General features: G+C 37.3%; 1 protein-coding gene across 2 annotated transcripts; it reads right to left on the bottom strand.

The window, feature by feature from the left end:
• Nucleotides 1-20,923: 20,923 nt before the first annotated feature.
• On the bottom strand, nt 20,924-59,487 carry RNF145 (ring finger protein 145). Of its 2 annotated transcripts, XM_081291743.1 has the most exons (12): nt 59,277-59,337; nt 57,940-57,992; nt 52,776-52,993; nt 48,460-48,568; nt 40,989-41,080; nt 35,912-36,147; nt 33,300-33,475; nt 29,917-30,057; nt 27,562-27,744; nt 25,801-25,948; nt 24,521-24,877; nt 20,924-22,338 (listed from the first exon to the last, which is right to left on the bottom strand). In XM_081291743.1, the coding sequence occupies exons 3-12, from the start codon at nt 52,957-52,959 to the stop codon at nt 21,973-21,975; spliced, it is 1,992 nt and encodes a 663-aa protein (XP_081147869.1). In that variant the 5' UTR covers nt 52,960-52,993; nt 57,940-57,992; nt 59,277-59,337; the 3' UTR covers nt 20,924-21,972. The 2 variants fall into 2 exon arrangements, with proteins under 2 accessions (XP_081147869.1, XP_081147870.1); XM_081291744.1 differs by lacking the exon at nt 57,940-57,992 and having other exon boundaries at nt 59,277-59,487.
• Between the last annotated feature and the right edge of the window lie 12,602 nt (nt 59,488-72,089).

Raw genomic sequence — 72,089 nt, 5'->3', positions numbered from 1 at the left:
TCCTCGGTTTGGGTTTGACTACTTCCTGGTGATTAGATATAGTTTTTTTTAAATTTCTTAATATTTATTATTTTTTAGTCCTCGGCGGACACAACATCTTTGTTGGTATGTGGTGCTGAGGATCGAACCCGGGCCGCACGCATGCCAGGCGAGCGCGCTACCACTTGAGCCACATCCCCAGCCCTAGATATAGTTTTAATAGGAATAGCATGTAAGTGAAGTGGTTCCTATCAAGAGGAACATGATGGTTTGTCAAGTCTTTAGCGATGTTAACTTCCATTACTTGTTTACCGGGGTATCCACTGGGTTTATTCCTTGTTACTATTGTTCCCCTCCTTTTTTTGGTGGGGGTTAGGGGTACCAAGGATTGAATCCAGGGATGTTTAACCACTGAGCCACGTCCTCAGCCCTTTTTTATGTTTTGTTTAGAGATAGGATCTTGCTAAGTTGCTGAAGCTGGTTTTGAACTCAAGATCCTCCTGCCTCAGCTTCCCAAGCGGCTGGGATTACAGCCATGCATCACCTACCAGAACTGTTGTTCTCTTTCTAAGTGATACAGGATTTGTAGGGCAATATTTTGAGATTATATGATTTTTTCCTTTTCAAGCTTTCATCTACTAGTTTCAATCTCCATTGATAATTCTAGCCTGAGTCAATTATTATTATAATAGCTGCAAAAGAGTAATTTTCTAATTCTGTATTCTTTTCTACATTTTTATTAATTAGCATTTTAATGAAAGAGAAGGGCTCCCTAGTGTTTATTTGTAATTACAATCTCATGGATTCTTACATAATCTATGAATCCAATATTCACACATCTACTCAGGTATGGATCTTATCATAGATAGCCATGCATTAGATACAGATTACATATTCATGTACATACTAAAGATTGTATATAAATCTTTGCATAATCTATAATCTATTGCTATTGTATTTTTTGACCTTCAAAAATATGTCATGAAAGTCAAAAAAGCTTGAGGAATTGTTCAAGATTAAGGAGATCAAAGAAATAGGACAGCTCTCTATAATACATAATTCTGAATTCGAGTCTGTACTTAAGTGAGGCCCCCACCTCCTACAGCTACAGAAGTATCTTTATGTTGGGCGTGGTGGCACTTGCCTGTAATCCCAGTGACTCAGGAAGGTTAAGCAGGAGGATTATAAATTAGAGGCCAGCCTAGGCAACTTAGGCCCTGTCTCAAAATAAAAAATAAAAAGAGCTGGAGATGTTGCTAGGTGGTAAATTGGCCTTGGGTTCAATCCCAGAACTGCAAAAGAAAAAAAGAGAAAGAAAGAGGTGGGGGAAAGAAAGTATCTTTAAATTAGGAAACACTGAACCAGTTCAGGGTAAAGGGACATTATGTCTGCCGCTTATTTCTAAGTGGTTCAAAACTCTGTGTGTGTGTGTGTGTGTGTGTGTGTGTGTGTGTGTGTGTCTGAAGAGAAGGTACACATGGCATACCATTAACAATGGCTGGATATGTCGAAGAGCGCATACAGGTTTAGCAGCTTTTCTGTAAGTTTGAAATTACATAAATTACATAAAAAGAAAAATTAGAAAATAAGATTTTCAGGAATTTTAAACTGCCTTTTTGCTAGAAACAAACAAAAGCAAAATACACTTGTACCTAGAGACTTAAGAATTTCCATAAAAAAAAAAAAAAGAATTTCAGCAACTTGATTTCTTTACATTGCTGCATTAAGTCTGAGATAAAGTGCTGCTCTTTCCATTAGGGAATTATCTTGCTAGTCAAAGGAATCTATTATAAATTATTAGTTTAAATTCCCCAGATGTCTGTAGAATTCCTCAAAGGCACACACATTTGTATAAAAGCTCACACAGTTAATGTTCTCAGGTATGGAAGACTCCACATACTCGGTCCTATCCTTGAACCCAAGCAACCAACCAACCAGCTGCCATCACCCTAAATCCATCTTTCCTATTGTCCCAGATGTAAAACATTTGTAAAAATGTAAATATATAATATAATGATATTAATTGATATAATATATATATAATCTCTAGACTATTGTTTCCAGCCTATTTTTAATGCACCTGCATCAATTCATTGAAATATTTGCAGAATTGACAACTGGGGACTTGATGGGTTCAGCTGGACAAGGGAAGCTGGCTATGGATCCCTCCCCCCAGTTGCTCTAAAATATATCCCCCCCATCTTAAAAGGAAAAGCAAATACAGTATTGGTGAGGATACAGTTGGGAGAGTGATTTATTGGATATGGGGTAGGGGAAGCTGATGCAAAAGGAATGAATTGTCACCAGCAAAAAGCTAATTGACAGGTGATTTATGTGGCATCCCTGAAGTTGCTCTCCCTTGCAGTGAGTCCAGTGTATCAATAGGCACATTGCTGCCTGTGCCTTTAAAAATAAAAGAAACTGCCCAGAGCCCAGGAACAGGTGTGGGGCGACTAGCATGCCACCATCCCAGACATGACATTAGTGCTGCTCAGACCACAGGACTGTGACTCCAAGTCTCTTCCCTGTCCTCCAGGAGGCTGCCCTGCCTAATACCACCCCACTTCATGAGATCAAGAGCTCTCTATCCTCTATTTTCCATGTTCCTTGCTTTCTATTCCAGGGGGCAAGGCCTTATATAAGGGAAAAATAAAAATTAAAAACTATCTCAGGCTTTGGAATTAAATAGTCATGGCTAAGAACTGGAACTGGAGCTTCCTGGCTGTGTGGTCTTTGGTTCCCTTGTGAAATTTGGTTCCCTTGCCTGCAGACTTGGACCTATTTTGAGTGACTGTTCTCTACCTGGTACAGTAAGAGAGATGGCACTGTAGGCTGTGGAGCAAGCACTGTGGGTCATGCATAAACTCTGATCCTTGGAGCATCCTCATCTCAGCCTCTTGAGTGGTCTCTATCTTCCACTCTTTTACTCCTTCCAATGCATTTTCCACTCAACCACAGCATGAGCTTCTTAAGAGAAAAATCTTCAACCCAAAGACCAAACTTTCTAACATGGTACCCCAGCCACTTCATGACCTCATGGCTAGTTCCTGAGTAATCCCCTGTCTCCTGTCTCATGATGCTCTCTCCTTCCTGCTTTCCTCACCGGCTATACCCTCAAAGTCTTGTCTTGCAGACTTTTCTGCAACCATGGAATGTTCTGTCTGGAAATTCCAATATGGTCATTATTAACCACATGTGGCTATCAAGTGCCTGAAATGTAACTTATGTGATCAAGGAACTGCATTTTTAAATTGTGAAATTTTATTTAAACTAAAATTTGGATAGCCATATGGCTAGTGGCTACCATATTGGATGACCAGACACACAAAACTTTTTTAGGTTCCAGTCATTTGTGTTCTTCCTTTTCTCTTTGGTCTTTCCCTTTGCTGTTCCTATTCATGCAGATACCTTTTCTTCATCCTTTATATCTTAGCCTACATGTTTTCATATATGCTATATGTTTTCATAAGTAGGATAGACTATAATAGAGTAGAATAAGATAGGATGCATATAAGTTCCACCATGACAAACTTTCAAGTAAGGTTTAAGTAAGGCCATATTTCAGGACAATAACACATTAACTGTACCCTTTGCATTCTGCCAACAGATTGCAGAGTACTTTTCTTTTTCAACTGTTCATTACTCCTTGGTGGAGAGCATCAGTGGATGGTTGCATGTTATAATGCTTCCCATCAATGTATTTTGTTTGGTTTTTACAGCACTTTTTAAAATGGAGTCAACATTTTAAATGAAGAAAACGCATTTTCCTAAATATATGGAGTCCTGAAAACTCTGGGGAAAAATCAGAACATCTGCCATATTGAACAGGGCTGCTATGGAACACTCCATCACCACAGAGGGTTCTTCTGAGCAGTACTGCCTGCAGGTCTCTCCAATCTCCAGTTAGCCTGCCCTCTTCACCCCTTTACATCATTTAACTGATCCCTGTGGGAAGAATTTGAGAACTTGGTCTACTCCCATGCTTTTGACTGCTTAGTTTTGAAAAATCCGCTAAATCTAATCCATCAGAAAGATACAAAAAGAGAAAGAGCTGGAAATGATCTGAAAAAGAAAATAACAAAAGCAGAGATAATAAACCTGGAACGTGATGTGCAAGAGAAAGAACTGGCAGGGCAGCAATATTGGCCAATATCTATTGTGAATATCCAGCAATAGATAAGCAAAAGCAACTGGAAAAATGGAATAATTCCTCAGTATGTGACCTGCTGCGGATCTCAGGCAATGTAAATAATTAGGTATCCAGATCTGATGCACCTGATGAGCTGAGAGGTCAGACAGAAGTACATGCTCATTTAAGGGGCAGAGTCCCTGAGCTCCTGTTGAATATTTATTACAAAAAGGCCAAAACCTTCTAATTTTCCCAAAGGAGCCAGGAATCCAGATTTATTATTTTTTTAGGTGAAATTTCCCAATTTTTAAAAGTTAGCTCAATTATTTAAGAAATACTGTCTAAGCAAAACAAGTTAGCTAGTCAGATTACGATCACAGGTGCCAGTTGGCCATTCTGAGCCTGAAGATTGGGCAGTGCCATGATGGTCAATTGACTTGCCTGATGCTGAATTGGATCAGGTGTGGAGAATGGAAAGGTCCACTGTAGGGGGAAGTGGTGCTACAACCAGGGACACTGATCATAAGAGGACCTATCTGCAGGGTACCATTGTGAGCAGAACAGCAGAGAGTGCTGATTTCTTGGACATGCTGGTTCCCAGAATTTGGGGCACACAGGAAACATTTAAGGAACTTTTCAAAATCTCCATGCCCAGGTTTCACTCCAGCCCGATGAAATCATAATGCCTGAAGGTGGGACCCCAGAGGGTTCCAGTGTGCATGGAAATGTAGAACTTATTGTGCTAAGGGCCTCTCTCTGAGTCTGCGAGGCTGCCTTCACAGTGTTGATAAAGCTGTCTTTGGGGGCAAGACCACATCCCGTGTGGGCAAGGGAGTGAGTAACTGTAGGAGGGATGGGCTGACTGCTAAATAAAAGCTATGAAAATAGTATATTAAGAAATGAAGACAGAAAGGCAAGAATGATATATTTTCAAAGCAGGGACGTGACGGATTGATCGGACAAATTGGGTCTGACACTAACAAAGAAAAAGCCCCGAGCTTGCTTTATTTAGAGCGGTACAGACCAAAGGGGATCAATAGGGATCTCCTTCAGGGGAACAGGATGAGCGTGGAGATCAGCAGGTTGTTTGTGCTTGGCAGGTTACACCCATCTCTGGCAGCTGTGTTTGAACTTGAAGCTGTGAGCTAGGTCAGGGTGCCAGCAGGATCTGGGGAATTTCACCCAGGAGTTCCCAGAAGAGGGGTTTCCCTGCCTTAAAGGCTCAAATATTGCCCATCGTTCACAATACGGTTTCCAACAGTCAATTTTAAAGATTTGAAGATTTTCCCCTCTTTTGGTGAAAACGATTCTGAGTGACAATCTCTCCTTAGTCATCCCTCCTTAGTCACTTAGGACTTAATGAATGAATAGCGGAGTGTGCACACAGTCACAGGGAAGCAGAGGTATTGGTGCCCATTTAGGAATCCACGACCCTTTCTTGTTCTCATTTAACTGAGAGTCTCCTGAATGGACTATGAGAGCCCTATAAGGCAGGGATGACTGACAGCCTACATCTGGTGCTAGGAGTTACCTACAAATTCATGTGGATTAGATGCCATGGAGATAGGACGGCAAGCTTGTTGTGGGGAGGAGGATGTGGGGTGAGATACTATTTGAACCAAAGCAGGTGTCCACAGCAAAGAACAGGGTGGGGTTTGATAGAGGTCATCCTGTGGCGGTCAGTGAATAAATGAAACGCACACTGTACCCAGCACAGAGATAATTCCTACTGTGCCTTCTCTACCACCTCCAGCTTTAAGTATAAAAATAAAAAATTTGAAAAACTCATGTCCAGGAGACAAGGCACCATAACATAAATGATTAAGTAGTCTCTGAAGCTCAACTGCCTAGGCTTAAATAACAAGCCTCTGTACTGCTCTGTGCCTCAGTTTCCTCATCTGGATAATGGAGATAGCAATGTCCACCTAAACAGCTGTTTACCAGGAGTTTATGAATTATTATGCATAAAGGGATTAAAGAAGTGCCAGCTATTGTGTTCACGGAGGATTTCAGAAAAAAGGGGTATAGTGATTCTTCTGGAATGTTCATGTAAGATGTTTGGAAAACATAGATTAGCTCAGGGATCAAAGCCTAAGGGGGTGGAGGGAGAAAGAGACTCTACTTTGCTCTCTTTAAATACTAAAAGAATCAGATGACTTGGTGAGAACAACTAGGCACACAATGACCCCTCAGCCCAAGCTGCAGGGCACTTGGTGGGTACCCATGAAGCCCATCATCCTACAATGATGTGTTTCTCATTGCTCTCTCATACTGGGTGCTGAATGCAGCACACTGCACTTGGGCTTATTGAATCCCATCCACCTGAACCTTCAAAGCAGATAGAATCTATATATGCACATACCTGTGACAAAGCAAATTGTTCATTTTATTTGCACTGGTGATTTAGGAAATATTTGCCCCATATTACATTAAAAATTCTAGTTCTTATTTCTAAGTAGTTGAAACTGTTTTCCATCCTTTTTTAAAATAGAAAATTATAAAAACAGTTTATTCTTTCCACCAAGTATGCTTTGGTGGCAGATGTATTTCTTAGGTATTATTGATTGATTGATACTGGGGAATGAAACTGGGAGAACTTAACCACTGAGCCACATCCCTGAATTTTTTATGTTTTATTTTGAGACTACTTCTTGCTAAGTTGCTGAGGTTGGCTTTGAACTTGCAATCCTCATGCCCCAGCCTCCTAAGTCACTGGGATTACAGGCGTGTGCTACCACACCTGGCTCTTAGGTATCATTTCTTCCAGCTATCATTTACTTTTTTTACTGAAATGTGGAAGAAACAATAAAAACCTAAACTCAAAGCAAATGGTAAATAGAAATACCACAGGGGCAGGCTGAAAACTCAAAATGTGCATTGAAAGTTTTAATTGTTAAGGTACAAATTAGCTCTGCCAATCAGCCTCCTTCCCTTGTCTGAGTACTTTCTAGCCTTTCAGATATCCCCTGCAGCACCAGCACCAAGATGGAGACCCCCGTCTTGCAAGTTCAATTCCGTTTGTGCTGCACAGTATAGTTAATAATAACAAAAGTATATGTAAGTACCCCCTTAGAATATCCACCCAGCTTCATTTCCTTTTTTGAGGGAGGGGAGGAATTTCAGGGCAATTTAGGGAACACCAGCAGCTTTGGAAAAGATCAAGCTATTTGAGAAAAAAAATGGAAATTTATGTTTATATTTACCCCACACATGTGCTTTCTAGACTGACTTAATACTTACTTTGAGAAGGAAGCAGTTTTATTTTATCTATTTTGTAATTCTCTAAACCAAGACTGACCTCCTCAGTCTCAGAAGCTTCCCATTCTGTCCCTGAAAACAGTCTGATTTCATGGTCTGCACAGGTCTGTGCCTCCGCTAATATGCAGAAAGCATCTTCATAGCAAATGGGGCAAGAAATTTTTTAGCCAACAGCTTCCAACTTCCAACCTTGATAGGTTGTGTCTTGCCTGGCTGTACATTGATTTATTCTGCATTTTTATTTATTTCCTGCTCTTTTTTTCCTTTTTTATATGATTCACCAAAAGTTTGACCTCAAATTGATCACTTTGATTATTATTGGAACTCAGAAACTCTAGCTGTTCCATCTTCTCACCAGAGTTCACATAACACACACACACACACACACACACACACACACACACACACACACATACATATATCTCAACATAATACATATGGAGGCTTGGGCCTTTCCTGAGGGGACTTGTGATAACAGAAAGAGACCTGAGTTAGAATTCAGGAGGTTTGAGCACTATTTGGCTTTTAATTGTGTGTCCTTGGACAAGTTGATAATGTGGCTCTCTTGTCAGATAAGACCACTGATCTGGATCTCTGAAGGCTGGCCTATTTCCAAAATTGTATTGCTCTTTTTTTTTCCTATATGCTTAGGGGGATGGGAGGACTGACAACTGTTTAACTTTCAATATAAATAGCTTTAGGCCATTTTGGGTGATCAATTAAGCAAATGATTTGTAGACTGAGCCAAACCTGCACTGCATGCTGGCCAGACTGCTGCTTCATCGCAGAGACAGTGCGTGTTATAACATTTGCTGAAATCCTTAACCACAAATGTTCCTCAGAGGCATACATACCTGTGTATAGGGATAGATGGTCAGTTTCTCATTGGGGCGGGGGGGGGTGTTCTTCTTCCTGCCGAGGAATGTGTAAGCCACCTGAGAACTTAAGTCTAAAATAATTAATGAAGAACAAAAGACAAAAGTTGAGCCCCTGATAGATCCAGTCCACACAAGAGCTAGAACTAGACAAAGGAAAAATGGCTCCAGTGGTTTAAGGGGGTACATCAAAGGCAGGGATAACATTTCCAGGGTAGATTCTTGCTTTTTGATTATCTTACAGTCAGCAGGTTGATTAGCATCTTGGCAGGTTACACCCATTTCAGGTGCTGTGTGGGACATGGCAGAGCAGAATAGAGGTTCACAATGTGTCAGGGGAATCTTACACAGAGGAAATGTCCACAGGAAGTTCCCAGACACCAGATGTTCCTATCCACTAGGCTCATGCCCTGTGGCCCACATGCAGCCTGTAAATGGCTCCTGACACCTGTGTGCATTTCTTCTCGAAGCAGTAGTTCCAACACTGGTCATTTACAGAGCTCCTGCCCTGTGCTGGGCAGTGAGAATACAGTGGGGAATCAAACCTTAGCTAAATTTAATATTTGGTAGCACATAAAAAATTGTTTGAAGCTCACTAAAACGACAGGAATATTTGCTGTAGATCAAAGGCTCTCAGATCTCCACAGGATCAGAATCACCTGAAAATGTTGTAGAAAGATAACAGAGGCTCAGGCTCCAACCCTAGAGAGTCAGAATTATGGGGTTGAGCCCAAGCATCCATCTCAACATGCTTCCAACACCCAAGAAAGACTGAGAAACTCTGGTCTAGGGCCATGGAACAACTTGGTGATATGGTAACCTGCAAAGTTAAAGCATAGACCCAAATTGAAAATACAGAGAGACCTCCATGTTTGTTGGCTCCACATCTGTGGATTCAACCAACTAATTGAAAGTATTCAAAAAGAAAAATGGTATCTATATTGAGCCTGGACTTTTTTCTTCTCATTATTTCCTAAACAATACAGTATGTTATTTATATTTTATTAAGTAGCATAAGTAATCTAGAGATGATAATTGGAGGTTGTGCATGGGTTATATACCATGAGCTTCTGAAGATCTGGGGATCTGCGGAGTGTCCTGAAACCAGTCCCCTCACAGGTATAGAGTAATGACTGGCTGTTAAAATGAAAGGCTTGGTTACTGTTTTTCTTTTTTTTTTTTAACTGAATTACTGTAATAAAGAAAAATGAAAATATACAGATTCTGAACTTTCATACATGAACATCAAATTTTTCCATATTACTTCTGGTTTTTAAATCCTACATTTTTCACTTTGATCATTATGAAACATTTGTACTATATACCTCCTCCTAAGGGATTTGAATGTGATTAAAGGAGATGCAAAACTGCCCTGTGCTCATTCATAGCATCTTCTGTGCAATCAGAAGAGCTTGATGATAACTATCAAGCTTTCTATTGCAGTAGCAGTGGGGAGGGGAGGTGGGTGAATCAGAATCCCAGCCCACCTCAGCCTCTACCAGCTGTGGCTGGCAGGAATGAGTAACCTGTGCAGCTAACCCTTACTTCTTTCACAGTAAGATAGAAATTGAGTTTGCACAATACATGATCTTGCAATTTCCTGATGATGGACAACTAATTCAAATATTTTTTAAAACATCATGTGAAAATGCATCACAGAGCAGGCCAAACAACAAAGCACAGCAAAATTCATCAGATTTCACTTGAAGGTCCTGTTATGGGTTAGAGCTGAAATGTTCCCCAAAGGTTCATGTGTTGAAGGCTTAGTCCACAAAGCAGCAGAATTCAGAGGTCAGGCCTCTGGAAGATGACTGAATCATGAGTGCTCTGACCTCATCAGTGGATTAATCCACTGATGGATTCAAAATGGGATATTGAGACACAATAGAAACTTCGGAAGGTGGGGCCTCATAGGAGGAAGTAGGTCACTGGGGTTGTGATTTTGAAGGCAATTTCTTGTCCCTGACCCCGTCTCTTCACCCCCTCTCTGCTTCCTGAAAATGAAGGGACTGATAAGGAATAATCAAAGGAAGTTTGCAGGCTCCATGCCAGAGAGGTCTTCAGGCCGGCAAGTTCTCATTTGGAAAGTAATCGAATATTTCGTCTAGAACTGGCTTGGAATTTCTTCTGCATTCCCAAGAAAATATTTCCAGCTAGTCAGAGCCATCTTTTCTTACCTCCAAACATATAAGACAATAGAAAAGAAGGGAGTTGCTTTTATCTACTGATAATTGAAAGAAAAAGGGCCCAACAGCCAAGATTGACACAAAATAGATTAGGGGGAAAAAAAAAAGAATCACCAACATCGGTGTTAGTAAGGGCAAGGAAAGAGTCTAGGTGGGTTGTGCTGAGCAGGATTTGCTGTCTTCCCTGGCAAAAGCCTGTCTTTACTCTGAAACTTGTCCACATAGTGCAACCAAATGCAAAATCCACTGCAGGAAAGAAAAAAAGGCATTTTATTGAATACTCTTGAGTATTTACGAATTTTTTTATTTGAAGGTTCAAGTATTTATGATTACTTTCTTTTTTTTTGAAGGTTTTTAGGTTTTTATTTGCAGTTTTTTTTAATCTTTTTATTGGTTGTTCACAACATTACAAAGCTCTTGACATATCATATTTCATACATTAGATTGAAGTGGATTATGAACCCCCAATTTTACCCCAAATGCAGATTGCAGAATCACGTCGGTTACACATCCACAATTTTACATAATGCCCTATTAGTAATTGTTGTATTCTGCTACCTTTCCTATCCCCTACTATCCCCCCTCCCCTCCCCTCCCATCTTCTCTCTCTACCCCATCTACTGTAATTCATTTCTCCCCTTGTTTATTTCCCCATTCCCCTCACAACCTCTTATATGTAATTTTGTATAGCAATGAGGGTCTCCCTTCATTTCCATGCAATTTCCCTTTTCTCTCCCTTTCCCTTCCATCTCATGTCTCTGTTTGATGTTAATCTTTTCTTCCTGCTCTTCCTCCCTGCTATGTTCATAGTTGCTCTCATTATATCAAAGAAGACATTTGGTATTTGTTTTTTAGGGATTGGCTAGCTTCACTAAGCATAATCTGCTCTAGTGCCATCCATTTCCCTGCAAATTCTATGATTTTGTCATTTTTATTGCTGCATAGTACTCCATTGTGTATAGATGCCACATTTTTTTTATCCATTCATCTATTGAAGGGCATCTGGGTTGGTTCCACAGTCTAGCTATTGTGAATTGTGCTGCTATGAACATCGATGTGGCAGTATCCCTGTAGCATGCTCTTTTAAGGTCTTCAGGGAATAGTCCGAGAAGGGCAATACCAGGGTCAAATGGTGGTTCCATTGCCAGCTTTCCCAGGAATCTCCAAACTGCTTTCCAAATTGGCCGCACCAATTTGCAGTCCCACCAGCAATGTACAAGTGTACCCTTTTCTCCACATCCTCGCCAGCACTTGTTGTTGTTTGACTTCATCATGGCTGCCAATCTTACTGGAGTGAGATAGTATCTTAGGGTGGTTTTGATTTGCATTTCTCCGACTGCTAGAGATGGTGAGCATTTTTTCATGTACTTGTTGATTGATGGTATATCCTCCTCTGAGAAGTGTCTGTTCAGGTCCTTGGCCCATTTGTTGATTGGGTTATTTGTTATCTTATTGTCTAATTTTTTGAGTTCTTTGTATACTCTGGATATTAGGGCTCTATCTGAAGTGTGAGGAGTAAAAATTTGTTCCCAGGATGTAGGCTCCCTATTTACCTCTCTTATTGTTTCTCTTGCTGAGAAAAAACTTTTCAGTTTAAGGAAGTCCCATTTGTTGATTCTTGTTATTAACTCTTGTGCTATGGGTGTCCTATTAAGGAATTTGGAGCCCGACCCCACAATATGTAGATCAGAGCCAACTTTTTCTTCTATCAGACGCAGAGTCTCTGATTTGATATCAAGCTCCTTGATCCATTTTGAGTTAACTTTTGTGCATGGCGAGAGAAAGGGATTCAGTTTCATTTTGTTGCATATGGATTTCCAGTTTTCCCAACACCATTTGTTGAAGATGCTATCCTTCCTCCATTGCATGCTTTTAGCCCCTTTATCAAATATAAGATAGTTGTAGCTTTGTGGATTAGTCTCTGTGTCCTCTATTCTATACCATTGGTCTACCCGCCTGTTTTGGTACCAGTACCATGCTGTTTTTGTCACTATTGCTCTGTAATATAGTTTGAAATCTGGTATCGCTATACCGCCTGATTCACACTTCCTGCTTAGAATTCCTTTTGCTATTTTGGGTCTTTTATTTTTCCATATGAATTTCATGATTGCTTTGTCAATTTCTACAAGAAATGCCGTTGGGATTTTGATTGGCATTGCATTAAACCTATAGAGAACTTTTGGTAATATCGCCATTTTGATAATGTTAGTTCTGCCTATCCATGAACAGGGTATATTTTTCCATCTTCTAAGATCTTCTTCTACTTCTCTCTTTAGGGTTCTGTAGTTTTCATTGTATAAGTCTTTCACCTCTTTTGTTAGGTTGATTCCCAAGTATTTTATTTTTTTTTTTGAGGATATTGTGAATGGAGTGTTTTTCCTCATTTCCATTTCAGAAGTTTTGTCGCTGATATACAGAAATGCCTTTGATTTATGCGTGTTGATTTTATATCCTGCCACTTTGCTGAATTCATTTATTAGTTCTAGTAGTTTCTTTGTAGACCCTTTTGGGTCTTCTAGGTATAGAATCATGTCATCTGCAAATAGTGATACTTTAAGTTCTTCTTTTCCTATTTTTATGCCTTTAATTTCTTTCATCTGTCTAATTGCTCTGGCCAGTGTTTCAAGAACTATATTGAGGGCTGGGGATGTGGCTCAAGCGGTAGCGCCCTCGCCTGGCATGCGTACAGCCCACGTTCGATCCTCAGCACCACATACAAACAAAGATGTTACGTCTGCCGAAAACTAAAAAATAAATAAATAAATATTAAAAAAAAAAGAACTATATTGAATAGAAGTGGTGATAGAGGGCATCCCTGTCTTGTTCCAGATTTTAGAGGGAATGCCTTTAACTTTTGTCCATTCAGAATGATGCTAGCCTGAGGCTTAGCATAGATAGCTTTTACAATGTCAAGGTAAGTTCCTGTTATCCCTAGTTTTTCTAATGCTTTGAACATAAAGGGATGCTGTACTTTGTCGAATGCTTTCTCTGCATCTATCGAGATGATCATATGGTTCTTATCTTTAAGTCTATTGATGTGGTGAATAACATTTATTGATTTCCGTATATTGAACCATCCTTGCATCCCAGGGATGAATCCTACTTGATCATGGTGCACAATTTTTTTGATGTGTTTTTGTATTTGATTCGCCAGAATTTTATTGAGGATTTTTGCATCTAGGTTCATTAGAGATATTGGTCTGTAGTTTTCTTTCTTTGAGGTATCTTTGTCTGGTTTCGGAATCAGGGTGATGTTGGCCTCATAGAATGCATTTGGAAGAGCTCCCTCTTTTTCTATTTCCTGAAATAACTTGAAAAGTATTGGTACTAATTCTTCTTTAAAGGTTTTGTAAAACTCCGCTGTATACCCATCTGGTCCTGGGCTTTTCTTGGTTGGTAGTCTTTTGATGGCTTCTTCAATTTCATCCATTGATATTGGTCTGTTCAAATTGTGTGTATCCTCCTGACTCAGTCGGGGCAAATCATATGACTTAAGAAATTTATCGATGTCTTCACTATCTTCTATTTTATTGGAATATAGGTTTTCAAAATAATTTCTAATTGTCTTCTGTATTTCTGTAGCATCTGTTGTGATATTGCCTTTTTCATCCCGTATGTTAGTAATTTGAGTTCTCTCTCTTCTTCTCTTCGTTAGCATGGCTAAAGGTCTGTTGATCTTGTTTATTTTTTCGAAGAACCAACTTTTAGTTTTGTCAATTTTTTCAATAGTTTCTTTTGTTTCAATTTCATTGATTTCCGCTCTGATTTTAATTATTTCTTGCCTTCTGCTACATTTGCTGTTGTTTTGCTCTTCCTTTTCTAGGGCTTTGAGATGAAGTGTGAGCTCATTTATTTGTTGGTTTTTTCTTTTTTGGAGGAATGACCCCCAGGTGATGAATTTTCCTCTTAAAACTGCTTTCATTGTGTCCCATAGATTCCGATATGTTGTGTCTGTATTTTCATTTATCTCTAAGAATTTTTTGATTTCCTCCTTTATGTCTTCTGTAACCCATTGATCATTCAGTAACATATTGTTCATTTTCCATGTGATGTAGGATTTTTCCTTCCTTCTTTTATCATTGATTTCCAGTTTCATTCCATTATGATCAGATAAAATGCATGGTATTATCTCCACCCCTTTATATTTACTGAGGGTTGCCCTATGACATAATATATGGTCTATTTTTGAGAAGGATCCATGTGCTGCTGAGAAAAAAGTATATCCATTTGATGATGGTTGATATATTCTATATATGTCAGTTAAGTCTAGGTTATTGATTGTGGTATTGAGTTCTATAGTTTCTTTATTCAACTTTTGTTTGGAGGATCTGTCCAATGGTGATAGAGGTGTGTTGAAGTCACCCATAATTATTGTGTTGTGGTCTATTTGATTCTTGAACTTGAGGAGAATTTGTTTTATGAATGTCACAGCACCATTATTTGGTGCATAAATATTGATAATTGTTATGTCTTGTTGGTGAATGGTTCCTTTTAACAGTATATAATGTCCTTCTTTATCCCTTTTGATTAACTTAGTCTTGAAGTCGATTTTATTCAATATGAGGATGGCCACCCCTGCTTGCTTACGAGGACCGTGTGCGTGGTATATTTTTTCCCTATCCTTTCACCTTCAGCCTGTGTATGTCTTTTCCAATCAGATGTGTCTCCTGGAGGCAGCATATTGTTGGATTTGTTTTTTTAATCCAAGATACCAGCCTATGTCGCTTTATTGGAGAGTTTAAGCCAATAACATTCAGAGTTACTATTGATATATGGTTTGTACTTCCAGCCATGTTTGATTATTTATCCTTTTAATAAAAAATTTAGTTTGTTTCTCCATGATTATCTTTCCCCTCGTCCTCTGTCTTTACCGAGGCACTTCCCACTGATGGTTTTGGTTATTGTTTTTCATTTCTTCCTCGTGTAGTGTTTTGCTCAAAATGCTTTGCAATGCTGGTTTTCTGGCTGCAAATTCTTTTAACTTTTGTTTATCATGAAAGATCTTTATTTCGTTGTCATACCTGAAGCTTAATTTTGCTGGATACAGAATTCTTGGTTGGCATCCATTGTCTTTCAGTGTTTGAAATACATTGTTCCATGACCTTCTTGCTTTCAGTGTCTGTTATGAAAAATCCGTTGTTAACCTTATTGGTTTACTCCTGAATGTAATCTGCCTCCTTTCTCTTGTAGCTTTTAATATTTTCTCTTTGTTCTGTATATTGGATATCTTCATAACAATGTGTCTTGGCGTTGGTCTACTGTGATTTTGTGTGCTCGGTGTCCTGTATGCATCTTCAATTTGTATATCTGTTTCCTTTTTTATTTCTGGAAAGTTTTCTGTAATTATTTCATTCAGCAGGTTACTCATTCCCTTGGTTTGAATCTCTGTACCTTCTTCTATCCCAATGACTCATAAGTTTGGTTTCTTCATGTTATCCCATAACTCTTGGATGTTTTTCTCATGATTTTTTACCAGCCTTTCTGAGTTGGCTAGACTCTTTTCAAGATGATATATTTTGTCTTCATTATCTGACGTTCTGGCTTCTACTTGCTCCACTCTGTTAGTGATACTCTCAATTGAGTTTTTAATTTGGTTTATCGTTTCCTTCATTTCTAGAATTATTGTTTGATTACTTTTTATAATCTCTATCTCCTGATAAAGATGCTTAACTTCTTCTTTTATCTGTTTATGTAATTCATTCTCAATGTGTTCTTTCGCTGCTTGAATTTGCTGTCTTGTATCTTCTTTAAGGTTCCATTCCATCTGTCTAAGGTGTTCCTTGAGTTCTTTATATGACCATTTTTCTGATGACTCTAGGTCCTCCTGAATATTTATTTGCATTGTTTGTACTCCTTTTCTTCCTTGCTTTTTGAAGCTGCTCCTGTTGCTTCTTGTTCTGTTTGACTGCTGAGTTACTGTTTACTCCTATAAATTTATTTGATGCTTGGGAGGAAAGGTATTAGAAGGGAAGGGAAGAAGTCACTAAAGAGAATGAGAGTAAGCAGGTAGAATTCAAGGAAGGGGGGATAAGATAATTGAAAAGAAATGAAAAGACAAAAGAAGAAAAAAAATAGGAAATAAAAAAGAAAAAAAATTTTAAAAAAATAATAAAAAAAATTAAAATTAAAATTAGAAGAAAAGAAATTTTAAAAATTTGTAAAAAAAATTAAAAAAACAAGAAAGAAAAATGAAAGAAAAACCCAAATCAAAAAAAAAGAGAGAAAAGAAAAAAGAAAAAAAAAGAGAAAAAAACCCCCCCAAACTAAAATGCAGTCTTAGAGTTTGATTAACTTCTCTTCCAGTAGGTGGTGCTGTGCCCACCAGGCCAAGTTTCTCCTGTCAATACGCGGGAACCAATCACTGTGCAGCAGCTCCTCCCAGACTGGGCAAGTCTCCAATCCTGAGTGCCTAGGGCCTCCTCTTGTGTCTAGTCACTTCCCACTTTTCCTCTAGCCAGACCCCTCTCACGGGTGCCGCTCACCACAATACTGGCTACACGCCAGGTCTGCTGCTCCCGGGAGCCCTGTTTTCATGGACGACTGGGCACACTCTCCCAGTTTGCCATTCCCTCAGACCCTAAGTTTGTAGAGCTTGGGGCTGAGAATCCTCAGTGAATTTTACTTGCCTTCTGGTAGCCACGCCCCAGGTAGCTGGTGCAAGAGACCTCAGCTGTCAGCACTGGTGGGAGTGGTAGTTCTGCGCCGCGGGTCCCGCGCCATCTCTGATTCCCTCGGTCTGGCTATCGCACTCACAGGAGAGCTGGGAGGGGCCCTTAAGGTGTGGAGAGGGAAGGCTAGGGAATTACACACCTGTTGCCGCAGGTTTCAATGAAGTTATCTCCTCAGCCGCAGTCTGATGACGTCAGTTCTCTGCCATGGTGGTATCTCTTGCAAATGGCGACAGTTGGTTTCCCTTTGCTGGGTGACCAATGCAATGGGTGGGTCCTTACTGTCTCTCCCAAGCCCCGTTTCAAACCTGTGGCCACTACTTATGAAGGCTCGGTAGGCATTTACCTCCGTAGGAACAGAAGGGCCGACCAGTTGTTTCAGCCGGATGGATTAGTGCTGAGTCACAGCTGTTTGTCTGCGGGAAGCAGGCGAACTGGAGCTTGAATTCGGCCAATCCGGGCTCAGTGTGTGTTCTGAGAGGCCCAGACTGTTCGCCCCAGATCCACGTCAGCTCAGCATTGCCTAGTGATCCTGAGCAAACAGATTTAGGTTGTTTACGACTCCCTATGCCTGCACAGCTGAAGAGGTCAGAGACTTGATCTCTCCGCGCTGCCGCCATGTTGGAATCTCCTCTTTATTTGCAGTATTAACGATTGAACCCAGGGTCTTGCGCTTCAGACATTGGAAGTACAAGTCTGAGATTCCAGGGAGTAGTCTGATCAATGCTTTCTCCCTCCACTCCTCCAGTGCCAGCGCATGGAAGCCCAGAGATCAGAGCCTCCCCTCCCACCAGGGGGGCAAGAGCTCCTGGAGTTCTTATGATTACTTTCTAACCAAGTACCTTACAAAATGTAACTCTCTGTTTTAAAGCTGTACCATCTTTATCTCCAAAGGTGACAGAAACAGGTGTGCTGTAATGATGAATTACCAAATTGTTTGGATGTATTTGAATTTAGGCAGGAGAGTTTCAAAGAAACATGGAAGTGTGGCTGGTGGGGAGGTGCACTTGTAACGGGGGGCAGGGGCATCTGCTAGCATCAAATATAAACACAAACTTGGACAAATTCCAAAATGAGATTGGAGTGATTTATATTCTTCACTAATACTTTATTTTCTAAATAATAAGCAGTGTTTTAAAATTTAAAAAAATTAAGTATAGGTATCAGTTTTCCATTGCTGTGACCAAAATGCCTGAAGACAATAATTTAGAGGAAATAGTTTATTTTGGCTCCCAGCTTCAGAGGTTCAGTCCGTGGTCAGTCAACTTCATTGCTCTGGCCTAAAATGAGGCAGAACATGGCTCCATACAGAACCTACATATATTTTTTAAATAATCAAAATCTTATTATAATCACTACTTTACCTTGCCAGAGTTCCAAAATTGGAAAAACAAATGCAGCATGGAAGTGTAAAATGTATTTAAAAGCCCCCCAACTTGACACATAACTTATTAATATTTAAATTTCTTTGAAGGTGCTTGTTTCATTATCATAGCCATAGACAAAACCCTTCCTTTTAAACTTGGAAATGACAAGATTTTCTCCTTCTTAATTAACCAATTAAATCCACAACTTGATATACTTCAAGACATTAAAAGCAGAGTACTTCTGATGGGAAGTGCTCATAAGACATTTAAGAAGAAACAGCCAAAACCTACTGAAGGGCTTCAGGGAGGATTTTCAATGTAGGTTTGAAAATCAGACGTCTGGAGACATATTTTGCAGATGGCATGATTGGGATTATTAGAACAATTGTCGTTGCTATTGTTTGCTGTACTAGGATTGAATCTAGGCCTTGTGCATGCAAAGTGAGCACTCTCTCTACCGACCTACATCTCCAGTCCTTTTTACTTTGATAGGGGCTCATTAAGTTGCCCAGGCTGGCCTCAAATTTGTGATCCTCCCACCTCTGCCTCCTGAGTAGCTGGGAATATAGGTATGTGCCATTGCACCTGGCTAGAACGTTTTATAAACTGAAAGCCAACACAAAGAGGCACTATATTAACTACTGTGAGGGTTTAGATTGCTCAGTACTGAGATAAAAGTTCATTAACGTGATAAACCTTTTATTAAAGTCTGAGGAAAATACTGAGCACAAGTGAAAGGTGTGCATCATCTAAAAAACAGTAAAAAAACATTACATGGTCTGCAAAGGAGGAATTTGATCGTTTTCTCAATTTGATCAAGCATAATTAAAGGGAAATTTTCTTTCTCTTGTGTTCTTTTTCTTTCATGCCTTCTTCCTAACTAAAAATATATGCCATGAGTTGGAAACTATTAAAATATGACTAGAAGAGAATGTGAAATAAGGATGGCATCATACAACTCTATCATGCCAGTGTACCAGAACAAGGAACAAGTCAAGTCAGAAGTTGCCACCTGGTATAGGCAGAACCATCCACAGCTGTATCCCCAAATTTTGAGTAATGTGTAAAATTAAATGTTGCTCCACTGTTCTCTTTTCAGGCATGGAAGACAAACTCTGTACCCTGTTGTGGCCAGCAGCAGTTCCAGGCAAGGGATGGTAAGTAGAAGGGACAGTGTCCATGCCTAGGAGACTGTCTTTATACAGCTTTTGGGTTCTCTCCTATTGATATACCATCAGGAAGGTTCAAGAGTGGCCAGGCCACCAGCCTACATCCCTGAACATCTGCACCAGAGTATCCTTGCAACTGGACACAAGTAGTGTACATATCCAAGACAAACCTTTGTTGTTTTAAAGCTAGTGTAATTTTCAAGGCTTATTTGTTGATTTTGTTTTTAACTCTAACACCATATAAGTCTCCTGACTGAAGCAAAAGGATGCACAGTTATAAATACATATCCAACAGGTTGCTGAGAGGCTAATCTGACCTGGTATACACAGCAGAGGTCTACTAGTTATGAGGAGGAAAAACTGTTACAATGCAAAACTGATCCCAAGCCAGTCTCTTCTTGTATTAAAATATTTGAGTACTTTTCCTTATGACTAAATGAGACCCCTTTGATCACAAAGACTTAAAACAAAATCTCACACAGGTGTTCATGCTAAATGGCAACCCAATTCAGTATGTCATAAATGACCTCAACTTTATCTGTCATTTTATTCCATCAAACAGGGCACCAAAATTTCTAATATTTGAACATGCATCTTTCACACAAAAATTGAAAATTGGTTTTCAAATCAGTGCTAGGTGTTCGGTTAGCTTCATTACCACTAGAGGGAGCCATCTGCTTTATTTTCTGCCTAAAGTCGTTCTCCAAAAGGATGGAAAAACTGCCAGCTATACCTGAAGAGAAATTCATTCCAGTCTAGACACTGCTTTTCTAAATGTAATATCGTGCTGGTGCTAGGCTGGCCAGACAGAAGCACCTGCAAAGAACTCCAGGCACCTCAAATGACTGATTCAGGAGGTTTGAAGCAGGGATCAGAAATATATAATTTTTAAAAATCTTCCCCAGATGTTTCTGATGCAGAGCTGTTTGCTGCCATTACTATACAAGATATCAATGAACTTGTCCTTCTCCCCCCCCCTCACACACACACACACACACACACACACACACACACACACAACACAGTCCAGCTAGATAAAATCAGAACCTCCTGGGAACAGAATTTCAATAAAACACTTTACAGCAATAATAAATCCCCAGGACAAAACATGGTTATCTTCAAATTTAAATTTATTAAGACATTCAGCTATGTCTGTCAGTCTACTTCCAAATTTGCTACTAAAAATAAAATAAAGTCACATCCCACATTAGGAATACCGAGTCTGAAAAACACTTTTTGAGCCAAGCCTATTGTATAAATAAATGACTAGTTTCTTTTCATATCAAAATTCCCATAAAAAATTACATTCCCCCCTCCCCAGTTCTACCTGTAGCCATGATGAATGTAAAAATTTAAATATGACACATCCTTGTCAAAGAAAAGGTGCAAAATCTATTAACAGCTTTAAAAGTGGCATTTGCAGAGTGTGATCATACAGTTAAGTACTCATTCCCAAAGTGCAAATATTGCCATAATTTTAACACTGCTTTAATTCAATTGCAAGAATTAAACATTACACAGGATTGAGAAGTACACTCGGGGCCTTTATCAGTGCCCTAAAGCCCCTCCCACTTTGGCTTCCTTCACTAAAGCGGACTCCAAAGTGTTCATTAGAGTTTCAGTTTACTTCACACAGCCAACAAAGTATACAATATATTAACAAAAGTTCCATATACATCAAAATAATGAAGACTCCATCATGAAGTTCAAGAGTCTCAGGTTACGTAATGCACCCGCAAGGCCCAACACCCACCCACCCCCTTCCCTAAAGCACATCTGAAGTACGAGCGTGCTTCACTCTTTGAATACAATCAATGCTTCTACATCTTTGATTTAATTGCAGTGCTGTACAAAACTAAATAATCCCCTGACTGAGTTCCAATCAATTGAGGGAAAAGGGGGTGGAGAAAAGGTCACCACTCATACTTCGAAACATGAATGATCCCATCCCTGGGAAACTCCAGTTCCACTTCTGCCTGCTTCTTCCCATGCCAACCTCGTACTCTTTATCCACTTTTCCTTAGCCCCCTTCAAATACTCAAATCAATTTCATTTAATCCCTCATATTAGGGGCCATTCCTGAAGATGCTGAGGTTGAATTTTCTTGGTAAACCTCTACAAAACATCAATATAGAACATATAAATACATTTTGATTAGCATACATTGCATTCAAGGGGATGAAAGCAGGGGTCTCCACTGAGAGTGCTTCCTGGTGTAGATCCTTGGAATGTCAGTTTCCTGCCTGATCATTTCATATATTCACTCCTTAGATCCAAGTACGAAGTTCATCTTGAGCCAACTTCTCCAGAGTACCAAAGCAGAACACCTACTTTCTTTGCTCTAGGTTGACTCGCTGGGACGTGCTTCATCTTTCACACTCTGAGGACACTCTCTGGGGTCAACAGACCCTTCCTGGCTATCTGATCTTCTGGTGATGAGCTCACTACTGTCCCCAGAACCTTCCTGTATCGTGGTTCCTGGAGGATGCTCGTGGTCTGCAGGCTCAGTACCTTCCTGAAGCATGACATTTTGCTCAGCTCCAGCATGAGGCTGTGCAGCCAGCTCTGTCCCTGATCCAGGAAGCTGAGGGGAGTTTTTGAGGTGGCAGTGGCAGAGAGGGCAGGTCTCCTGGACATACAGCCATTTCTTAAGACAGCCTGCGTGGAAGAAATGACTGCAAGGCGTGATCACAGCAGATTTCATGTCCTAAAAGAGGGGCCGAAAAGGCAGCTCATAAATGTCTAGCATCCAAACTTTCTGATGCTATCCACAAGAGTTCTGACTCCAATATTTTTTTATAACACAAATAGAAAATTTCTAATACAGATCTTAGAAAAAAAAGCTTCATTTTATTTTAGTAAAAATGCTATTGCTATCAGAGACCCCCCCTTATAAACATAAGAACTACTGGCTAAGTAATTTTTAAAAAAAGAAAAAAAAAACAGAAAAAAAAAAACGAGGAAGAAACTACCTTCAAAATAGGTATGCCTAAATATGAAATGCAAGAGTTAAACAACTGTAGCAGTATGATTACTTGAGCCATTGGTATGACACAAGTATAATTATAACCTCAGAAAAATCTGATGAGAACAGGACTTTTACCACAGTTATGCTGCAACACAGCTGAACAGATTACTCCAGGATGAGATTATTTGCAAGGAGAGACAAAAATCAGCCACATAACACCAGAGTATTGGCAAGGAAGTGGCAATTTTATTTGACCCAGTTTTCAAGGTTTGGTCTGTATAAGCCAGTGTTCCTCAACTTGCATTAGAGCCACTTGCTATCAACACATTCTAGGGCTGTCCCAGACCCACTGAATCAGGATATTTGAAGATGTGATTCACAAAGCTATAGTTACAATAAGCATTCCACGAGACTTTTACATACCCACGTTTGATAACCAATGGAGTAAGGAATGGCATACTTTGCATGAATATTCCTTGCATAAGATGTATATGGGGAGGGAAGCCTGAGTACATTGTACAGATATACATTTGGTTAATAAGCATTGATTTTGTTTGAAGTCCCCAAACAAGAAACGATCATCCCAGAAATTCCTTGCCAAGAACACCTGGGAGTCAACTTTTAAGCAGAAAGCCATCCAAAGAAAAGCAGCCAGCCGGGAAGCTAAGCAATTCTACTCTTATTTTTCATGATATCAGCAGGTAGTTCTAGCACCTCAAAAAAAGTGATGTGACAACAGGAAATACAAAAAGAGGACTCTCGAATCCCCAGATGGAATATTCAGACATTGGCTGCTGAAGCTGATATGCCCTGAATCTGTTTCTAATGTACTCTGCTCTGAGTGCATGAGGCTACCTGGCACAAAAGAGCTGAAGACCACTTTAACAACAAACAGAACGATGGCAAAGAGACCTGAGGGAAGGGAGCTACATTACTCGGTTCCTTCAAATGCAACCATCACCTGGCACACAATGTTTTGCTAGTATCTAAAGTGTTTTAATCACATTTTTAAAAAGTGGTATAGGTACATTTTACTATGAGAAAAATATTCTTATTCTAAATAGTTTTAAGAACACACAAAAACAAAGACCACCCTACTTTACCAAAGTAGCCCTGGAGAAAGTACATTCCCTGTGTATTCTAACACTATTTATAGTTTTATTCCACCAGACACACTGTTAAGAGTGATTTTAAGTGGAGTAGTTTCTGTTGTTGACCATAATTTTTATCCACACTCCAGCATTGGTGACTGGTGACTAAATCTAGGCCTCCCCTCCCTTTTTTTTTAATTTCCAAGGTGATTTAAATATTTAATTTGTAACTGAAGGCAATCATTAGCTCTCTACAGTATGTATGCCAAAGACAGCAGGCAGGTCAGCTTCAGAGGTTCACCAAGGTGACCTCCACCGTATCCCCCACCTCCCACAAACTGATACTCCCTGATACCTATACCCCACAGGTGAGCACAGTCTCCACCTGTTGTAAGTCCATGAACACTTCTTCCCCCATATCAGGAATAGTAGAAGGACTGAGTCAGAATCTTGACACACCACTTTTCAGAAGCTGCTGACTCCTGATGGTAGTATACATCTGGTAGTACATATGCGTGTGTGTGTGTGTGTGTGTAGGTTTATGCAGGAGTAAATATAAAATACACCTGACCTGTTTTTCCTTTATTTATGGGTGAGCAATAATGTTGAAAACAACGATAATTAGAACTGGAGGGACTAAATTAAAAGCTTACTTTTAAAATAAAATGGAAATATTTTATCAGATCTTTAATAATTTTAGCAGCACATTTTTTTAAAAACCCAGGATTTAATGCTACCTGGAAACTTAACTTGTACTTGGTTAATGTGGTTGCAGTGCCAAGGTGTATACTGTCTGATCCACCTGAGTGGATGTCTATTGAGTGAGTTACCTGATAACAGATGGCACAAATATCATTGTGTTTCTCAAGCTGCTCTTTTGTAGCAATGGGTAAGGATTTAATCTTATTCACAGCATCCCGGCGGAGAAGAAAGCTCTTCCACCCTAGCTGGGCCCGAAGCCACACGTTGTAGTAGGAATGGATGAAGATGATCATGGAGCCCATCACAGTCCACTCTCCAAAGATGGTCTCTGAGACACCATAGGCCACCACACAGAGGGCCACGAGAAACTCCAGCAGGCGGTAAGTGCCATTCACATAGTAGATGACATCATCCATGTTTTCCACTGGCTCTTTTCTGAATTCTTCAACCATAAATAAGACATAAATAAAAAGTGTTCCCAGAACCTGGAAAAAAATGTATATGAATATTTTTTAAAGCTTTTTCATAAGCGTTAAATATTAACACATTCTTGGTTCTTTTAGGATGCCATACTTAAAATCTAAAGAGGCATATCCAGGGAAAAAATAAATATAATGTATATTTAAAAATAAATATAATGTAAAAAAATATAAGGAGGCACTGGTGTAATTAAAATGTGCATGAGCTTAGTAAACCACCTATGAGATAACAAAAAACCACACCTTCATACATATCTTTCCTAAAACAATGAATAATCAGTTTTCTCTAACTCTTCCAAACCCCTCTATAGTCATTTCTCATTCTATAGTCATTCCTCTTACTAAAAATCTCAAAAAACCTTAACTTCTATAGTAACAATGAATAAATCTTTACCACCAGTATTACATTCTCTTTTGCTTCTCACTGAGCTAGCAGCAAAGATCCACCTTTAAGTTACAATAGCTTATGATTTCTAGAGCAATACTGTGTTTTGCGTGTTTGTGTATAAACTATATATTGCATCTGTGTGATATATACGTGTGTCATGTATATTTATATATGTCATGAAACTACAGGTATTTCAAGTATCTAATTCAAAAAATCTACTCCAAACAAGCTCGAAAATAGTTTAATATTTTATGATTATTTATTTCAGATTTCTGTAACAACTCTGTATCATAACATTTTCAAAATGAGAAACTGAAAGGATTAATTATCTTAATAAAAACTACAGCGAGATAGACAGGTCTATTTAGCATTGTTACAAACTGCCTTCTAACTCCTATGCTCAAATACCTGTAGTAAAGAGAGTGGGAAGTTACCACAGAATAAGCCATTTAAAGTCACTAATCTTGAAAAAGTTTACTTCGTTTTCAGAGAGGAAAAATAAGAAAATCAATTATTATATAGTAATTAATATTAGGCTTACCTGAAGAGAGGTGAGAATACTACTGGAAATGATGATAAGAAGCCAAAAATCCATGTGGAAAAACTGGCAAATCATGTAAGCCATATATGCAGGGAATACCAGTAAAAATAAACAAAGGCTTACAGCACGGAAGTGCTTCCATAAACTCCTGGAGAAAGACAACATTATTCCTTAGAACCTGCCACTGGTCACATTTACCAACTGCTTTAGCTTCTTCAGCAATCACAGAACTATGCATGTTATTTTTTAGTTATTCTTGAGTCATTTGCTACATTTTTCTCATAACTTTTTCCTTGTTTTAAAAAGTACTAGTATGTGGATGTTGACTGTATGCTCTTATGACTGTAGGCAATAGTTAGAAGCACAGAACCTAGCTGTTGATTCCTATTTCCCTCCCACAGTCAAGAGGACTGCCTCTCTCATCTCAGACCAAGGATGCTGGCAGCCCTGAGTAATAACACATACACCAACTCAAATTTGCATCCCCAGGCTCTCACAAACCTCTTAATTTGCTACTTTTCCTCCCCAATTCCTCTGCATTTTATTTTAGAAGAGGCTACCAGCAGGGAGGTTAGTTCAGCATCCTAGGAAGACCAGAGATGGACGTGCTGGTTCTTACTGTAGTGGAATTATGGGTTGTTATTTTTTCCTTTCTCTTTTCCAAGCTTTCTATAATATTCTATCAGCTTCATTTTCCAGAGATGACAACTGACCCTACTCATTAAGCTATTAAGTGGTTATTTAACTGAGCTCATCCTTGAGTTCAACATCTTAAATGCTTTATGGAGAAACCTTAAGCTTCAAAAACAAAGATCAAGTAACTATATTATTAAGTATGAAGATTAAGATTATTTGAAATATATCCAAGAACTCTGAGCTTTCAAATGGGTTGTTTCAGCCATTCTACCATTTGAGAAAATTTTACAGAACATTTGGCAATATGCATTATGGGGCTACAAAGATAAATCTGATGAACTATAATTAAAATGCTAAACTGCAATGTTTTAGAAATCCATTGTCACAACTCTACCTCCCTAAAGACTGCCTGCTCCAAGCAATAATTTCAGATGTATTTCTATAATCAACTAATTATTAAAACGTGGCTGGAATGCTGGGAAAAAAATAGTGACAATGAATTTTAAGCAATTCCTTATACAATTTGCTTTCATAAATTACAACTACCAAAAATTATATCTTTAAGGAACTAATAGTTTTGAGTTTTATTCCTTATGAAAATTTTTGTAATACAAGATATACATGAATCCAACTACTAATTTCATTTGGTCCCATAGGTGTCAAGAATCTCCATTATAACTCAGTAAGTAACAACTCTCTAAAAGGCTCTTATCCCATAAATACCTATCTTTACGATTATCTGACAGCCTTTATTTTTCTTTTTCACTTGCAGCTTTCTTTTTTTGTTTTTTAAACAATGCTTTGTTTCCTATTTTAATAACATTTCACAGAACAAAATTACATAATAATCACTATATTTACTGGACTAAATATGTTCTATTTTTTTAACTTTAAAACTGGACAAATATAAAAGGTATTGAATTTTTGTAATTTCATAGTCTCTGGTAAGACTTTTTGACTACAGAAATCTTGAGGGAAAAAAATAAATTTTAAAATACCGGTTACATATTTGTTTTCCATCTTTACTGTCCATCATTAACATTCCCTAAGGCTGTAGATAACAAATTCATGGAAAGAATACTATAAGAATTAAGTTAAATCAAAGAATATTAGGAAATTACTTACTTATCTCTAGATGCTCCCAGCGCCAAAACAATAGGATCTGCAATCTCTAACATAGACTGTAGGATAGAAGCTACAACAATGAAGAGGATAATACTGAGCAGGAATGCCCGGTGAACCACCTGGAGTTCGATCAACCCCGTCTGCACTGCCAGAATTAACAGTGTCACTCCTTCTGTCATGCCCCTAAAAAAGCAGACATTTGAGAAGTAAATAATGTGAATCCCATTTAAGTCCAAAGAAAATAATCTAAAGACTCAAAAGTGTTGTTACACAGTTTGTAAATCAAATTCCGAAAATTCAGACCAAAACCCTTTCTGGTATGTACAGTAACTTCATATTATACAACATGAATGTGAAATGTTAGTGTGTATTCCCCTTCATGTGCAAAAGCAGACCACCTGCCATTTTAGCATACCATGAAAGGAAAAAAACAATTTGCAACACTAATAATTTTTCTAACCAGACTTTGTTAATAAATCATTTCTTTCTGTCTCTCGATATCCACTATCAATTAGACCTATGAATTGTCATGAACCATACCCTGATTATAAAACAAAAAATATCGGTAAATTTCTTCATAATCTTCCAGAGGGAAATATCTCTTTAAAAAGACCATAAGAACCAGATAAATACAAATACTTTTTGAAATTTAATTTTCATACAGAAAAATATAACATATACAAAGTCATAAGAATTTTTATTCTATTGACTTGATATATAAAGACCTCTCAAAAATAAATGAGAAATAATTAAAGGACAGGTGCAGTTTTTAAAACTACACATAGCAAATATTTCAAACTATGATGACACTAAGGATCAACAAAAAATGTGAGAGGAATTGAGCACACTAATGTTGAGACAGACATCAAATCTTCCTGGAGCAAAGCTGCTATATGAATTTAAATGTACACATAATTTTACTGATATAATTTTACTCTATGGATATACTACAAAATTAAGATGTATGTATAAATGAAAATCCAGTGAATAGGGGAACTTGTTCTATGACACCATGGGATGCACTCAACAAAATTCAGACTCTGAAACACTCAGCAGGACAAACACCTGGTATCCTCAACATATGATGGGAGGTGGAGTGGGGAGGAAATAGAGAGATAGCATGGACCTAATAGACAATCAAACAAACTGCAATATGGGGTCTTATTTGGATCCTGAGTTGAGTAAAACAATGGGTTAAAAAATAATTAGGAAAATTTGAACAACTATAGATATTTGATAGCAAGGATTTATTTTATTAGGCTATTATTCTGTTGCAATTATGCTTTTCAAAAGATTTACATATTGAAATATTTAGGGACAAAATGATACTATCTCCAAACAATCATGGGGTTGGGGGCAGGGTGGGTGGAGCTGATAGGAGCAGGAGAACAGAAATGGGCAATGAGCATGTGGGGTTAATTTTACTACTATCAAGTATGTTGGTTTAAATTTTTCCTAATTAAAGATTTTAAAAGAGAAAAGATGTACAGATACTTAAAGCAGTATTATTTTCTAACAGCAAAACAACAAAAAAGAGTTGACAATGAACCCAAAAAACAATATATATATAAATGTACTTTTTTCCATATAAAAATTTTTAAAATAACCATCTAGAGCTGTTACCTTTGTGGAAAGGAAACAGCAAACAGGGGAAAGGAGCAGTCACCTTGCATTTTGAACCTTGTAAATTATATGAATCTTCTAAACTTTTACAGGAATTATTTCTCTTTTCTTGTTCCCTTTACCGGAACCACCCCCTTTTTTCCATCTTAAAAGTTCTTGGCTGGGACAAGCAGGAGGATTATGGATAATAAATATTTAAAGATTTTAAGAAGAGGCTATATAAATAAATGAAGGCTTTTGAGAAGAGTTTCTATAAACTCATAAAAATGAAAAACATTACATTCGTATATGAAGGTAACAGAAATCACAAGAAGTTCTACAGATTTCTCAAAACCTGATCTTACTTTTTTAACAGCAAAAAGAAGTATTCAAATTTTGTTTGTTCTAACAACAACAACAAAAATTTTAAGGATGTATCAAACATAGAATCAGATTTGAACAGGACTACACTGAAACTTCCAAAGGGAAAAAAGCTTTGAAAAATCCTAAAGCAATCTAGAAAAGGAACAGTGTCATTGTTATTCATTGTAATATACATACAATCAAAATACATTTTAACATGGGAATTTAGTTATTTTTTCATAGTATTTTTATCTCAATGTTTCAACACATCTAGAAAAACTCCTCAAAATTCCATTTCCTCTAAAATCCATCAACCAAAGCAATTCGTCATTACTTCTTAAAGCTATCTACAGGCTTATGTTGCTAGACACATTCAATAAAAGAACTTACCTATTCATGGCAGGGTCATTCATGAAAGCTCGATAACCCTGCAAGTAAAACTTGCAGAGTGTCAGAACACCCAAAGCAACAAAAGAAACCGTGAAGACTAAACCCAAAAGAGAGTAAGGAGTGCTGCAGCATTCAGCAATGCTGGAAAAGAGCAGGAGAAATTAACAGATATGAATTTTCTATTTGGAATAAAAACATTTTCAGCCTTTAAATAATCACCAAGTTTCATTAGATCCTCATTTAATCACCTCAAGACAAAATCTGAGATGAAATCACCTGATCACTCTATAAATACTTTAAATCATATTATTGTTATTCAAAATTACATCTTTTTCTGGCTCTTTGGCAAATATTCAGTACTTGGCACCCTATCTGAAACAAGATCTTTATTTTTTCTTAATTAGCTATCATCTCCTTCAAATGCAATGAAATTCAGAAAGCTTAAATTCTGTTCAAATCTTATGAAACATATAATTAGCTGCTGGTAAGTATTCAAAAGAAACTTGTACCTTTGCCCATTGTTCCTTCTGAAAAATACTGGCTGTTCAAAATGTTCAGACTGTACTGCTAATAGGATCACTTGTTACAACTCTTTATTTGACCGAATGGCTACAGAGTAAGGGCCTCCTGGCAACCCACAACCCTCTATCTACAACAGTATAAAACATATTACCAGTGTCTCACATTTTAATTCAGGTTTAGTTAAATGAATTTTTTAAAGGATGATTTTAAAAGCATATCCAAGAGTAAAGTCCAGGATAATTTAAAAATAATTTTAGTATATCAGTTTTTAACATAAAAGTTTGCTGTGAAACCTCTTAAACAGACAACTGGAAGACCCACTAGATCTTAGAAATACTTTCATTTAACATATTAGATATTAATTTAGGTATAAAAATATATTATAAATAATATGAACTATTATGTAATAATGAGTTAGATTTAGCATTTACACAGCACCTATATATAATTTTATACACATGAATACACGAACACAAACACATTAAGCTTTAGGATTTCAGAGAATTTCATTTGTATACATGAAAATTCATTTAGGTAAATCAACACCTATCATTTATTATGTAGCTCTATACTTTTATATAGTTTTTTTTCCTAAACAATTGCTTATAAATTGGTTTTTATGTGAAAGCAACTAATGTTGTATAGACCTATGTACATTATAGAAAAGTATGTCTGGTTTTCTGCTAGCAGCCAAAATATCCACTAGTCATAGTGGTTGTTAGCTAAAATAACAAATAATTTCATGACATTCTTACTAATCTAAATTTCTGAAATGTGACATTTTTCTTCCCAGGAATCATTATATAATGTTTAAACAAACTGTTTAAGCAAATATGAGAATCACTACTTCTATTCTTGTCTTCATATTTAGAGAAATCTTTTACACCAAAACTATATGATCTAATTTCATATGCGAGAGGAGCACATTCTTCTCTAACTTCAGAAAACATTGTGCATTTATTTTTCAAAAGAGAGCATACTAAAGGATCCAAAGGTTTAAAACTGAACTTTGAGGAAGTGAGAGAGTTCTGGAAATTTATAAAACTTTTCTTCCCTTCTCTCTTCAGTAAGAGACATTTTTATTGATTTCAATTTCTATTTTCTGGAGGTAAACAAAACACCTTTTTTTTTTTAGTTGTTTGAGTGTGCTTTTCTGTTTGAGTAGGGTATTCTAGTAAATTTCTAATCTTATTTTTGTAAATAAGTTGTTTTTTGGCAATGAAACACATAAATATAACCTGGCACACAAAAACATCAAGGACAGAAAACAACTCTTAGAGACAAAAATTAACAAAAAGAACCAATATGGGAGCATCTCAACTAAAACCAAATCAAAATATTCTCATCTTGAGAAAGGATAATCCATCTTGCCTATGTATAGGAAAATAGAGGGAAAAATTATTTTGGTATGGTATCCAAAATCTCAGTATTACTTTTCTGCTTTGTAAATAAATCCAAATTCATTCACAGGTTAATAACTAGTTAAAACTATTAAAATAATTATGCTATATATAATTTGAAAATGAATTCAAAATGAATAATTTGACTTAAAGTATGAGGATTACAGTCTCACATTGGAGTTACTATCTTAACCATAGTTGTAGACCTTTTTCTTTTTTTTTAAATCATTTATGATTTCTGCATAAAACCTCCATAATATTTATATAAAAACAAATATTATTCAATACAGAATTGGTCACTAAAATTTGTCTGACTTTGACATCAACTTATTGCATGCTTATACAGCTACTTATAAATAAAAATGTGACTCATTTTCATAAAGTACAAAATCTGACTTCTATCAGTAAGTTTATCCTACATTTTAAAATGGATATCGCCCTATCACATTTTTATAGATATTTAGATTTGTGTTAATAATTTCCATCTTGACCAATAACATGTTCCTTTAGGACTATGAATTTGTCTTAAAACTTCTCATTACCTACAACACTTAATACATAGTCCTCCATCATACTAGATAGCTGAATGAATAGCAATGGCTCTAATAACTGGAACTCAGAACTTTTACCTGTCTTTATTTATTTTCATTATTGTATTTCAAAGTAACAATGAAACAAGGAACGAAGATTCATACCCAGAGTGGAAAAAATGAGAAACAGGAATCTGGTGTAAGCTCATAGAAAAGACAGTGTGCTAGGGAAAGGACTCAACTGTCCTAAGACTTAAAAGAAACCTGTAAATTTTAAAAACCAAGTCTTAGAATTCTGTTGGGTTAAAGAGTATAGTACTATGACTTATCCGTTTCATCAATTATTTATCACTATGTCAGTTCTGAAGCAAAACATTAAAAATATGAGGTCACACAGTAAGAGTACAGAAAAGTCACAAGTTCTGAACTCAGATGGGGTTTGAATGTTAGCTCTATTTCTTGTAACAGTGTCACATTCAAGTTACTTTTGATATAGTTTTCTCAGCTACAAAATGGCAATGACAATAAAAGTACTTATGTCTCCAATTTGTTAGAAAGATTAAATGTGAGGGGCAAGTTTGGCAGTGAGATATATTAATAAATGATAAGTGATTTTTAAATATCATTTTTCTCTTACTGACCAGTAATTTAACTTAAAATTGAAAAAATACTTTTATACTTTGCTATGTACCTTTCCACAAATCATTTGCTATACTTTGGTCCCCAGTACAGCCAAATATATTCTCAGACTCCCATTAGCATACCCCTGTACTGGCCAGGCCTTGGTACCCACTGAATGAAAATCCTACCATAATGAAATATGAAGTCATATAACATGACTTCAAAAAGTAATTTCCAAAAATTGTTATTCCTAGATTGAAGTTTTCTCTTCCTAAGGTTATATATAGTATCATTGGCTCTTATTAATTACCTTGTAAGAAAAAGGAAAAGAAGCCTTTCACGCGATGCAGGCTGATCTCGAGTACTGAAGTAGGAGTAAATCTGAAGAGCGAATAAGACGAGCCAGAAAACCATAAAAAGAACAGGGACTACCAGCTGATTCCACAAGGACATTCCCAAGGCTAAAAGGCCATATACCTCCACTACCTGAAAATAAGAAAATAAGACAGGAAAACATTTTTCATCACCCTCCATAGACACTTTTAAACACTTTTTTGAGTTTAATCTGAAGTATTTAAAGTAAAAATTAAAATTTTCTTTTTTTTTTGCAAGACTGTTTCAGCTAAATTTTTTAAAGTTAGCTCTCTAGATAGTAATACTATTATGTTTATACAAATTTATTCATTTTCATATTAATAACACTTCACACACCATCTGATGGCAACAGCAAAATGCCTTAGCAGTTCAAGGGTAAGGTCAAAGTAAAATCACATTCAGAACAGAACTACTCCTGAGGCAATTTGAGGAGGCTTGATAAATACTTATATTTAATCAAAATAATCAGAACTAACACGAATAATACAATGATTGAGGGGTTAGGAAAAAGAGAATCAGAAAAAAATTTTTTCAGGGCTTACTCAGGAATGTCATAGATGAGAAGTAGTTCAGTGAAAGACAAAACTTACTTACTCACTGGAGAAATCTACTTTACTGCACACGAGGTAGCTAACAAGCCTTTCCCTCAGATGAATAAATTCCCCTTGATCCTACTGGGTATTCACTCATCAACCATAGTTCTCAATCTTGTTTGCCAAGTGCATTAACACCAGGAAAAGGGCACACCTTTAAAAAGCTTAGTAATCTGCTATAACTCAATAAACTCATTTTCCAGTTATAAAACAATCTCTAATGGAACTGATTAGCAAGAATCAAATGTCAGAATCTGATTGAATCTAAGATCATAGCTGTAACCAAGTTTCTATATAGTTACTAAGCCAGGGACCAGTCCCTGGAAACCCAGTAGGGTTCTGCTAGGCAGCCTACAAAACCCTACCTCAGCAGCCAACTGATCTTGCCAGCATCTCTCAGTGTGACACCAGTATATTTCAAAAAGGTGTAAAGAGCTTTAAGTAGAATGACTTGCAGATTATTTTATATTTTTCATCAGTAAAGCAATTCTTTTTCTACAGCCTACCCACAACAAATGTCTACTTTTCCCAACTAGAAAATATTGTTAAAGTGAATTGCTTGATTAGATATAAAAGTATCATTAGAAGCAAGCAGATTATTAAGAAGTAAAGAGTACATTCTCTATTTTCCATTCAAGGAACAGATCACTAAAAAGTCTAACTCTACATTTCTTGCTTACCCATTTTTCCTAAGTCACAAATTTCATAACCTATAATTTATTTTCAACTACTCCACCTGGTGATGCATAAATCTTATGGCAACCAAGGGAGTACACACAACATTGAAAAAATGGAGACTCTGTCTTATGGGTATTACATATTTAATAGTCAAAAGAGGGTTACTAAGTATCTCCTGTTTATCAAATTAGAATAGTGCCACAAGATAAAATTAAAAAGAAAAAAAGTTCATCTGTTAAACTTGTTATTCTCACTCGGAATATAACTACAACCCCTCCTTAAAAAGCATCTCTACACTGAATGTGGAAATAATATCCTCTTCTTTGAAATATGTACTTCTGGGAACCACCCAGGTAATAACTGTGTAAGACAAAGAAAGGAGATAGAATCAGGCTTAGACCTGCTCAGGCAGTTTTTCCTTAAAGATCTGCCCCTGAGGCACAAGAGAGCACGTCATTTGTGTGGTTAATCTAAAAGCTTCCTATACTTTCTGGTCATGTACATAGTCAAGAGGCAGAAGAGAATAACCATGTAAACACATTTTTCATACCAGTCAGGTTTAGATCTATTTTATACACTGAAACTGAAAAATAAATCAAAAAAATTTATCTCCCAAAAGTCTAGTTTGTGTCTGGGAGTAATTTTTCTTAGAGCAAAGGTAAAAAAAAAAGAAAGAAAGAAAGAAAGAAAGAAAGAGACTATTTTATTACAAGAGGCATTTTATGTTGGCAATGTTAGCTCCAGCACTGCATCCAAATGAAATCCATCCATAATATAACCCACAACTATTTAACTTTTCAGTTTAAATTTAAAAAGGAAAGAAACTATGGTCACAGCAGGACTATAATCAGAAAAAAAAAAACTAGGATGTGACTTCTAGATGTGATTCTGTATTATTTTTATCTCTATTACAACAGCTAACATATACATCTACCTGGCACTAAACTGACTTTTAAATCTCATAGCAACCCCATGAAGAAAGTACAATGTTATTATTAGTTCCATTTTACAGAAAGTGAAGATAAGTGATTATCCCAAAGTTATACAGTTGATAACAGCAGCTCTGGGATATAAACCCAATCAGTCTGCTCTTCCCTTTACCACCTTCTCAAGAGAACTTCCAAGAAAGAATCTCAGATGCTCCTAAGTGAGCTGAAAATAGTCACTGTTTTGAAGCTGTAGAAAGGAATGTTGTAACTATGACTATGAAATAAAAATGAACAAGCTCTATTAATGTTTATGTAAAATTTTATTCACCTGTGTGTGATGATCTTACCTGAACCAATTCTCTGTATGCAGACTTAGCAAGGTTATAAGGTACTAAAAGATTAGAGCCAAGAAAATAGAGAACTTCCAATCCAGTAAAAATCATAGCAAATTTGTTGATAATAACAATAGTCTCCAGAGGAACAAGGCAGAGTCGTGCTAGCAGAGGAAGCATATGAGCTGAAAAGAGCCAAATCTGCTTCGTTTTCATGACACAGGAGCATAAAGTACACACCACCAACTGACCTAAAACAGGACAGAATGCATTTAATTCTGAGCACTTGGTAATCAAAGAAATAAACTTACTGTTGATAATGATGGTAACACAGATTTTAGAAGTCCAGATCTACTGTATAAAATTTTAAATCAAATTTTCACTTCATCGACTATAATTACATATTCACATGTATTATGAATGTTGAAAACTAATTCACTTGGCATGATTAGAAAAAAGCAACATAAATCTCCACTGGTTTTCATCATATGTCTGACTATATTTACAACACGGAGAAAGTTCTTTAAAACATAATAATTCATTTCTACTATTCATCGTTAGATCCTTTTCCAAAGGTACTCAATATTTAACTGATCAGGACTATAGGTAAAAACATAAAATCCAAGAAATACACTTACTTATCCAAGATCACACTGCTTTTGAGATTTTTAAAAAGATAGTACACAAACTACTTCACAATCAACATTTTTCATTTAACACACTGTACATCTCTCCATGCTAATACATATGGCTATATTTAAAATTTGTGTGGAATACTAAATAATGCATGTGATAAAATATTAGCATTTGGCCTTTTCCTGATATTTCCTAATTATGAAGTGCTTTGTTTGAATAAGCTAGTGCATTTAAAACACCATTATACATTTATGATATCCTAGCATAGGTTTACTACTTGGGGCACATTTCCTAACATTTTCTTAAGCTAAATTCCTAAAAGTGGAATTTCTGAATCATTTTTAAGGCCTCAGACACATACTGTCAGACTGTCCTCCAGAAACAAGTTATCTAGTATACAAGATGCCCATTTTCTTAGTGGTTTGCCTACAGTGAGTATAATTTAGAGAAGGAAAGAACAAGAAATATTTTCTAAGGTTTCTGAATTTTCATTTTTCGGTTATCAATAGAATTGAACATTACCAATAAGTATATAAAAACACTTGCAATTATTTGGTGAAATTTTGTTCTCATTCTTTATTCATTTTTCTATTGAAATAAGTATCAATGTTTGATCAAAATATAAATCCTGTAAGCTGATTAAATTGTTCTACTGTATCATGTCTTAATATTTTAAATAAGTTCATTCTTAACAAGTTTCACTGAAAATAAACTAATCATTTTCTTCCTAAGGAAATGTTTCTATTTTTGGTGCAATGGCTCTCCCTACCCAACATAATACAAGTATTCACCTACATTTTCTGTTAGTAATTTTTAATTTAAAAACTAATACATTTTGAATTTATTTTGGAATAAGGGAAAAAGAAAGATCTAAGTCTATTCTTTCCAGATGTTCGGTCCATTGTCTCAGAACTAGTTATTAGAATCACCCATTATTTTCTTTTTAATTTGAAATGCCACTTCAGTAAACTCTAAAATCTTTTACATATTTGGGTTTGTATAGAAACTTGCCATTTTTCTTTCCCAGTGACACACTGTTAACAGTGCCACCCTGTTTCATTTCTGTGACTGAACAAGTCCCCCGTGGCTCTTTTCACAATTTCTTTAAGACTCTTAAGCATATTATCTTCTAGATTAGTTTATAAGTCACTTATTCATATTCTCTTCCTTCTTGCCAATGAAAAGCAAAACAAATTTGCAGTTATGTTTGTACTTTACCCATAGAAAAATACAAAAATGGCAACAAATTCTACACAAGGCTGAACATCTTTAACAATCTACTATGTTATAAAATGTGTTATTTTCTCCTTAAAACCATTAGTTTTTCCCCTCTAAACAACTAGTATCCAAATGTGAACAATACTCATAAAGGCTTAGAAAAGAGAAGAAACAAGAGGTGAGGTCACCAAAAGAGATTATGTCAACATCATTTTGGAAGATAGAAAACAAAGAGGAGACCACTCATTGTGTTTTTAGCTAGACCTCCTCCCCCTAACCTGGAGTAAGAATGAAGTTTGCTTTTTGAAATATGCTGAAACTGAAGCTCCTGGACACTATACACAATCCATAACAGAGGGGAGATGCCCAGATGAAAATAAAAGGCTACACTTCAAGAGATGATCTCTCTCTAGATCCCAAAGCACTGCTGTTAAGTTTATTACTCAGTTCTCAGCAGTCAGTTCTAATCACTGCCAGCTGCCTCCTCTACACACTCTGAGAAAGCTGACCAGCCAAAGTAAAAGGATTACAAAGACTTAACACCTTGGGGTACCTGCCTCTAACAGCCACTCCCACTTGATCACCCACACTGGAACACACCAGTTGGCAAGCCCTAAAGAAATTCCAACAACTTAGCAACTCCCTTTAATACAATGATAGGTCGAGGATCCCTAGACATTTAAGCAAAACTTGAGGTTTAATCAGTCTCAAATGTAGCAGAGGCATCGGTTTTATATTGCTTTGTTTTTTCCCCAGGTGATTCTAATCCAGGCTTGAGAAACACTGGTTTCTCATGAAAGACAAAGACCAAAACAAACAAACAGAAACAAGACCTGAGAGGAAATGAAGAGACTGCAAGTAGCAAAAAGAAGTTTCAAAGTAATAATACCTTCAAAAATATAAATTATACACCTAAGAAATAAAGACTACCATGATAAAAGAATTCAAGGAAAACATTTTTCTTAGATATGAAAATTATATAACAAAAATCAAAATACAACAATAAAAGGGTTAGAAGATAAACGTTGGGAAATCTCAGAAAATAAACCTGCCCCCAGCCAAAAAGAGAAAAGGCCAACCAGATTAAGTGGAGGAAAACACAACAGTAAGAAAATTAAGGGCCCAACCTAGGAGGTCCAAATCCATTTAACAGGATTTCTAGAAAGGAAGACAGGACAGAACAGCAGGGAAGAATTTATCAGCATTGAAAGAAGAAACCTCTGGGGAAGGAGTCCAGAGAATGGAGGGGAGTGATGCAGGAGAGAGCCGATTTTCATCATAAAATGATAGTATATTTTGTTGGTTAAGAATAAGCATATATTTGGGCTGGGGTTGTGGCCCAGCAGTGGAGTGCTCTACTAGCACAAGCGGTGGTGCCCTGGGTTCAATCCTCAGCACCACATATAAATAAATAAATAAAATAAAGGCATTGTGCCCAACTACAACTAAAAAATAAAATATTTAAAAAATATAAAAAAATAGTTAAAACTGAAAGAGAGGCTTGTAATGCTTTAATACTAGGAATGCTAAGAAATTTTGATTCCAGCATCTTACTTTATTGTACTCAGAGCTACAATAAATTTTCTTGTTCAGCATGATGTAAACTTCTCCTAATTTCTGAAATTCCCAAAAGTCTAAGTCAGCAGCAATATAATGCTCAGCTCTGGCATTACAAGCTTCACTTGACTTCTTTCAGAGAATATGACTCATACAACATATTCTCTTTGAAAGAAGACTACTCCTCCTATTTAGGTGAAAGGAGGAAGGAGTCATATTATTAGTGGAATCTCCCCTGGAGCTCCACAAGAGTAAACTGCTTTTTTGATGTGCCTGTGCCAAATGGTAATTCTAAATAAATCAAAATCATAATCTCTGGATTCCAAGATTCTACTAATAGAAATATCTCCAAGAAATTTTCAACCCTATAAGATCACAGCATATTCAAAGTATTTTGTTTTTCAATAAAAGTTTATTGTTGAAATGGAAGAAAAGGAGTAGGAAGTTACTTTAAAATCAAAGTCAGAAAAAAATGCCATTTAGTAGTTTATAGAAATTATTTTATTTCCTTATTCACTGAATCTTAGTTGAGTTGTGGCCATAAGTCACTGATCAAGGAAATAATGTCTCATACACATATTAAGGTACATCCATAACAAAATTTTACATGCTTTCTAACCTAACAAATATTCCCATAACACAACCCTACAAGGCATTTTCACTCCCCAGTCAAAAAAACTCTACAAGCAGCCAGCTCACTGTTAGCCTTTTATATCCCATTAGAATTACAACACAACCCACATATATAATTTAATATTTTCTAAAAGTCATTTTGAAAAGCTAACAGAAACAGATAACAGAACAATATACTTTAACCAATACATTTAAAATATCATATATACATTCAACTCATATTAAAAATTAAAAGATATTTTACACCCTTTTGGACTAAGAAGAAACTGAATGTGTGTTTTTGCACACACAGCACATCTGAATCTGGAAGAGTTACATTTCAAGTGTTAAGTGGCCACCTGTGATAAGTTCTGGACAGTGCAGCTTTAGATTTTGCAGGTCTGAATCAGTCCATAGTATTCCCCCACACCACAGAAGACAGGGGCCTCTTCAAATGCAAAGGCTAATATCAGAAAATAGTCCTCTTCAAAGAAATTCTTCAAGCTCCAATATTCAGCTTTTTAATACCTTCTATAAAGGTTAGTTTAAGATTCACAGAATAGGTTTTTCGGAACTTTGGCATAGTGCGGTCTGGTAGCTCACTTTGGACTGTATGGATATTTTTTTAGGCCTTATCCAACATTTCAACTTTAAATATTCTGCTATTTCAGTGATACAATCACATCTAAAATTCTTAACATTTCTGGCAATTTATTTTTGACAAAACAGTGATGACTTTAAACAAAGAGTAGATTTAAATTTTATTTTAATCTTTCAAATATCGCTGTTTAAAAATTAATTTTCCCAAATACTCAAAACACACACAAAAACACAAAAAACTATGAGGTATAAACAATATGATTATAAAAAACAGAAACACCTATTTGTGGGGAAAAGATTAAGAAAATATGACATTAAACAACTATTGTACTTAAAGAGAATCATCATTAATAACTTGGAGCTTTTGCATTTTTTTAAAAGTACACACCAATTTTTATCATAGATACTAAAGTACAGACTCAGACTCATTGGTTCCTACCAATACTTTAAAGTCTTTAATGATACTTACCTATTAAGGCAGTGGTAAACCGATTCATGGAGAGAGGTTCTAAATACATTGGTCCCTCATACGCAGACTCCAATTCACTCCTAACATAGTCTCTAAAGAAGAAAAACAGTAAGAATGTATTGGATGGAGGAGAGAAGCAGCTTTATCACAGCATTTTCAAGCACATGTTAATAACTTCTACAGTTAAGAAAAAGTTTAGATATAAAGAATTATATAGAAATGGCTGGGTGCAGTGGTGTAGGCTTGTAATCCCAGCAGCTCGGAAGGCTGAGGCAGGAGGATCACAAATTCAAACCCAGCTTCAGCAACCTAAGAGAGACTCTGTCTCCACATAATATACGAAAAAATGGTTGGGATGTGGCTCAGTGACTAAGTGTCCCTGGGTTCAATCCCTGGCACCAAAAAAAAAAATAAAATAAAATAAAATAAATTATATAGGGATGGCCTTTACCTCTATCTTCCAAGTACTGGAAACAGATTCAATTTACTGAAACTGAGTTTTACTATGCAAAGAAGGTAGCCAAAGTTCCACAATATGTTGATTTCCTTTTTTCCCATGGCCTTATTCAACATTTTGTGCCCAATAAAAAAAAGTTGAAACATCATCCTTCTATCCTAGTATGAAAATCCCTAATCACAGTATACTACATTTCCCCTTTTGTGCTTCCACCATCACCTCTCTTATTTCTCCCAAAGTGTGTCCCCCAATATAGTTCATTAGCTACAGATAAAACCACAACTATTTCACAGCAGCACAGCCTAAAAATTGTTATTTTGGGGCTGGGGATGTGGCTCAGTGGTAAAGTGCTTGCCACCCATGTGTAACACCCTTGGTTCAAGCCCTAGAACCCCCCACAAAAAAGGACCTTTAAAAAAAATCTATGGGAATTTGCAAAGAGAATTATAATATGTAGATTACATATTTATTTTGAAACAAATACTACATCACAAAAAAATTCAACATTTGACAACTGAGAAGTAGTAAGCTTTAAGCAATAATATAAAAGCCTTTTACACTCTGAGAAAACTATAAGCAGGAAGCATAAAAAAGGAGAATTTATTTTGTTATCAGGAAGTTGAGTAGTATTACAGAAAATAGTTGTCTTAAGTTCTTTTGGCATCAAAGAAGAAAAATTTATGTAAAAAAAATTCCTCCCTCTTTTCCTCAACTGTTGAATGTATTATTCATTGTACTTTAAAATAATTTGAATGTTTTCAGTATTTCTGAACAAACTCAAATTCATTATTTTTTCTATGAAATTACTTCCTGTTAGGCAATCAAGTTGAATTCCTTTAGCATAGCATAACCAAACAAGGAATGACCCTTACATAATCAAGCAGCTGAGTACTGACAAATTCAAAAATTAAAACTAAATTTTTTTTTTAAACAGGAGCAGTTTGGGGTTTGGGGGATGATTATAAAAATCAGTGATTGACAAGCTCTACAGGTGATTTAACAATTCTCCATTTCACTCTCTAATGACTATTTCTAATATGTACTATATTCACAATCTCTTTCTACTGAAAGAAAAATCCAGATTCTCAAGAAGAATAACTTTAATGCAGTATTTGTCAACCAGGAATAATTCTGCCCTGGAAAGGACATGTGTACTGTCTAGAAACATTTTTGATTATCACAACTGGGGGGGGGGGGAGAGAAAAGGCTGCTACTGGTACCTGGTAGGAAAAAGCCAAAGATGATGCTAAGCCTTCTACAATGCACATGACATTTCCCCAGAACAAAGAATTATCTGGCATCAGATGTCAACCATGTAATGGCTGAGTAATTCCTACGTATATGCAAAGAACACATTCCTGAATATTACAGGTAACCCCCAATATAGTTACTATGTTTTCTGCAGTTGTGAGAAGGAAGAATTAAGAATTATGAAGTTTAAAATTAAATAGCATGTTTACAAAGTGTTTGAAATGCTCTTTAAGAAGTAGAATTATATTTAAAAAGAGATATAACTCTGAGTCCCAGTATTTCCTAGGCCTCTAAATTCAAGTAATTTCTTTTTGGTCACACCATATCCCTATCTAATAGATCCAGTTCAATCATGGGACAGGAAAATCCCACAAGGACAGAAAGCAGACTGGTGGTTGCCAGGGGCTAGAAGAAGGGGAAGTAGAACCATCTGTTAAATGAACACAAGGCTTTATTTTAAATGTTAGATAAAGGTGATAGCTATATAAATGTATCCCATGCCATCTCAATAGTTAATTTTATAGTATGTTAATTTCATCTCAATTAAGGAGCATCAACACAAGAGCCCTATCCTCAAGGGGAAAGCCAAAAGGTGCCCTAGAAGGGTTCTCTTCCCAGTAGCTCTCTTGGTGGAGAGCAAAGAAGACCACAGAAAGGAGTTCCCTGTCATGTTTTCTCTCCCATTTGATTCTGTCATCATTTTACAGATGTTCTATAATATACTTCAGCAAACTCAAAAATATTCTGGAAATTCTTATTGAGACATTTGTCAACTATTTTGCATTATTTTAAAGTCTTCTTTAGTTTAGCTTCTTTTTAAAAGCTTCTTTGTCTTTAGAGTTTCTTGCCTTAAACTCTAATAACATATAGCAAATCTTCTAAGAAAAATTAATATGCTCTGCACAATTTTTAACTTGTAAAGAAACTGCCGTATATAATATGTTGCTAGCACTCTGTTAGGCCCTGTGGATACTACAGTAGACAAAACACAGTCCCTGCTGCAGTGAGGTTTACTAACTAGTAGCAACACTTTATCCTTACTATTATTAAGTCACACAGTGAAAACTGCAGTTGTAACAACCAAAACATGTCCCTAGACTTTGCTTCCTGGGGGACAAAACTGCCCTTAGTTGAGAACCATTACAATAAACAAAGAAATCATTAAATAAATTTTTTTGTTTAAATATTGAACTTTTAATTTTGACAGGAATAAAATAAAATTGACTAAATATCTGGAAGGCCTGAAAGAAGCTAGAGAAACAATTTAAATAAAGATGTCATATTAACAATTAAAACAATTTAAAAGAAGATGTCAAAACAATTTAAATAAACACTGTGTAAATGAACAATTCAGTTGCATAGTAAGCATATGTTTGTGCACATATAATACTTACTTAAATATAGGTATTTAAACATCTTAGCATCTTAGATCTCTTGTACTGAATGGTGCTTTGTTTGTCCATATTGCAAAAGATAACTCAGAAGGCTACCACTTTGATTTGTGGGAAAGATTAGCTTTCCTAATTAAGATCTTTTGAAAGCTTCCCATAGGTGGCCAGAATGTACAGATGGTTCCTAGGTTGTTCAGGGACTTAGACTGCTTAACAGACTGATGTATAAAGATCTTTAATCAGTTAATGGAATAGTGAGCTCCTGGTTCTGTTGTTTGTGTAACTTTTATAACTCATGTGCTTTTTTACAGCAAGAATCTTTCTAATTGCAAGCTATATTTGAGGCCTTTTTCATACATCTTAGTCTTTATGCTCCCAATTTCAGTTAAAAGAGAAGAGGCTATCACAGTGGATTAGAGAAGTTTCAAAGTGTTTAGTTTATAAGTACTTAGGACTGATTGTCAGTAGTCCACAAACTGCACAAATGAAAAATGAGCTTTAAGAAGGAAAAAGATTTTATTCAGTTATAAGGAGAAGGGACTTGTTTCTAAAATACATAAAGAATTTCTACAACTCAACAATAAAAACAACCCAATTAAATAATGTACAATGAGTAATGAATAAAATGAATGAAAAATGAACTAACATTTTCCAAATAATATTTCCAAATGGTGAATGAAAATATGAAAGGAGGCTCGATATCATTAGCCAAAAGTAAAATGAAAATCAACAGAACAATGAAACATCTCTTTATACCACTATGATGACTCTGCTAATAATGACAAGACACCAATGAATGTTGACAAGGATGTGGAAAAATTGGAACTTGCAAATACTATTGGGAGAAATGCAAAATAGTGTTCCCATTTTACAAAACAATCTGGCAGGCCAGGAGGCTGAGACAGGAGGTTTGTGAGTTCAAAGCCAGTTTCAGCAACTTAGAGAAGCCCTAAAAAATGACACCCTGTCTCTAAGTAAAATATAAAAAAAGGGATGATTTGGTTCAGTGGCTAAGTTCAATCCTCAGTACCAAAAATAAATAAATAAATAAATAAATAAATAATAATAATAATAAAAAGAGATCTTGACACTTCTCAAAAAGTAAATATAGAGACCCTATAATACCACAATTCCATTGCAATGTAAATGCCCAAGGAAAATAAAAACACATGTCCACAAGAAAATGTCTATAACATTATTTGTAACAGCCAAAAAGTAGAAACCCAAATGCCCATCAAAATGCAGCATATCCATACAACAGATTATGACTTGGACAGAAAAGGAAATAAAGTACTGATACATGTTACAATATGGATGAACCTTGCTAAATGAAACACCAGGTACAAAGGACTATGTTTGGTACAATCCAATGTATATAAAATATTCAAAATAAGCTAACTGAAGAGACAGAAAATAAGACTGATGGTTGCCTACAGCTGGGAACAGGAGAGTGGTGGGAAACAGGATGTGAATGTTAATGGATATGGAGTTCCATATGGGGCAGTAAAAATCTAAAATCGATTTTGGTGATAGTTTGCACAACTTTGCAAACACTAAAAACCAATGAGCCACATACTATAAAGGGGTATGTAAATTTTATCTTAATAAAGCTTTTTTTTTTTTAAAGAAAGTCAGTTATTAAGCTGCCCCATGAAATCTGAACCATTATATTTTTAAAACTAAAGTCTTCTAAATTTAAATAAATAGTCTCAGTATCTTATAAATATGGCAAGTTCAAACTTCAATATTTATTAAAAGTCATGTCTTGAATTATTCAAGGACAGCATGTCTTTTCTAACCTTTTGTGAGAAAGCACCATACAGTATAAATTATACTGAGGAAAAATACTAAAATGTGCCATACTTTGAAATTCATTCACTTAATACCAAAATTCTAAGATAAGCACTGTTTATAGTGTCAAACAAGTCATTTGCCGAGGTAACATATTTACTGTAGTAAAACCAACCCTAAAACTAATTTTCTTTCCACTAATTATGCTGTCTCCTGAAGATGACTGAAGAAAAAATTAGAAAACCTATATTTAAGTTAAAGTCCAGGAATGTCCCTACTTCATTTTTCATCTGTAAATACCAAAGGATTTTAATAAAGAGGAACATGAAATAAGAATAGGAAGTATTTTTGCCCACTCAAACATTATGAAAAAATTTTTTTCCTGCTTGTTATATTTTAATGTTTTAACAATGAAAATAAACTATAAATATTAAAAAAAAAATTCCCATAAACTAAAAAGTTGAAATTGCCAAGAATGGTCAGAAAAAGTGTTTTTATTAAACTTCAGAAGCTGCTTTGTGTCCTTACAGAACAGAAATTTGACCTCTCTGAAAAATCCATGAATTGGTGATACTATAGACAAAAATATAGCTACACAGATTTAGTCATCAGTATACCACTAAACTACACGGAAACGGAAAAAATATGAAGGAAAGGACAGGTTCATAGTTTTTCAACCAGAATTATAACTAATAAAGCAACAATTCTAATACCTCTACCATCAGCTTTGAGATTTTCTTGTTGATCATCAATATCTTACCCATTCTAAAAAGTTATCAACTTATCACTATACCATGGAATTTTATCATTTAAAAAAATCATTTTTTAAAGCACTAAAATGCTCACAAAACATTGTTGTGTGATTAAAAACAAGACATAATATGAATGAAATTCATTAAGTACTTACCGTATGTCAGAAATTGTGCTAAGAAACTTATGTCTTAATTGAATTTTAAAACAGTCCTTCGAGAGAGTGTCATTTTATAGGTGAGGAAAATAAGGATTCTCTCTCTCGTAATATCCAAGGTTATAGAACACTAAATAAATAACCTAGGATTTGAGCCTATCCAATCACCCATCCACCCATCCACAAACTATGTGAAAAGCTCTTATGTGCCCAAGCACTCATTTGCACACTAAGATGGTGAATCCAGAGCTCAGATGCTAACTCTTACATATACTCTACACATGGAATTTTTGTTTAAAAATGAACAAATAAAGATGGAGAAGTGTCTCCACCTTGAACCTGAGCTTAGGTTCAGAGGTATCCAAGTAATGCATCACATACAAACTGTGTATGGATTGGTGCTGGTAGTGCTGGATGAAGACAAAATTTTGTCTGAGTTAGTACTGGCCCTTGGTCTAGTTAAGTTCTATGAATATGCTACTGGAAAGGACTTAAATTGTTTTCATTCTGAGGACATAAATGTATAACACAAAACAAAGGTCACTGCCTCTGTTGTTAAGTGGAACACAGCTTGATTTGAACACTACTCTGGCAGCTCCAGATTTGCAATGTTGACATTAGATGGCATACCCTGGGCAAGGATAGTGGCATAAATTAAAGAGTAAAATATCACCCTCCTGGGACCAAACTGAGCAAAGAAAGTCAACCAGGTAGGAAAAGAAGAGACAAAAGCAGAAGATTTGAGTTTCAGGGAAGCTACTCTAGAACTCTGAGAGTTAAGTATATAAAATATTAAGGAAGAAGGAGGGCCTGCATCTACAAGAGGGGCCAAAAGCCAGTTGACTAATTATTATAATTATTCTTACTCTTTTGTTCCAACTGAAATGGTGAGAAACGAAGGTATGAAAAAACTAGGAGAGAACACTAGAATATTAATAAATCTATCTCTGTGTGGTAAAATTTCAGGTGACTATTAAAGGTAGTAACACAAAGTTAAATGCCACACATCTCTGAATTGGGAGTAAAATTCAATTGCAGTTCATGAAACCTCAGTTTCAAAAGACATATGTCCAGATTTATTTATATTTATGGTGTCACTTTTGGTTCACCTACATTTTGACAATGTTTCAAAGGTAGGAAGGTCATATGCATTGGCTGACCTGAGTCTTAAAATTAAGGTCTAGCAGACCTAGGTAAAGTGACAATATTGTTGAAGAGGCAGAAATTCTAAGATAAATGATTAGTCTTATCAAATTATTTCTATCAATCACCCACTCTATATAATTGCAGTTTAGAGGGATTCCACACATTAATAAGCTGACTTCCTAAAATGCTTGGAAATGCAGAGTTAAGATGCTCCATGCTCCAATAGCCTGTCCCAGAAAATGTTTTTCTCAGATAATACAAAAAAGTTCAAGAATATCCTTACCTATAAACTCAAGGTTTTAAACAGAAATAAAATTTGAACATAATCCCAGCTATTAATTCTGAATATTTATTTAGAAAATACATATTTAGAAAACAAGTATCAAAAACATCTGTTTTTTAGATACTTACCAAAGTCTTAGCTTCTTAACAGTATTCATTTTTATCAGCAATTTTATTGGCAAAAGAAAACTTTAAATTAAGTTATAAATTCAGTCAGACATTTCAAAAAAGGTGTCACATTGTTACCTGGAGATTTGATGTCCAGCATAGAGGAGCAGGGCAGTCAAAAAATATAAATAAAGCTGGACCAGATGCTGCCTGGGTAAGGTAAGTAACACAACACTTAAGATATAACCTGCAGCGGAAATTAAGAGAGAGATTTAAATAAAATATGATTCTAATTTAATCCCCCAATTAATTACACTAGAAAAGAGCTTAAAATAAAGTATTTCCCAGTTAGGTTTCAAGAACTTCTGACATTTTTTATTTTACTACCAAAGTTCACTCAGTGCCCTTAATATCATAATGGATTTGTTCTTGTTGAAAATATATATCATTTGTCATTTTCTGTGTAGATTTTTCTACTTTATGATCAAATACTGCACACCAAGGTGCAACTTGACTCCTGTCACCATCTATCTTTCCTCAATATCTACTTATTTGTTTTACATCAATTCTCTCATCTCTCTAGTCGCCAAGGAAGAAATGGGGGAGTCTCAATGTCTTTTTCTAAGGCTATCCCATCCGTTACTCTGACTCCAGATCCTTGCTCTTCTACATCTCCTTCAAATTACTCTGCTTGACACCAGTCCTCGCCTTTCTTTCAAAGGATGTGCAGAGCTCTCCCCCATCTTGGAAACAACTTCTTCACAGTGATTTCTCTCCTTTTCCTATTAGCTATTTTTCTCGTTCCACTGAAAGATGTTTCAAACCAGCTGTATCCAAGGTTCCTAGTTTCTGACCATCTATTTCCCCCTCTACAATCTATAAATTCCCTTTACTCTCACACTCTAAAGAAACTTTGAAGTCACTACTGTCTTCTTGTCAAATTAATATAGCCTGCTTATTGTTGGTCACACATCTAAAGCAACACCCTTAATACTCTATTATTCTCTGGCTCTGTGAAATGCATTTCCTTTTATCCTCTAACTTTCCTCCCCTTCACTTTCTTTTCACACTTTCCAATGAACACTGGAAATCTGATCCCCAAATAATTGCTTTTCTCTCTATAAAGGATCTGACACAAAGAATTTATTTTGTTGCTTTGAGTATTGACATCCCTTCCAGATACATATTACCAATAAATAGCTACCAAAACCTACTGCATATGCAAAATCATATGCTTATTTCTTATTCTAAGTGGACATCTTATATAGCCCACTTAAATGTCCTCATATTCAACAAGCACAAACTAAGCTCCATTTCTTCTCCCTCAACAAGGTAGCTCAATCTTTTTTACTCCCCAAAATCCCTCTCACTCCTACTCAAAACCTGACTTCTGAGCATGTGCACCACTATTCACTCTAGGATTAGCCAAAGAACCCACAAAGACAACACTTTTCCAACTGAGGAACTCATATCTAGCTGGGACTAGAAATAAGCAGAAGGACCTCAGAATGCAGCACAATAAGCACCATAGTGGTGCAAAGTGAGTGCCTTGAGTCATGGAGGAATACAAACACCAGACTAGGATGATCAAAAGGCAGTGCAAAGTGAAGACAGAGACCTGTAGTGGAAACTGAGATTACCCTGGCAACCAAAAATGAAAACTAAACACAAACTCTGGGGAATTTCAACACTTAAAGAAGTTTAAAGAGAAAAAAAAAGAAAAAAAGAATCAAAAGAGACCAAAGAGGAAAAAAATCTGGGGGTGGAGGAGGATTGTGGGGAGGGGGGGCTTTCCAGAAAAAAAAAAAATGTGGTCAATGGCTTCAAAAACATAGGAAAAGTCTGCAGGATGAGGATGCCAATGAAGTCTGAATTTTACATTTTATGTTACTAATGATTTCAGTGATGGCACTTTCAAGAGAATGTTCATATTCAATAGCAATAAAAAAGACAAAATGCCAAGGCACCAACAAAAATGTCCAACACCTATATGAAAAAAACTGTAAAGCACTCAAGGACTCAAAGTACATCTTGACCACAGGAAGGCTTTATGTTTTCTTGCACAGAGAACAACACCCCTATACTATCACTTCACCAGAACTTAAAATTATAAATAATAGTGCCATTTCAATAAAATTGTCAATAGGACTTTTTGTTAGGGTAACAGGACTGATAAGTTCATGTAGAGATATAAAAGCACTGAAGAGGAAATAAAGAAAAACAAAGGGACTAATCCTATCAGTAAAATATAATCTAAATCCTTAATAAATAAGAGTATGCTAATAGTCCACAAATAGGCACATATACTAAAGGAAAAGAGGAAAGGTTTGGAATGAAACAAAATATATGTGAGAATTTAGTATATTATAATCATTGGGGAAAAGATGGGCTAAATTAATAAACAGGTGGAACTTCAGAACAGTTATTTAAATTAAAATTTATTTATAAAAATTAAAATATCTATAAAACAATGGTATATGCAGATAAATTTCAAGTGGACAAGAGATTTAAACATAAAAATTAAAACAATAAAAGTAATAAGATAAAATATAAGAGAATTCTTTATTAACTGAAGAAGGAGGAAGGCTTTTCTAATTGATTAAATTCTAAAACTTAAAGAAAAAAAAAATTCACTCAGAATCTTCAGATTTGCCAAAATAGAAAGTATCAACAAACAAAAACAAAAATAGTACAAAACTTTATTTCATGATTATTTAAAAGCAGTAGTTTTGGCTCCAAGATACATAAACAAAATCAAGGTATAGAGGTAACATCTGTTACAAAAAATGGAAAATACGTATTTATATTTACTTATATACACATAAAAATATCTCGAGTTATACACAAAGAAATAATAATAGCTACTTGTTGGGGCTCATACTGAGAACTTAGTGGATGAGGAACAGAGATAGGAAAGAAATACTTTCTTATGTTTTGGTTTTTGAAAACAAAAACGTTACTATTTTAAAAATTAAGAACTTTAACAAAAGCATTTTATAAATATTAGATAATACTTTGACAAAGGTTACTCCAAAAAATTGTTCAAGCTGAAAATATCGGTTCATATCTGAGATTAGTGGTAAAAGTAATGATGAGAGATTGGGTTTACTCTACCATGACATGTAATAAGTGTCTCTTAATAAGGTTCAGTTGAGTTCCCAAAGTTATAAGCTAAAGTATGAATTTCAACTCTACCATTCAACCCATTTAATTTCTAAAATTAGTGTATCTGGTTCTTAGGTATTTTTATAATAAATATTTCAATCTTTTTCAGAAATCATATATGATAAGCACATTTTAAAACTAAAGTGTGAATTACTTTGCTGAGTAAGCTAAATATCTAAGTATCCAATTGTTCTCCTACTACTGACTGGAATTACTTTCCATAAATTGGCTAACATAAAAGCCTTTAATAAAGGGCTCAGAATTATAGTAAAAGAACCTTCTCATTTCTCAGACTCTTCCAAGGTAGTGCACCTGCAAGGGATGAGTTTACTGAACCCTAATGTTCTACTTCTAGTGTAACCTCTTTTCTACTAACACCATACTTCTTCCTACAATAGCTTAGCTGGTACCCTCTGTAAGGGATTTTCAGGGCTAAGGTTCATCTCAAAAAGTCCTCTACAGATAAAAGGTATACTTGCAGTAGCATGATGAGTAATTCCAATTATAAAAATATTAACATCAAACTGCTATAACATTCAAAACATACAGAGTTATGTAACAGAAATGTTAATAAGAATGTAATGCTCATTACATGTAAACTAAAAATTGACTAAAACCTAAGGGTACTGACTTATTCTAGATCAATTTAACTTTCATGCCTGTGTTTCTTTACTTTAATTCCTTTAATCTCTCATCATTGTCCTTACCACTAACCTCAAAGCATATAAATTATAACTCCAGAAAGTTGTTTTTTTTGTTTGTTTGTTTTGCTTTGTCTTTTTGATACAGGCTCTGGCTATGCTGCCCAGGCTAGCCTCACATCTTATCGTAGCACAACTTCCTATGTTTCGTTTAATTGAAATTAATGCTCTTTCTTTAAATGCAATGTTTCATTTGTCTCAAGGAACAATGAGAAATACTGCATTTTAAACAACTTTCTGAATTACTACCAAATGCGAAAATAAGGACAAATTTGAAGGGACCAAATGCCTGAAAAAGTATTTTTTCATTCTTTACATTTAATCATACTAAAACCTAAAATCTTTTCTTCTGCCTTTGGTTTAATCTAATAAAATAAATCCAACACTGCTTGCTTTCTTCTAGTCCTAGTAATTCATATGCAATGGTAAGACAAGAACTATAAACAAGATTCATAAACATTCTTTAATGACTATATCACAGTCATCTTTATGTAACTGAACCTCATTTTACTTAAATTCAAAACCGCAGAAAGACATACATCAGAATGTTTACAATGAGGTCACAGAAAATGTGATGCAGACACTTACCTACATAATGCATATTAAGAGCCAAATACTTATACTGGAAAAGAGGGTTGTTATTGAGGCTACTTCTTTGAATCTGCTGGAAAAAGGAGCTGACATCCCATCTGTAGAGGACATCCAACAGCATGATGCTGGGTACCCTCAGGGCTACATTCAACACTGCCTCCAGTTTCTCCTTTGCAGCCATGGTTTTTTGTTTTTGTTTTTTTCTTGGAGCAGAACTAAAATAAAGAAGACATATATAAAAATAAGTTGCCACAAATAATTTTAAGACATGTGCTTATGAATATTAAGGACTGTCACATACTATACAAAAACTAAGCCAGGCACGGTGGCACATGCCTGTAATCCCAGTTATTGGGGAGACTCCTGACTCAAAACTAAAAATAAATAAATGAGACTAGGCATGTAGTTTTATAGCAAAGTACCCCTGGGTTCAATTCCCCATACCACCACAAAAACAGAAAACAAAAAGCCCACCCCCACCTCCTTAGTCCTATCTCCATGCCTAGGTATGCATGAAATAAACTTGTATTGTGTTTTCACAGTGTTATTTTGAGATATGCCCAAACTTAAAATTCTGATTAAATGTACAGACCTCAAAACATATTTTTTAAAAAGTCACTAACTTCAAATATAGGCACTTAGTAACAAAACTCCCTGTAAGGATACTCTAACTTTTGTCCAATGAATTTGGGGGGAAAAAAAATCACTCCTATGCAATTATTGAAATTTTTTTTTTTTTTAAAAGAGGGAAACTCTTGAACATTAGAAAGCTTGCCTAAGCTATTCATCTTACAGTCTATCCTTTTCCTTACTTACTTAAAATCAAAACTGAAGTACTAAATTTAAACTCCAGCAAATTCAATATGAAGATACAGGTAAAAGAAACATTATTTGCAATAATGTTTCCTTAAATCATTAAAGGAAAATTTTAGTCCAAGATTCCCATAATCTCTTTTCAAAGATGGGAAAAGAATGCTTATCAAATTCTTCCCTTGATACACAGACATTCAGGCACACAGAAGAAGCTAGGCACTGGGTCTGCAAGGTCTCTCTGCTTAGAGGTTGATAAGTATTCAGAGAATGGAAAGAAGGAAAAAAGCAAAAGGGTGGGGAGAAAATGAAAAGCAGTTATTAGGATCTTAAAAGGACAATTCAGTATAATCCTATTTCATGTAGTAGAACTACAAATTAATCCAAGAATTATAAGAGAACAAATAAAAGTGGATAAAGGACAATTTAAAAAGTAAAGATAATTTCTGGATTGTTGGCTCTGACAATATCCTTTTAAGAATTCTGCTGAGAAAGCTAAACACATTTCTAGCTTTGGCAGTAATTTCAGACATTACAGGATAAATGAAAACATTTATTTCTGAAGAAAATTATAGTGACAGATTGCTATGCTATGGTGAAATATTTGTCAGTATTTCCATCTTACCCTCCAATTTTCATAACTTCCTAACTCAGATTTTGTTGAAACTCAAAAGCATCTGAACTTAGTTTTTTAAAGTTCATATATCAATCATTCCCATAACCCAAGTGTTTTACATAGGTATATAGTACCAATAATTTGTAAGTAACATTTTTATGGATAAATACAGTAATTTTGCTTACTTTAAAATTTTTTCCTACACAAGAAAGAATAATGTGAAAATCAAAACCAAACAATTGTGTCCCAAGGAGGATATAAAACACTGAAAAATTAAATCTCTAACCAACATTTACTGTAAACTATACCATTTAGAAACCTAAACTACATTTCTGAAAGCTCAATCTTAAAGTTGACCCTCCATGTCCACATTCTACATCCATGGATTCAACTAATTTTAACTCAAAACTACTGGGGGGAAAAATTATACCTGTATTGAATACACACAGACTCCTTCTTGTCATTATTCCCTAAATGGTACAACTACTTACATAGCACTCATGTTGTATTAGGTGCTAAAAGTAATCTACAGATGATTTAAAGTATACAGGAAGAGGTACATAGGTTGCATGTAATTTATATAAGAATTTTAGGCCAGGAGTATAATCACAGACACTTGGGAGGTTAAGGAAGGAGGACTGCAAATTGGAGGCCAGCCTTGGCAACTTAGTGAAAATGAAAAAATAAGAAGGGCTATATAGTTCAGTGGTAAAGTGCCCAAAGTTCAATCCCAAGTACTGCAAAAGAAAAAAAAAAAAAAAAAAGGAAGACAGATTTAAGCTTCCACAGATTCTGGTATTTGAGGATGGTCCTAAAGCCAATCCTCTGAAAATACTGAGGGACCACTGCATTAAAAATAAAAATAAAAAATCCTAGGGAAACTATATTAAAATATTCTTTGTAATGTCCCTTTCAAAAGTGGATCTGGGTGATTTGTTTGTTTATTTGTTGGTTTGCTAGATTATCTTTGTTTTATCATGGGAGTAGGATTAAAAAAAGAAATTGATGGTGAAAGTATAATGCACTTAAGCCATTTGGATGACTTCAGAAAATATACAGTAAACAACTATTTACTTTGGTGGTCAAACTGATAACACAATGCCCTCTTGGGAATGTATTTCAAAGTATATGAATAATAGATTTTTTTCACAATCAACCAGCCACTTGTGAAAAATCACCATGTATTGAGAAAATAACATCACTGACAGGCTTTACACTATAATGGAAATGTGTTTTTCCATATTCTAGAATCCAATGTAAACCTCTATTTTTATTTTTGCAAAAAAAGGGGAATCTGTTATGAGTTAATAACTTGCAGTACATATTTATCTCATCTGATTTGGAGTCTTCTTGTTTTTAATGTTTTATAATTTTAAAATGTACTTGCTTTCTCCATTTACAGTAGCTTTGAAAGGGGTCAAGGAAAAAAAAAAAAACTAAACAAATAATCAGTCCTGTTTTAGAAATCTGGAGTTAAGCAAGCAGGGAATGACAGCATCTCCCTAATCCTCACAGGGGATTATCTTTATGAAAGAAGGCCATTAGCAGAATGGTACATGTTCCCTCCTAATTTCTACCCAAACTCCTACCTCACAAATATAACAAAAAGAGAAAATAAAACAAAATTCTGGATCTCTAAAGCTGTCAGTACAAAAATATCCAAGAGGACAGATCCTCAAATGCCATAATGGCCCAATCTACACAAGACTCAAATCTTTAAGGACCTTAGAGATGGGTGCAGTGACACACATCTGTACTCCCCAAAACTTACAAGGCTGAGGCAGGAGCACTACAAGAGTAGCCTTGGCAACTTAGCAAGTCCCTCTCAAAAACAAAAAGGACTTGGGGTGCAGGATGGGAGGGAAGGGGTTGGCCTAGTGATAGAGTACCCCAGAGGTTCAATCTCACACATACACAAAAAGACCTTGTATAGCAATAAGTATGCTCATTTAATAATGAATTTATTACTTACTAAATGTTTCATTTATTTCTGAGTGGTATTTAAGTAAGAAAATGCAAATAATTTAGTAAAAAAAACACATTTCCAAACCTCATCATTTTGAACCTAAGTACAAGTACACATGACAGGAGACCATCACAAACACTGCACACTACAGTCTAGTACCACACACCAAACTGATATCTACACAAATCTCTGAAATAGTTATCTTGTTTCCTGAGACTTAAATTCATTCATTCCTGCCAAATCACTATTATTATATTAACATGAAGTAAAAATGGAATCTTGTTTCCTGAAGAGATTATACCTCTTTAATGTTTGATTCAAATCTAATTTATTTAGTTTTTTACCAAATTTAGTGTCAAACAGGGCTAATGAGCATTTTCTAAAGTTGGAGGGAATTCAAAAATTCTCTTAAAACCAAAACAATACCAAATAACCCTAGAAAACAAACAGCAGAGCTTACAGCAATTTTAAAGGTTTGATACAGCCAAAACCAAATTATAAACTTTCTACACTGCTTTACCATCCCCACAAGATCTTAAAATTTTCTCTTTGAACTGTCAAAACTGGGAAAATAAAATAATACTCCCAACATGATGTCTCTGCAAGTAATATAAACTAAATGTGACTTAAATATGCTTTACACAGTAAAACAGCTCAAAACAAATAACAACAAAAACATTTCTTTCCAGAAACCATAGGAAAGGTTCAATAAATACTGCCCAAACAGACAAGACCTTAACAATTTCAAGAGATTACTTTCCCAGACTTGGTAACAGCAATGGGTACTTACAAACACAGTAATGTCTTATATAATGTCCAGTTTACCATTCAGATTTGTGGGTTAGGAAACACAAGGACCCTCTTTCTATAATTTCCTGAGTATCACATTTTGGTTTCTGAATGTGAAGAAATCAAACAAACCATCCTAAACAATTTAAAAAAGGCAGATTTTTAAAGTCACAGTTGGTCTCCGCTGAAAACGCATGTTAAATAAGAAACAGAAATGGAAAATATGATCTTACCAAAAAAATTAACAGTATCCCACATCTCCTAAACTCCCTTTTAAAAAGACAAAGCAGAAATAAGACCGACACAAGATTCAATGTAAGACTACTAACAATTTAGATAATTAGATAATTGATAATATAGGCAAATTAGACTGGAAGTTTCTACACCCTTTTCCCACACCAAAAGGAAAAAAAAAAGTCATTTATCATTAATCTCCTTGCTTTGTCCCAACCTGTTAAAAAAAGAAAATTCTACCATCAACCAAACTGATCTTTTTTTAAAATATTTTTTTTAGTTATAGATAGACAATACCTGTATTTTATTTTACTATTATTATTATTTTTTAATGTGGTGCCAGGTATGGAACCCATTGCCTCACACATGCTAGGCAAGCGCTCTACCATTGAGCCACAACCCAGGCCCCCAAACTGATCTTAAGAAACAGATTTTTCTGACTGTCCATCTGTTAGGATGATAAGACCTGAAAATGTAAGAGTAAAGATAAAGCCTAAACTCAGCCCAGAACTGAGATATCAAGAAAGACAACGCACTTCTTACATAAGCATTGGCACATGTTTTAAATATAGCTGGTCCTCCCCACTCCCACTCGTTGCTAGCTAACTTTATATATACCTGAATTCCATATAAACTACTAGCAATTCTGTGATTTCTTATCATCTCCCAATACGTCAAAGAGTCCGCCCTGAAATACAAGGGCCATTTTTTAATTTAAGGATCAGACAGAAAATAAAAAGTGCTACCTCTGCCATCGGGCGCTCAGCTTGGGTCACGACTGCAGCACCGACAGCTCATCCTTTTGGGCATGATTCAAGATTCAACAGAACTGCACACTCCGTATTTTAAAAAATAAAAAAGACACAGTCCTCCTTTCCTTTCAGACTAGTTTCCTGTTTACTGCAGACTCTGATGCAAAGCCATCCATTAATCTTTGATGCTTTCTCATTGCGAAGGCCCCTTCCTCTCCCCGCACCTCCTCCCCCCACGCCTGCTGATCTCAGATGTGCTTGAACTATAGTAACCCCAAGCCAGCTCGCGGCAAGCAGGCAGCGCAGCAGCAGCAGCAGCAGCAGCAACAACGCGGCTGCGGCCGCCCCGGGGCTAGGGGATTACGTTCAGCAAAAACTCTGCCAGGAAAGAGGCCCGGGAGCTCCCCTCCTGTCTAGCCAAAGGTGCAGGCTCTGCCGCGCCACACAACAAAAGGCCTGCGACTAAGATGCTGGCAAAGTTCATAATTTCCGTACAGACTGGGGACTCATGCCACAAGGGAGGGCTTAAATCTCGGGGTTCTTGGGTGTGCAAAGCAGAACTGGAGAGGGAGGCCCGAGGAACAGCCAGCACGAGAGGAAACCGCGGGTACAAAAAGAAAGGGATAAGCAGCAGCTCTCTTACTGTTAAAAAGAGGGGGGGGGGGGTACTGACAGACGGGATGCAAAGCGACGGGTCCCCACTCTTGGCAGGCCTGTCTGCACCCCTAATTCTTAAGCTGCCTGGACGCGTGCAGTCTGGGGCTGGGTACACGAATGAAGGGCAAGGGCGAAGGTAGAGAGGGAGGGAAGCCTGGAGGCAAAGTGGACAAAGATGCTGAGAGGTAAAGTTGGAAACAGAATCTGGAGAAAAGGAGCTGGGAACGGGTAGTTCAGAGAGGGAGTTGGAAAAGGCCTTGAAATGGACCGCTGGAGAGGCTAACGGAGAGAACCCAGAGTGAGGGCATCTCAGGAATGTGAGGGGCATCTCCAGGCGCTGGAGAGGCGAAGAGATGCGAGGGTGGGGAGGCTGAGGCCGCGGCCTCGGAGAGGGAGGAGGGGGCCCCGCGCTGGGCTCCGGGAGGGAAGCAGAGTCGGAAGGGGCCGGTCGGGGCCCTGGGACCGCGGGAGGGGCTGAAGGATGAGAGGCAGGGGGCGCGGGTTTAGAGGAGAGGTGGACCCCGCAGAAGCCAGGAAGAGGAGGAGGGAGGTGAGCCGGGAAGGAGCGAAGGGGGAGAAGAGGAAGGAGCGGGCGACCGGATGGGGGAGGGGAGGGGAGACCAGGGAAGCGGGCGGGGGCGCCGGGATGCGATGGAGCTGGACGGCGCAGTCACCTCTGGCTGCAGCCTCCCTCCCAACGGGACGGCGCTGCTGGCTGACGGTCTCCGCAACTCCCCGGCTCTCTTGCCTGCCCTCCTGTCCTCTCCAGGCGGTGGCGGAGGGGGCCGGGATGCCGCGGCTCACAGCGGCGGCTCTTCGGCGCCGGGCCTTGGTTGCGGCGTCTTGGGAGGCGGAGGCAGCGGCGGCGGCAGCGGCCCAGCCCGTGCGGTCACCATCGTCCGTAGCGGCAGGCGCTCACCGGCCGAGCCCCTTAGCAGCCGGCGGCGGCAGCGGCAGCCATGGCCTCCTGCGCTCGCTCCTCCCGCCCCCGGCGCTCTGCGGTGGCTGGCCCGGCTCCCGCGCTCTGCGCCTGCGCGCGGCACCGCCAGCGCGGCGCGCCCCGCGCCCCGCCCCCCGCGCGCCCACGCTCACTCACAATCGCGCGCTGGGTGGTTCCCGTGCCGCCTGCGGTACCCGGGTGGGAGACACAAGCGTCTCCCGACCTACACAGCCGGCTGGGGCAGCTATGGAGACGCGTACCACGGCGACACCGGTACGCGCACTGTGACACGCGCCATTCTGACACACGTGCTCTCGCACACTGCCCAAACACCAAGAGCCGCACGCGCTCACACCCACGCTCACCTGCCGGGACCACGTGGGAGAGAATGTGAAGGGCTGGTCCATTCCCGGTGCAATCTCAGTAACAATGATGCATGCAAGAATTTTTTTTTTTTTTTAGACTCCCTCTCTCAAGAGACTAGACTATCAACGCCCTTGGGACCACGTCCGTGATCACTCAGCAGGGCCCACTACCGAATGGGCACTCAATAAACCTCTGTGAAATAAGAGCTTGAATGATGGAGCTGAATAAATGAGTTGCAATTGTTCACTGAGTATCTTTCGTTTGAACACTCTGATTCCTGTGTTTGGTTCAAATAATTTCACTATAGTATGAAATCATGTTTGTGGGTTTGTCTTGTCTGTTGGTACAAGTCTAAAAACTGATTAGTGTACACATACTCTCCTCAACATAGAGGAAATCCATTTGTTCTGCTCAAACAATAATGAGCATTCCTACCATAAATGTCAATGCTATTAGGGCCTGAACCTTGCCCACAATGCTAGCCTGAAGCGTGTTGTGTTACGGAACACATCAAGGATGTCACTAGTTCCTGGGCTTTAGCAAGACTTCTAGATCTATTGCCTAGCCTAACCAGGATCTTCCACAATCCCTCCACTGTTGTTGCTATTTTTTGGATAGTCCTTGGAGAGCAGGTCTCCACTAGAAACTAGTGTGACCTGTCCTCTGCACTATGAATGGCACCTCCCCTCAATTCTGAACATCCTATGTCTTGCCAAAGTTGTATAAGCAAGCTCTACATAAATAGAAAATGTGATCCTATAAGAATCAGTCAACCAGATTCAGAGTAACTTGCTTTCTACCATCTGGACAGCTCTTAGAAATCAAGTTTTAAATATTTCTGAGAACTGTGTTCATCACTCTTTATAACCACCTTTTTATCCAGGTGCCTTAGACCACTTTAAGATAATCATTAAGCCTGTCATATCACAAAGAGGCAGTTTTATGAGTCTTTATATAGCCTAGTAAGAAATTACAGAAGCTACATGACTAATGATTGGAATAGGAAACTGCCCAAGATAGCAAGGCCTTCACCTTCATTCCCTCTGTTTTAACAATTTTACTATTGCAGTTCAAGAAGATAGAAGGTCAGAAACAGATTACAAAGAAATCAAAATGTATATAACACTAAATCATCATTTGATTTATTTATCATTCTTAGTTAGATTGAAGAATCTTGAAAATATTACTTTAGTATTGTCATTGGATTTGTAATTTATTTAAATGGAGGCGAGGCCTGTCTCAGTTCTCACCTCTTTAAAAAAAAAAAAAACACTCTCTGTAGGTCCTTGTAAAAGCAGGAAACAGTCACCTATCATTTTACCTTTGAATTTTACAGCAGCTATCTATAAATGCTGAAGTTCAAAACAATGTGTAAAGAAAATTACTCTGGTAATTAAAGGGTTACTGCTATTATGTTGCTGCTAATCCAGTTTTGGGAAAGCACCACAGTGCAGAAGCAATTAACCAAATCAAACTGAAAAAGAAAAGACAAGGAAAGAAGAAGGGGGGCAGGGGTGTGGAGAGTGGGCCACTCAAACAGAAGAGAGCAAGCCGAGAAGTAAAACTACTTCCTGGAGACACCCAAACCCACCCCAGTCAGGAAAACACAGGAGCTAAACTTACTGCAAATACTTAAAACAAACTTAAGGAATTGCCCAAATGCCACAGCTTGGTCATAAAAGGAACTAGCCCAGGTTTCTAGAAGGAAAGAAGTGTTAAGACTGGGAAATGACAGTGATTTTAAAAGGTCTGATTTTAAAAAACCAAGTTTATGCATTCAGGATTCCCAAGGTTATCTTCCTTTCTTCATAAATGCATGTGACATGTGATCTCATGGCACACAAGCTTAGTGTCTGACTCCATAAATGCATCCAACATTAAGTCGAAAGTCAGACCTGGTGTGGTGGCACATGACTGTAATCCCAGCAATCAGAAAGCTGAGGCAGGATGGATCACAAGTTCAAGACCAGCCTCAGCAAATTAGGCCTTAAACAACTTAGCAAGACCCTATCTCTCAAAAAAAAAAAAAAAAAAAAAAAACCAAAAAAAAAAAAAAAAAACGACTGGGGATGTGGCTCAGTGAGAAAGTGCCCCTGAATTCAATCCCCAGCCAAAAAAAAAAAAAAAAAAAGGAAGTTTAACACAGTGTGAATTTGCCACAGTTCCAGTCAGTCCAAAGAACTAGTTCCTGAAATACTTACAGAACCAACTATTACAGATAATCAATAGTCTCTCTCTCTCTCTCTCTCTCTTTTTTTTTTGCAAATCTGCAGGTAATTGGTGGTCAGCTCTGTATGCACTGGCTTCTGGACTCAGAGACAAGATCTCCTAAAACAGAATCACAGGATGAAACCAAAATCCAAAAAATGTGGATAGCCTACATTGAGAATATTGGGGCAAAAAGAATTTCCATGTATCGATTCATTCCCTGCTTTCTTCATCCCTAATATTTTCTGAGCATTTTGAGGTTTTTCTCCAATTCAGATAACTGGACATTCAAAAAGATCCATTTCAGTAATCAACTGTCTAGAACAGTCTGAAAGGACCCATTCAACCTGGCTACCCTCATGATCTGATTTTAAAAACCAAGTTTATGAAGAAAATTATAGTTCTGTTAGACAACACAGTGTGATAAAGGAAAATTTACTCTTTCATATATATTGTATATATGAAAATATATTTATGAAAACAGCTTAACTCACATAATATAGAATCCACCTATTCTAAAGTGTATACAATTCAGTGATTTTTAATATGTTCAGAGTTGTACAACCATTACCATAATAAATTTTTAGAACATTCCATCCTAACTTCCCCCTCAGAGGGTAATGTATCCATTAACAGCACTATCTCTCCCTTCCCCTTGGGCTCTAAGCAATCACTAATCTTTCTGTCTTCATAAATTTGCCAGTTCTGGACTTTTCATCTAAATAGAATCATATACTATGTACTCACTTGTATTCAGTTTATTTCACTTAGTGTAATATTTTTGAGATCCATCTATGTGTGTAGTCTTATGAATACTTAATACTTGATTTTTTTTTTTTTTTGCTTGCCAAATACAATTTTATTGTATGGATGTACCACATTGTATTTATCCATTCATCAGGTGATGAACATTTAGTTTTTTTTTTTTTTTTTTTTTTATCTCTGGAGCTTTAACAAATAATGCTGCTATGAACATTAGTGCATAAATTTTTGAGTATCTTAAGCCTATACTTAACAGAATTACTGGGTCATATGGTGACTTTATTTTTAACTTTTTTTTTCTTTCTTTGATACTGGGGATTGAACCCAGAGATTTAACCACTGAGCCACATCTCAGTCCTTTTAATTTTTATTCTGAGAGAGCCTCTCACTAAGTTGCTTAGAGCCTTGCTAAATTCCTAAGGCTGATCTTGAACTTGCAATCCTCCTGTCTCAGCATCCTTAGCAGCTGGGATTACAGGTGTGTGCCACTGTGCCCAGCTATATTTAACTTTTAAAAGAACTGCCAGACTGTTTTCCAAATCAACTCCTCCATTTTACATTCCTACCAGCACGGTAAGAGAAGAGATTCATTCACTCCTAGATTCAGTTACCTCCTACCTGTTAGCTGTGGGACCGTGGGCCAACTTACAAACACCTCCATTTGTCACCTGTAGAACAAGAAGGATAGTAGTATCTACTTCACTTGGTTTTTATGAAAAATAAATGCAATGAGATGTGCTAATATTCCTCATACAAAGTAAGCCCTCCATAAATGTATTAGTTCTCCTTCTGTCTTTTATATTTGGTTGACAACTTTTATTCTGTAATAATGCCAGAAATGAAACTGTAATACCCTATTAACAATAAGAGATACATGCACATAGTTGGTGATGAATAAATATTTTTCATGGATAATTGGAAAAGCAATAGAGCTTATAGTATTTTTTTAAAAAATTTAGTTGTAGATGGACACAATACCTTTATTTATTTATTTATTTTTATGTAGTGCTGAGGATTGAACCCAGTACCTCACATGTGCTGAGCAAGCATGCTACCGCTGAGCTACAACCAGAGCCCCTTTTATATTATTTTAATACCCAATAATTTTATCTCTTTCCACCTAGTACAGAACTAATATCTGAGATCTTAGGAGGAGACAGTAAAGAAATAAATCTGCATTTTTTTTCCTTTTTGAAGGACGAAGGCTGAATTTTTCAGATTTTCCTGAAAATAATTTTTTTTCCCCAACATTTACATACAGAAAAATCTATAATGACCATCCATATACACATCATCTGGATACAACTATTATTAAATTTCGCATATTTGCTCTGTGTGTGTGTGTGTGCGTGTGTGTGTGCGTGTGTTGCTAAGCTATTTGAGAGTAGCTGTAGGTATCAACATACTCCATCCCTAAGTATTCTAGCTTGCCTCTTCTAAAAGTAAGAGCTTTCTCCCAAATGATCAATTACCTAAAGAAATAAAGGGTAATTCCCTAAATCTTCTACTGTTCAGCCAATACTCAAGTTTTCTGAGTTGTCCTCTACATGTTGCTTACAACTTTTTCTCCCACTGAGAGTCTAATGAAGTTTTATTTGTTGCCTCAGTTCAGCTGGGCCACATCCCTATTCTCCAGCTTTGCTCTTAATCAATCTGAGTACTTGTGACTTGAATCTCTGATATCAGCAGGGGAAAAAAAGTATGTTTGTTGTTGTTTTCAGATTTAGTCTTAGCTGGTGTATTTCTGTCCTACCCAGCCACTTTCTACTCTCTTTGTCTTAGTTCTGATGAAGACTGAGATAAGAGTAGTTAAAAAAAAAATTGTGTTGTTTTTCATGCATGATGATATTCAACTAAACAGAGTGATGTTGACTGTCAAAGACATGTTGGCTTTCTCCCCACTGTTGTGATTTTTCTTTCCCTTTTCTAATGCTACCTTGAATTATGATAGTCATGTGGTCCATTGCCCATTGCCCATTGCCCATGGATGGATCAACCAGATTATTTTATCTCCCTTAATGATTAATCCAAGGAAGGACTGGTGACCCATGTCAGGACAATCAGAGTGGGACTAAACACCAGAGCTTTAGATTGAACTGTTGGGAGAACAAATTCTCTCTTTTCTGTTAGACTCGTAAGAGGAGGGCTATACAGATGCTCCTCATCTTACAATAGGGTTACATCCCGATAAACCCTTTTTGAGTAAAAAATATTGTAAATCAAAAGTGCATTGAATGCACTTTACCTACCAAACATCCTCACTTAGCTACACAGAACACTGTGGAGTGTTCACCCTCATGATCTTATGGCTGGCTGGAGCTTTGGCTCAGTGCAGCTGCTTGGGACCATACCACCTAGCACTAGCTCAAATTCAAACTTCAAAGTACAGCTCCTATGTAACACATATTGCTTTCGTGCTATCATTTTTAAAAATTCATACATCAAAATCCTTGTAACATAGGGATTGTTTGTAATCTGGAGACATAAAAAGAAACCAGAACCTGGTCACAGCGTGTGAGTATTGATCTCATCTTCATCTGAAGCCAAGATGCTTACCCAACCCCCTTTAATTATATTAGCCAATACATTACTTTTTTTTTTTTTTGCTTATTTCAGTTTAGGCTATACTTTGTTTTTGCTGCTTAAAGAGTCCCAAGCAATTCGGTTCTCTTAATTTGCTCATTACTTACCCTCGAATGTCATATACTCTGAAGATAAAATAGTAACTAATAGTAATAATAATGCTAAATTCATAAAACATTATTGTACAGCTTAAAATACTGTTATAAAACACAACCATTTAACCACTATCCAAAAAAGGAAGCTTGGGGATACCTTGGAAACATCTCACCCACCATTCTCATTCACAACTATTTCACTAATCCCTAAGGCAACTCTTTCCCCGACTTTGATGCAGTTACTTCCTTTCCTTTGACCATCTAAATATGAATCCCTGAACCCCGTGATTTAGTTTCACCTGTTCTTGGATGTTATAAAAACCGAATTAGGTGTCACGTGCTGTTTTGTGGTGAGCTTTTTCTGCTTAACATCATGAGATTTAATTATGTTCTTGTTCGTTGCAGTATAGATTTCCTTCATAGGAATACAACACTATTTATTTATTCTTTCTACTATTTATGAACACTAGGTTCATGAACAGTAAAATTCTAGTTTGGAGTTATTATAATTTACATTGCTTCTGACGTTTGAGGCTTATCTTCCTGCTGTGTGCCTATGTGTACACAGGGCTCCTTGTCTTCTGCTGATTTCCAAGGTGTTTGTACCAATGTACACTCCCAACAGCGATCTTTGGCAGTTTTTGTTGCTCTGTAACCTGTAATTGGTATTGGCAATCCTTTTAGTGTTAGCCATTCTAGTGGGTTTTTAACTTGCATTTCACTAATTGCTAAAGAGGTTGAGTTTTTTTCATGTTTACCAGCCTTTTAAATATCCTCTTTTGTGAGTTGCTCAAGGCTCTTACCCAATTTTCTCTTGGGTTATTTGTCTTTTGCTTCTTGAATGTTTTGTAACTCTTTGTGTGTATTCTGAATGCAAGTCTCTGGTCAGTTAAAGACACTGCAAACTCTTTACTGTAACTGCCCTTTTCATTCTCAAAATGGTATCTTTTGATGAATATAAATTCTTGGTATGAATTTAATATTTTTTATGTGTAAGCCTTGTTTTATACCTCTCTTCCCCTTGTTCCTCAATGCCATTTCTGTCAAAAATTGAGTGTGCCTCTCTATCTGCACCTGCTTTTGAGCTTTTTATTCCAGCCCACAGGTTTGTGTTTAGCCTAGGTTGATACAAAACTTTCAATGACACTAGCTTAAAAAGGGGTCTATTTTATGTGGTGCTGGGTATGGAATCCAGAGCCTTGGGCATTTTAGGAAAACACTCTACCACTGAGTTACACCACCAGTCCCAGGAAGTCTTGATCTAGGTTAGAATACACTGTCCCACTTTGTTTTTTCTTCATTTTCAAGAGAATCTCGCTGTTCACATTTCTGAATCAATTTTGGAATCAGCTTGTCCAGTTTCCCAAGATCCTGTTGAGGATCCTTATTCATCTATCATTACATGAATTCCTGGATACTTGATGCTTCTTTATGCTATTGCTAATGCTGAATTTTTTTATTTTTATTTTTTGGTGGTGGGGGGAGGTGTTCCAGGGATTGAACTCAGGGACACTCTCAACCACTGAGCCACACCCCCAGCCCTATTTTGTATTTTATTTAGAGACAGGGTCTCACTGAGTTGCTTAGCACCTCGACGTTGCTGAAGCTGGTTTTGAATTCACAGTCCTCCTGCCTCAGCCTCCAGAGCCATGCCCAGCTGAAATTTTTATCTTATGTGAAGCTATCAGAATATATAACAGCAACTTTCAAGAGTCCCTGGACTCCAAGAACTCCTGTCTCTTGAAGTGCAAAGGCAGACACATAAATGATTTGATTTGATGGTGATAGATGTGCAAAGCGGTATGGGTGGGTTACAGTTGAGGTGAGTATAGTTACCATGAGGATATACGCGGTGTGAGGGAAAGGGGAATAGCCCATTCTCTGGGGTCCTCGGGATGCTGGAAAGGGAGAGCATCCTCACTGTTGAAAAATATATGAAAGTGAGCTAAGTGAGTAAGGAATTAAAAAAAGATGGTCAGTGAACCAAGTTCTGCTATAGGCAAAATGTACAAAAAGAAAGAGGGATGCACCCCCCCATGCTGTAGATCAACAGAATTAAGAATGATTAGACAACATACAGAGGACCACCAGCTTCTTGCCATAGCCAATGAGTTATAAAAAGCTCCCTCCACTGAGATACCAGTAGCAATGGGTGCAGATTGTTCAGATTCTGTAAAATAACTATTATGTGTTATATATTCTACAATGTAGAAACAACTAGAGCAGTTTCATGGGACAATAAGAGAATCAGTGACATCGTAGGCTCTCTTTCACCAACTTTGTTGCTTTCTGCTCTATATCCATATAGTCTTTCCAATCTATTGCTATTAAACAGAAAAAAAAGTGTACCAAGAAAGAATCAATTTTAGCCAAGTGTAGATCTATAGGACAGGCAAAATGTAAGACTAACTTCCGGCATTAATACTGACCTCAGTTAAATAAAAGGGGTAAATAACTATAAAGTAATAGATATTAAAGGTAAAACCCAGTACTCTTACTTTAAGACTGGTGAAACTGGCTTGCTGGATATTTAAGATCAAAACTTGGAGAGTAAAAAGTTAAGAAATAAAAGAGCCAAGAAAGAAAATGGCCAATATTTGGCTCTTGCCCTCTGAGTTAACTCAAACCCAGGGAACAAGGGAACTTCTCTAATAGGTTTGTGACTCTGGTCCATGTGACCTCCTGTTCAGAGAAGGTGAATGATACTCAAGAGAACAGAAAGCCACCGGTGTACATGCTGCAAAGAGGAGGGTCATTGCAGAAGGAGACATTCCTGATGCTTCTAAGGGAAGCCACATGGTCAAGGAGACCCTAGTCCTTCCTGGCGGATGGCACCAAAGGAGCTAAGAGGTTGCTCAGAAGTTCCCAAGTGTGACCCCCTGAGGGAACTATCTAACAATAGATAGGAACAAGGTCAACTTGACCAAGGCAGGTCAAGTTGACCTTGAACACCTAGCAAGAACAGTTATGACCAAAGTACAGTCAGACCCAGGCATTTAAAAGACAATAGTTCTTTGAATGGAACTTAATACATACACTGTGTCAGCCCCATAGCCCTGGTACCCCCCAAATTCTGAGGCATTTTTCCTTTGTGAGGCTCATATTTACCCCTTGTTGGGTGCAGAGCCGGCTGAACTGTGTTGTCTGCAGGGCAGGCTGAACAGATGTTGGCTGCAAGATAGCTCACGCACTCAAACCCCCCTCTATCTGGTCCTTTATCACCTGTTTGTGTCAAGTCCCGCTCAAGGCTGAGCACTCAACCCCCCTTGGGCCAACAAGGCAGCTTGCAGACCCAGAGGCCCCATTAGATTTGGGCTATAAAAACTCCCTCCTGCCTGGCCCCCCTCTCTCTTGGTCTCTCTCTCTCTTGCTCTCTCTCTCTCTTGCTCTCTCTCTCTCTCTCTCTTGCTCTCTTTATCTTTCTTGCGCATGCTCTCTGTCTCTCTCTTGCTCTTGCTCTCTCCCTGTTCATCTCTTCTCTTCTTTCTCTCTCTCTCTCTCTCTCTCTCTCTCTCTCTCTCTCTCTCTCTCTCTCCTTCTTTCTTTTCTCTTTGTTGCACTGCTGCAATAAAGATCTTTTGGTTGCTCCGGGTGTTGTGGTCACTTTCCTTTCATTGGTGCCGAAACCCGGGAGAGGGTTAAAACCCACTTTTGGATCCCTCTTCCTTCGGAAGTGCCACTCACCAGATGGCCTGAACCCAGGCCTGAACCCATTTTCTCGACTGCCAGACCTCCATCCACCACCGACCTACGATTGGTGAGTTTCCCCTTCCTGGAGTCCTAAACCCAAAGGTGGTGTCAGGAGGATTTGACCGTTGATTGTCCAGCAAACCTCTTTGCCCACCTGCGGGGAGGAAAACACCCCACCACAGGCTTCAAGGCCATGGTGGCCCTCAGGGACTCCTTCCTAGGGCAGAATAGACTCCTGGGTTCAAAATTATTCCCTTCCCTTCCCAGCTGTTAGTTACCAGCATAGGCTTTGTAGGTCTCCCTCGAAGGACTGTGTAACCTCCAGGAACACATAACAAAAAACTGAACATCACACCCCACCCAGACCTTCACGGCCTCGGTGGCTCTCCTAAAATCCTAGTCCTCACACCTTCAAGACTCGGCCTCCAGAGAGACGCTTACCCTCCCCTTCCTCTCTCTTCCCCTGTCTCTCTCTTTCCCCTCTTTCTGGCCCTGCGAGTCTCTGGCCTCTCCAGGAGGGGTCCCGAAAAGAAAAGCCTTGGCCAAGGTCTCCCACTGCTCCGGCTCCGGCTCCGTCCAGGACGAGAGCTTCGACTGTCAGGATTCGGTGACGACCAATCTCTGCAGCTCGAACCTGCCAATAAGGCACTCCTGATTTTTGGCTCTAGCGGGGACACCCCTTTTGCCAATAAATCAGTTTCCTCCTTCTCTCTTATACTATGGTTGCATCTCCTTCCTTCTCCTCTATACCAATTTTGCGTCCCCTTCCCTCCTCCTTGTACTACTTTGCGACATGGGTAGTGTGTCCTCTCTGCTGGTCGACTCTCCCCTACAATGCCTCTTGGATAACCTCAAAACCCTCTCCTTGACACCAGACATCAAACCCCCCAAATTGATCAAATATAGCACCCAGGCCTGGCCTACTTATCCCTTAGACAATCAAAGCAGATGGCCCCCCTTTTGGGTCCCTGGATCCCTCCATTCTAAGGGATCTCTACAATTACTGTGAGTGTTCAAAAAAAAAATGGATAAAAAAGCTGCTATATCAAAGCTTTCTTCTTGCTTGTGCTCTCTGCACCTCTTGCAGACCTCTGCAAATTTTTCTAGCTTGCAAACCAACACCCACAACCACTGATCCCCAATCTTCTCCTCCTCCGGACTCATCCACTACTTTTGACCCTACTGATGAATTTCCAACCTATTGCCCGGCTCAAATAGGTCCTCACCCTCAACCTTCTGCCCCAGCCCCTCCACTGTCTCCCCCACCTGAACAACCTGATTTCTCCTCTCCACTCACTAGATCAAAAACTAAACAACCGCCTTTCCTCAAACCATTGCCTCTTTCCTGAGGTAGCAGGTACTGAAGGAATCCCTTCACCCACTCACTCCTCTCTTCTTCTGTCAGTGCCCACACCAGGTCCCACCAGGTCCTCTTACCAGCTAACCCAAAGCTCAAACAAGCTGAGGAGAGCCCTTGGACCCCTATCAGAGATCTGGTAAAAATGGCTTTTAAAGTTGCTTTGTCATCACTGAAAACAGGTTACTAAGAATTGTCCCTTACAGGCTTTTTGGGATATTCACTCCCATCCTCCCCTGTGCTCTACCTGTTCTGCTCAAGTTTTCCTTGCTAGGGAAAATTCTATTCTTTTACATCACTCCTTCCTCATTCTCAGATCCACCAAGCTGCTCTCAGCCCTGCCTTCCTGTCTTCTTCCCCTCCCTACCCAGGCCCACAGAAAAGTCTTAACTGACCTTCTCCAGAAATTTTCACCATGGCTGATTTTAGGACTTTCAGCAAAAGAATCTCTACAAAAAGTTCAATGTAGATAAACTTCCTATTTTCCTGTTGTCCTGTTTTACTTGGCCACTGGCTGAAAAAAAAATCAGCACTCCAGGCACTGGACACCCCATTACTAGTTTTTCACAAAATATGTAAAACAAGGCCTCTGGCTTTGAGCTGGTGCTTCACAGAGAAGGCTACATGTCTAAGATAAGGAAGTTGCCAACTGGGCTCCATGATAACAGCTGGCAGGAGGTGGGGAGGGTGAGGGGAAGAGGAGAGAAAGGGAAGAAAAAGCTCTCCCCCTCCTAAGTGTCCTTGAAGGGTTAACTTGCCCAGAACAGAGGGAAAAAAACTGCTTTTTGTGAACTTCTGCAGACTGTGAACTTCTGAGCCCCTTCCCTTACATGTTGGGTACAAAATTCTGAAACAACCTAAACTTGGGGTTCAGGGGATTAATTGATTACAACAGAAGCAATGCCCTCTGAATCTGGTTGCAACCAAATAAAACTGTTTCCCTATCTTCAGTGCTATCTTAGGTGCCTTGCCTTGTCTGTCCCTACAATAGTATAATTCTATGTACTTAAACATTGTTCATGTTTTCATGAAATGGTCAACAGATGTGATTAATTGTGTGCTGCAAATAACAAAATATCTCTTATTAAAATGGAATAACTTGCCTAAATTCAGAAATTTACAAGGATTATTTAAAGATGTAAAAAAAGAGTTAACAGATAGGAAAGAGAAATTAGAAGGTTCTAAGTATGGATTTAATAGAAGGAAAATGTGTTTCTGGATAAGAGAGTCTATTAAGTAAATAAGAGGGTTTAAGCAAGTGAGGAAGAAGGTCTGTGTATGCTGGCTATATAGGTTTAAGTAAGTACTAAAGAAGGTCTGTATATACAACTATGGTTAAACAACAACTGTTATTTTGCAATATTGTAATATGTTATTTCTTTAAAAGCTAAACTTGATTAATATAAAAACATCAATAGTAATTGTGGTACTATTACTCTTCTTTGTATATTAAATGTGTTCATATTTTCCAGGTATATATGTCATT

Source organism: Spermophilus citellus (assembly GCF_964194105.1).
Source record: "Spermophilus citellus genome assembly, chromosome: 1".
Classification (NCBI taxonomy): domain Eukaryota; kingdom Metazoa; phylum Chordata; class Mammalia; order Rodentia; family Sciuridae; genus Spermophilus; species Spermophilus citellus.
This window is presented reverse-complemented; position numbering and strand designations above follow the sequence as displayed.

Bases quoted from the DNA above. Each gene is read 5' to 3' on its own strand.
- RNF145 (XM_081291744.1), bottom strand. From the start codon at position 52,959: ATGGCTGCAAAGGAGAAACTGGAGGCAGTGTTGAATGTAGCCCTGAGG. The intron at 36,148-40,988 runs GTAAGTATCATT...GTCCTGTTTTAG, and splicing joins GTTTACCACTGCCTTAATAG to GTCAGTTGGTGGTGTGTACT. The intron at 33,476-35,911 runs GTAAGATCATCA...TCTTATTTTCAG, and splicing joins CATACAGAGAATTGGTTCAG to GTAGTGGAGGTATATGGCCT.